Source organism: Dryobates pubescens, chromosome 10, assembly GCF_014839835.1.
Source record: "Dryobates pubescens isolate bDryPub1 chromosome 10, bDryPub1.pri, whole genome shotgun sequence".
In the NCBI taxonomy this organism is placed as follows: Eukaryota; Metazoa; Chordata; class Aves; order Piciformes; family Picidae; genus Dryobates; species Dryobates pubescens.
The window spans coordinates 22107260-22159479 of NC_071621.1; the positions used below are offsets into that span (position 1 = coordinate 22107260).

The window sequence follows — 52220 nt, forward strand, 5'->3', positions numbered from 1 at the left end:
TAAAGTTACATTCCCAGGACTAAATCTACCATGAATGGTGTGATTTCCAAGTTCCTCATGAAGAAATGCCAAAGACACCTGCTGAAAACTCTCTTGTCTTGTTCTGAATATGCAACAAAGCCTCAGCCTTTCTGGCTACATCTATGTTAGTAAAAAAAACGTGGTGAGGGTCCAGGATGGTGTACCAGTCTGTGCTTGCCTGTGCTGTTAATAGTTCCTGCTACAAGTGCAGTCCGTGCAAGACAGCTCTCTCCCAGACAACACCTAGGTACCATTCATGGAACAGCATGGGATTGCTCTTCCCAGTGAGCAGTTTGGAGGAGGCCACCCTGCTTTGGACTGGTTTTGGAGAAGAAAAAGGGGGTTATTATGTATACTTTATTATTGGAGTCCTGGTGGAGAGCAAGTTCTCCATGGGTCAGCAATGTGCCCTTGTGGCCAAGAGGACCAATGGTATCCTGGGGTGCGTCAAGAAAAGTGTGTCCAGCAGGTCTGCTTTGCCCTGTTGGGACCACACCTAGAATACTGTGTCTAGTTTTGGGCTCCTCAGTTCAAGAGAGACAGGGATCTACTAGAGAGAGTCCTACAGAGAGCAATGAGGATGAGTAGGTGACTTGAGCATGTCCCCTATGAAGAGAGACTGAGAGACCTGGAATTATTTAGTCTTGAGAAGACTGAAAGTGGATCTAATCAATGTCTATAAATATCTGAGGGGTGGGTGTCAAGTGGATGGGGCCAATCTTTTTTTGGTGGTGCACAGTAATAAGACAAGGAACAACAGATACAAACTTGAACACAGATTTCACCTCAACATGAGGAGAAACTTCTTTACAGTGAGGGTGACAAAGCACTGGAACAGGCTGCCCAGAGAGCTTGTGGAGTCTCCTTCTCTGGAGACTTTCAAAACCCACCTGGATGCATTCCTGTGTGGACTACCCTAAGAGATCCTGCTTTGGCAGGGCAGTTGGACTCGATGATCTTTGGAAGTCCCTTCCAACCTCTAATATTCTGTGATTCTGCAATGCAAGCTGTGCTGTACAGCTTGCCCTCAAGGACAGAGAACAGGACACAACCCATCCCAAGTCTAGCCTCTGAGATTGGGATGATCTAAATGACTGAGATGTTACTAAAACAGAACTGTAGAATCATAGAATGGTTTGTGCTGGAAGGGACCTTTAAAGGTCATCTCCTCATCTGAGCTAATGAGCCTCCATAAGTCTGGAAGAAGCACCACTGCTTTGAATGTAGAGGCCTTTACTCAACTGAAGTTGCATGTTAGGCTGACAAGTCCTTTTTTAGATTTGTCCTAAATGGCCAAAGTTTCCAGCAAGGATATTGAGAAGGACAAACTGGGATTCTGCTTGGAGCAGAGCAAAGAAAACACAGATCTTAATGTACACTAGCTGAAAAGCAGATTCTTTTCTTTTCCCCCTCAGAATTAGAGGTGGTACCACACAACTGTGTGAGTTGGAGCCATAGGACTCTGATTTTAGTAGTGCAGAAGACACTAAGACACATTTTGGAGTAAAACTATACAAAGCTATGGATTTAAGTGAAAAATGGAACACAAAGGCAAATGGAATTCTCAAAAGGAGGCCATCTGGCTTGTTTGATTAAGGTCACTTTCTAGACAAGAGAAACACAGCATATATAACATCGCTCAATGGCAGTAAAGTAAATGATACTGTGCTATCTTGGAAACTGTCTGGGCTGAAGAAGGGGTTAGTACACAAACTAAGGAACCAGGAAGGTGAAAGGAAGTAAGGCTAATGAGAAAGGAGAAGACATTGTGTCAAAAGAGGACTACCAACACAGAGAAAAGTTATTAAAGTTGTTAATCAGGGTCCATCTTGGGCTCAGTTTTATGTTGGTATTTCTTTTAATGGATTTGACTGAGATCCTTCAGTTGACTTCTGTGTGATTTGACTTCATCCTATGAAGGACTTAGTAGCTGCAACACTGCTTGTTATTTTTATTGCTATAGCACCAACAGACTTAGCCACAGTTGTGTGGCATTGTGGTGGAGTGGGTGTGGAAATCAATCCCTAAATAAAGGGAATATAAGGAAAAGTCTTGTGCAGTGCAGACCAGCAGATGCTGTTTGGTACAATGAGAGATAGTGAAGGGCTGCAAAGAGAGAACCATGAGGGCAATGCATGGAATAGTAAGGATATTTTTGCAGCATTTTGGTTGGGTAAGAGCAGGGTATGACAGAGTTTGTCAAGGCATAAGAAAAAGGTGTTACAACAATCAAGGAACAAGGCAGGAAACTAAAAATGTATAAAAGACTTGTCAATAGAGTCAGTCCCTCCCATCAGGAGAAAAAATTTCCTCAGTCACCATTTGGTACAGGAACTCAGTAAACACCTTCCACCTTCACACACACACACTGTAAATACTGTTGCATACCTGTAAACCACAAAGCAACCTTTCCTTCTGCTTCTCTTGTCTGGTAGTTGTACCTGTGGAGAGGGAGTGGGGAAATCAAAGCATTTGGATGTACCCTGTGAGCAGACAGTGAGGGGATTACACTGTTTTTTCTGTCCAAATCAGATGAAATTTGTCAGGGTACCATTGTAGATGAGAAGACAAACTGGACCTGGAAGGACTTTCTGTGATTGGAATAATTTAGTTCATCCTAAAACAGAGTTTTGGTCAACCTAAATTTTTTCCTGTGTGTAATTCTGGGGTGAAATTGAGTTAGGTTTTGAGATATACAAACAAAATCTTTACAATCTCCCTTTCACTTGTAATTAATTCATTAATGTTTGGGTTTGTTTGGGTTTTTTTTGAGATACAGAAGATCCATAGGTCTATGTGAGGGTGACTTGAACCAGTATTTTGAATCTTGTGGGTGACTCTCACTGAAGAAATGCTTCATTTCTGAGGATGAACTTTTGGATGCTTCTTGCCTGGCTCTACTGTTATTTACAAGGGGAAAAAAACCTGCCAGCTTTTGGCTACACTTGAATCCTAACTTTAAATAAATCATAGGAATTATAATTGCTCTTCTTTTCCTCAGAAAAATATATTATAGGATTTAGTTCTTCCCCAACCCTGGAGTAAGATGGTTTCCACTAACAAGGAGCACGACAAAGGCTTGGTCAAGTGGAATGGATCCCACCGTAATCAGAGCTGGAAATTCAGGTTGAAAACCACTCTGTGGGTTCTTTACATTGAGTTAGCTGAGTCAGAGGTGTCTCTTACTTACACATAAATGAAGACTCTGATATATTCTCAGGAAAGGTCACATGGACCTTCTCAGATACCTTTGTCTTCAGCACCCATAAGAAGAGAGTGACAAGTGCCACAACAGGTTGTGATTAAGGTCCTTCTAGGGTGAGGATCCTTCTTCCATGGGACATGGCTTGCCAGGAACCAGCTGTACTTGGTGCAAGGGGAAAAAAATCTGGTCCTGTCCTATCAATGAGTGCGCTACATACAGGCTCAGCTACACAACAATGGGGTCCAGGAGGTGATCTGCTAAAGTTTCTTGCTGTGCCCATGAGATGTGATGAATCTGCCAAGTGTAACATAGCTTATAGGATGTCAACAGTAAGACTGTGGTCAACTATGATACAGCTCTACAGCTCTATGGTGTCAAATACTTTATTTCTGAGGATTTATTTTTTATGGGTTTTAAATATTCTTCAGATTTCACTAAAAAACTCAGCAAAATTCCCTGAACATGAAAACTAAACCACCTGTTTAGCAACACATGAAAAGTCCATTTGGATCCAACCTATTCCTCAACATTTAAATAAATGTACAAAGCCAAAACGACAACGTATGTTGCAGACACTGTGGTTTTCCCTAGAAAATTTCCCAGTATCCTCTGGCATACCTGGATGCAGCCTTTCCATGATTTGCTTGTGAGTGATACCATGTCACAGGTTGGAAAAGGATAAATGGCTTTGCCAGAAACAACGATTTTTTCAAGAGCAAAAAGTACAAAAGTCTTTTTTATCTCTGGCTCTTTCAGAGAGCAAAAAACACAGGAACTAAGCTAATAATTTCCAATAATATCATGGCCTGCTTCCCCCCAAATAAACACAATATTCTGGAGGAAGTTTGCTACACCCATTAAATCCGAATGGGAAAAAAAGATAAAGAAGAGAGACAAGATGAATGAGAAACTAACCCAAGCATATTAGCAGGTGACAGAACAACTTTGTTAAGAATGAGACTAACCCAAAGCGGGGACAGGATATTAGCTGGCTATTTTAAGAAAAGATTACAGAGAAAAGGGTGGGATTGAGGGTGGTGGCTTCAGATAAAAATCAGCTGTAAATGAATACAAAACCCCTTGTGTTACACCACCACCTCCCGCGGCTTTGGCCAAGAGCATTCCAAGGCGTCTCTTTAGAGTTACAATAATATTATGAAAAATACATGGAGCCCACTTCTCCTTGCCATTTCACTGTTGTTAAGTGTGGGGCCACTCCATTCTTGGCAGTCCCATCTCGCCTTGTTTCCAGTACTGCAGGAATAAAATTTGTCTGAAGGGATTTTGAAATCTACCACCGTCTGATTTAAAGGTGACTTTTTGTCCCAGCTTTCGTTGCATCCGTTTTGATTGATGCATCTCCTTTGATTCCCAGGTCCCCAGACTAGTACTGAACTCATCACAGCACAAGCAGACCAAAGGAAAAAAAAAAAAGAGGAAAGAAACATGAGAATATCACTCTGGCCAAAGCAGGAAAGAAGATCCTCCCACTGAAATGGAAATACTTGTCCGTAACTATCCTTCAATAATTTTATTTGCCTGTGCTTTTTATTGTAAAGCAGAGTAACTTGGGAATGAGCAAGTTACTCCCACAACCAAGCAGGAGAAGGAAAAGGGACAGATAAACAGCTCATCAGGGTTCATTGGATTTATTCTGTACATTTCAATAAGGTGCATTTTAAAACTACCTTACCTGTCTCGAGGACACATCAGTAGACATACCGTTAGTTACAAACATAAAGGTGACTGTAATGTCCAGGCTGAGCATCATTTTTCTTAAACATAGCATACATCCCCAGACAGGACTGGGAGGTCCAAGGGTGGGCCCTCCAGCCCATGCACTCTCTGCTGCAGTGTACATTCTCTGCAACCAGCATTGTGGAGCCTTCAGTACAGAAGCTTCTGTCACAGGTGGCAAATACCAACTGAGTGGCACCTAGGAGGACTCCTGCCAGGCATGCCAAGATGACCATTTATGAAAGAACACCTGCCAGCTTCCAGGAAGATTCAAATGCTGTGGGAACTGGGAGGGACCACCTCATTCAGAGCAAAGACACACACAGCCTTACCATTAGACACGACCAGTCTATGCCACATCTGCAGCCTGTCCTTTGTCTGTGCTCATCTGGATGATCACAGCAGTTAGGTCCAGGAAAGCAGAGACCACAGGGAATAATGCCATTCTTGGGTACCAGAGATTAAAATGAACAAGGAAATGTTGTGAATTCAAAACTCAAAATGTGCCCTAGCCTTTCCAGTGGGCAATCATTAACGCATGTGGTGCAGTTATTATTGACATTAAACAATTGGTTTATTGTTTATGCCTTTGCCTGCTTATTCATTGAAGGACTGTTCTGCTGTTCCACCTTTGTTCTGGAAAAGAAAAACAATTCCTTCACCTTTTCATTAATGTGTTTCTTATCAGCCTTCCCCCCCCCCCCCAAGTAGGTGTATTTCTTTATAGTTAAATGTCAAAATAAGCAGAGTACTCCAGCTGCGGTTTCAGCAGTATTGATCACAGCTTCGTAATTCCTGTCTACATCCTACATACATTTCCATTAAGATGCTTCACAAGAAAGACAGAGTTGTTTGGTTCTTGGGTGGTTTGTTTGATCTTTATTGGTTGGTTGGTTGTTTTGGGGTTTTTTTGCATTAGTGTCATGCAGTAATCACATGCAAATTCTTTTTCTAACTGGCTTCTCAGCCAGCTGTTTCCCACTGCTTATTTAGTTTTCTTTCATAAACTGTCATTCTCCTCCCTTCTAGAATGCCACTTTATTTTGGACAGTCTCCTCAAGATCCGTGTTGATGTGCTGTCTCATCCTCAGGCACAAGTGAAAAGTTTTCCCATAGCTGGTCTTACCATGGACTTTACAAATGGAAATGAGATTTAACCAAGCCCAATACAGACACCATGCTGTACCCTTTCCAACATCCACGGCTCTTTTTGGCTGTTTGACCGAGCCTTGGGGGCAGTCATGGCCGATTTCATCAGCAGTGTAATTCCTTGTTTAGGGGCATGGTGGTTTATGGGAGGCAACGTCAAAACCCTAATCCAAATCCACCGCTGTCCACCTTTATCTGCTGCATTCATTTAATCCCTGCATCACTCGGTCAGCCATGTTCTGCAGCAGGTAATCAGAACACGGTGCACACCAGGACTGAACAGAGGGTTCAGTCCAACCCAGCCCCTCAGATCTCATTCCCATAGAGCCTGGGGACGCGGGGAGACAGGACGGGTGACGGGGGAGGGAGAGGGTGGGAAACAGTTTTCTGTCCAAACTGAACTAATGGTACGAACTGTTTGCCTGTAACCCGTCTTTGAGGAATAAGCTCCTTCTTGCTCCGCGGAGGTGACCTCCCTGTCTCTTGGACACACCGCATCCACGCGGTTGTCCGGGTATGTCCTTAAACCTGGATGTTTCCGAGCTGTCACCCCACATCCCGTCTGGTGATACGCATTCTGCCCCACGGGGAGCTGCCGCTCTTACCGGGCCCGACCTCCTCTTGAGTTCCGAAGGCTGTCCCGGAAGGACTGCGGCGGCCTCGCCCACCACCCGCCTCTCATTCATTGAACAGCGGAAGCGTGTTGTAAAGCGAGCGTGGGGCTGCTGTTGCCCGCCGTGCTGCCTCGCTTCCCGCCTGAGCCCGCCGGTGCCGAGCTGCCCATCGGCGCGGGTGAGTGAGTGCGGGGCGCGAAGCTGCCCTACGGCGGGCGGAACGGGCTGGGGCCGCGGGTGGTGGCAGCGGCCCCGGCCACGCCGGGGCGTCCATTTTGCGTGATACTAGCAGGGTGGCGCGGAGGGCTCGCCTCCCGCCAAAACAGCCGCCCCCCCGTTTTCTCTCCGTGGCTTCCTTACGGTGGCGGTCCCCGGCAAGTCTCTGCCTGAGCTCCGCTGGGAACCGTTCCTCGCCTCCCCCTTGGCTCTCCCCGACCCCCTGCTAGCGGAACGGTGTCCCAGCCCCTTTGCTAAGAATGGGATCCTCCGCAGCGCCCGGCGGGAAGGGCCTTTGCTTGGTGCGGGGATGGGCTCTGCCGTGATCGGCTCCCGGAGCGTGTGGCCCCTGCGTCAGCCTCCAGCCACGCTTTCTCTCTTTCACAGCAAGCCGCAATCCGGGAAAGAGTTGGGAAACTTATGTAAGTGTATGCGTGCTGCCCAGCTCAAGCCGTTTTCGTGCTGACGTTTGCTCTGCAGCAGCGCCACGGAGAGTATGCTTCGCTAAGACGCGAAGGCCCACTTGTCAAGGAGAAGCCCTGGACCGTTTCTCTGATGCTCTTCCCATGTCCAGGATAGCTCCTGAATCACCACTGTGCTGGGCTTTGCATCCTCTTTCAAACTGTCAAAGAGGCAGAGAATTTACGGAGAATGTGGGTGTCGTTTGCAGTGCCCGAGTCAGCCCCATGCCCTGCGAGTTGTGGCTGGTTGCAGTTCCTGAACCTGTGCTTGTGAGGGGGACAGGGGCTTGTTTCAGTTTTGTTTGTCAACGTTTTGCAGGCAGCCGACCTGACCAACAGATTTCTTCTTTTATACATGCTCATGTGAATGTGTGCGGCAGACATGGTAGGGGATTAAACCCATTAAAAAAACCTCAAGAGGGATTATATAAATGTGGCGAAGGCTTGGCAGGAAGATTGGGACTATGTACAGAAATGTTAGTTAGTTGTGTTGTTGGCTGCTGGAAGCCTTAATTTTGGATCAGGGTATTGTACTGTATGGACTCAGGACAAAAAGGTATTTCCAGGACTAAAAATTTCACGGGCTGCAGAAGACCCGAGGGGATCACGGGGCCGCAGCTTTATGAGTTAGCCGTCTTTTAGCTGAGTTGCCCGATGAGTTCACCTGCACGTTGAATGCGTGATCATTTGCAAATGTTAACTTTACACCTGAACAACAATCTAGTGGTGATGTCCAAGATCAGGACAAGCGTGGGTGCCCTGCCTCCCTCTCTCTGCTTCTGTGGCCTTCAATAAGCCATGGGGACAAGCGGGGAAGACAGTCACACATGCAGGTGCTGTGCAGGACTCCCTGCAGCAAGACAGCTGACTCAGTGACGCTTGTCAGCCTCTGTCTCCATGTCAGAGGCAAAGACAATGAACATGTGAAGAGAAGAGGCAGAAACTTCACCTTTCTGATCAGGTACTTTGTGGACTTCTGTTGCCTTCAGCAGGCAGCCAAAATGCTTTTAAGACAGAATTTCCATATAATGCAAAAAAAGTGTAATTGTCCAGACTGCATAGCTGCAGATGTTGACAGAGAAGGAGCAAGCCCATTGATCTCGGCAACCCTCAAGAGTGGTTTTCCTTTAAAGTACTTTGAGTGTGTTGTATTTTAAGTGATCTGGAGGAGGAAGACTGACTGTGCCCCACAGCACAGTCTGCCTTAGATGCTCAAACTGGCTTCAAAATAAACCCGTTTCCTGAGCAGGAAAACGGCCGGGTGTTTAGTCCCCAGTTTATGCTGCCTTGCTGGGATGTGTGGTTATAAGCCTCGCTGCTTGTAGGCTTGCGCTTATTGGTGAGGAGATGTGTTCAGAAGGCACTTGTTGCTTTGAGTGGTAACCCTGAGGCCAGTGAGGCTTCTTACTCAAGCAGCTCATTTGTGAGTGTGGGCGAGTCGTGGGTAATTGCACTGATGAAATATGCTCTTGACTCCCTGGGGAGATGGAAGGCTTTGCTATACAGAAGGAGTTAACTTAGATAAAAGACTTGTAACTCTTTAACTAGTAATTGGAGTAACCAGTTCCAGATTTTGTTAACACCTTTGCTACTCCCTCTTATTTTTTAAAGTCTTGTTTCCTGTGTAATCCTCTGCTAGATTTCAGGTAGGGCTCATCCCCATACAGTGTTGTACCTGGGCTCTATCTCTGCTTAAGGCTGTGTGACAGCGTGAGTGGTGTGTACCGGTCCAGCTGTTGTTGAGTGCAATTCATGGTCTGGGCTGTGCGAGAGGGAGGACGAGAAGCTGTAGCGGTAGTTGTTTAATCTCAGATGGGAAAGAAGAGAGTGAGAATTATTGCTTGGGTTAAGGAGGACAGGTATCTTGTTGCAATTACCCTTGATCATAGAATGGTCCAGGCTGGAAGGGATATCCAAAGGTGTCCCTGACGGGTTAATGAGACTGCAGTGGTTCCTCAGAAATGTCATTTCTAGTTGTAACCCATCTTTCAGAGAGTAGAAAACAAAGTGGTTACTTTCATTGTCTTCTCTTATTTTTGACATCTATAATTTCAAAAGATAACTGCATGCATGGAGTGAGGAATAGGAGGAAGAGAGGGTTATTTATTTTTCCTGCACGTGTGTCTGGTGCATGCTGGCTTGATCCTGGCAGAGTTTATTGGCTGAGATACTGTGGTGCCGAGGGACAGATGGGGATGTGGCAGACAGAGCCCCTTTGCCTCTCCTGAACAATAAGCTAAGTCATCTCTCTGACTTAGCCAGGTATGTCTAGAAAATAGAGGCCTCAAGCAACAGAACCAGGAGGCTGGGCAGTGTGGAGAACTAGTTCAGCTCATGGGCAGAGTTGGTAGGGGTCAACTGCTGACCCAGAGTTATTAACCTGGGGTAGATCTTCTCTGCAGTCCATGCCACCGCATTTGCCAGTATCCTGGGGTGTTTGCCATTTCCTGCTATATCCTCATCAGTTTTTACCCTAAGGCCAAAAGCCTTGCAACGCTGTCATTTGCTGAACGGTGTTTAAGGTAGCATTCATCGGGTGGAATGGAGTCATCTATGTCGAAGGCAGGCGGCTCTGACTCCCAGTAACGGTCAGCCAGGGGAGGGGTGAACGTTCTTGGGGTGTGATTCATCTCAGCCCAGTTTGCTGAAGCAGATGAGTTGAGACTTGAAAGCTGCTTTCCACTGACTATAAAAGGAGGCACTGGGAGATTAGCTCATGTAAAAGTCTGCACTATAAATGTCTTTCTCAATGAACTTGTGAGGTTTTCAGATTCCTCAGTGGCTTTAGGAAGAGTTGTAGCTGTTTGCGCTATGGGTGGGTATGTTCTGTCGTTTGAGCACTCCACAGTGCTGTTGCTGCAGTATCAACTGACACCTACAGAAGGGGAAATCATAGCTGTTGGTAAAACAAAATAGAGGCTAACCCTACCCTGTGATGATGCCCCAACTACAGAATTCTTGAAAACTGCCTGTGGTTTCTGGGCAGTTTAGGGTGTCAAGGATCAGGAGCCCCTGCACCTTCCCACTGCAGTTTGTGGAAGCCTTAGGACCCTGCTTACCCTGGCAGCACTGGTCTGACCGACCTTGCCTTGGTGGTGAATCAGCAGCTGCTGCTCTTGCCAGGGTCCATAACTCTGCTGGAGACCACCAGAGTGGTGAGTCATAAATCTCATGGGTGGTATCTGATACAGAAGTGCCTTATTTCGGAGTTGCCAAAAGAAAATAGTGTGAGATTTTTTTCTTTCAAGTATGTTTGTGAGTGTCTGTGGTTTTTGTTTTGGTTTGTCTGTTTGTTTTTTCTGAATTGAAAAACAGTTCAGAAAACTTTTTTGTTTTTGCAGGGATTCAGGTTTTTTGTGTGCCCAGGAGTTGCAGGAACTGTCCTACTAACTTCTAATTGGAAGGGACCTTTGGGGATCACGTAAAGCAGATTCACCTCTTAGTCTTACTGTGCCAGAAATTACTGTGATTTGATTAATGAACATTTTCTTTAAGCTGAGACAGAGCTCTTCAACTCTTCTTAAACTTGCTGGAAAACCAAAGTTGAGTTTGTAGAACTAGGTTATATTTTTAAAGTGACCCTTTTATAAAGCACTTCCAGATAGCAAAGTAAATAATGTAGTGTATCTTCAGAAAATACCCCAGAGGAGGTTAGTCTGCTCAGGTAACCAGAGTGTAGTCTTTCATCCCTGGATTGCTGATGAAACTTCACTCAGGGTTGCATACTGCCTAAGAGCTGTTTGATGACCCAAGCAAAGGCTGCTGCTGTATGCTGTGCTAGTTATTTTTTTCTTTCAAAAATGTTCACAACCCAGAGTGACCTATAACATGCATTGTGAAGATTTTTATTCTTTGTCTGTCTTTGCAGGGACAATCTGTGCATCAGACTGCTTTGTGTGCTTATATCTTCCAAAAGCTGAGAGCAGGCCATTAGGAAAAATACAGCAAAATAGAATCATAGAATCCTTAAGGTTAGAAGGAACCTTAAGGATCATCTAGTTCCAGCCGCCCTGCCGTGGGCAGGGACACCTCACACTAGATCAGGTTGCTCAGAGCCACATCCAGCCTGGCCTTAAAAACCTCCAGGAATGGGACTTCTAGCATGCCCCTGGGCAACCTGTGCCAGTGTCTCACCACACTCATGGGGAAGAACTTCTTCCTAACATCCAATATGAATATACCTATTTCTATTTTTTTTCCATTCCCCCTAGTCCTATCATTACCTGACACCCTAAAAAGTCCCTCACCAGCTTTCTTATAGGCCCCCTTCCAATACTGGAAGGCCACAATAAGGTCTTCTCCAGGTGGGGTCTCACCAGAGCGGAGTAGAGAGGGAGAATCACTTCCCTCGACCTGATGGCTATGCTTGTCTTGATGCAGTCCAGGATATGATTGGATCTCTGAGCTGCAAGTGCACACTGGTGGCTCATGTTGAGCTTCTCATCCACCAGCACCCCCAAGTCCTTTTCTTCAGGACTGCTCTCAAGCCAGTCACTGCTCAGCCTATATCGATGCTTGGGATTGCCCTGATGCAGGTGCAGGACCTTGCACTTGGTCTTGTTGAACCTCATGAAGTTGTCATGGGCCCACCTCTTCAGCCTGTCAAGGTCCCTCTGGATGGCATCCCTTCCCTCCAGTGTGTCTGCTGCACCACACAGCTTGGTGTCATCAGCAAACTTGCTGAGGGTGCATTCAATGCCACTGTCCATGTCACCGACAAGGATATGGAACAAGAATGGTTCCAGTACTGCTCCCTGAGGGACTCCACTTGTCACTGGCCTCCACTGGGACATGGACCCATTAACAGCCACCCTTTGGGTGTGACCATCAAGCCAGTTTTTTATCCATCTAATGGTCCATCCATCATCAACCTATCCATATTTTTGGTTTACCTACAGCAACAACAGAAGGGTTTTGTTTTGCAAGTTGTTTGCAAAAAGAATGATGTGGCTGTTCAGAGATACTGGCAATGAATGTATAATGTAATTGTCACTGCAGAAAAAACTGTCATGTAACTGAGAAACTTATCTTGTCCACCACTGTTTCAGCAACCCACTAAAAAAAGAGACACATTGAATATTGTATGGAAAGTGATCAAAGCAGGTTTTTGAAAGTCTTGTCTTAAAATCACTACCTCAACTTTGGTGATACAGGTTTGAAGTTCAGAGGTGCCCCACCACTGAATATCCACCCACGCTGACCACAGGAGCATTAGGCAGGACCTTTTTAGGCTGTGCAGTTTGCTGAAAGAAAGGAGCAAAGTGTTCTGGCACCCTGACCAAGAAGAAAGTGCAACACCCAGAATTCATCAGCTGAATGATGGATTAGGGTGGAGATGCCACATCTTGAAGTAGAAGAACAACAGGTGTTTGTTGAGATTTTGGAAATAAGAACTTACATGAAATTAGAGAGGGAACTTGGCCTCTAGCATCTTTTCAGTTCAGGAAAGGCACCAACACAAGCAATAGAATGAAGAGCATAGCAGTTAAGCAGCTAGAGAAGAGCAGAAACAAAACATTTGTGCTTCGCTTTGAAGGCACTGAGGTCAGTGCTCAGGCAGTCCTGGAATCCAAAGCTTTGTTCAGAAAGCCTTCTAATTTTTGAGGGACACAAGTGTTAGGAGGAGTAACTGTTCTTGTGAGGGAAGTGGACTTCTGAGTTATTAAAGCCCTGAAAACTGTTCAGAGACTGCCTACAGAAAAACAGGTCAGACATTGTCAAGGTGGTTTTGCTTCTGCTGGCTCTAGATTCACAACTATTTTCTGTCTTGAGGAGCAGTCCAAGTTCCTGGTGGAGTTTTCAGTAGGTCTTTCAGTATCACTAAGGTTGGAAGAGACCTCAAAGATCATCGAGTCCAACCTGCTAGAGTCTTGACCAGTAGTTAGGGAAGGCAGGTGTTTCTGGAGGGTCATTTCTCCCATCTCTCTTCTGAAGGGATTAATTTGTATTTGGAGGTGCTTGTCTCTACCCTTTTGTTATGGAGAGGGGTGTGATGATACACGAAGCCCAAACATCTGGTTTGAGGTTGGTTAAAGCTATCTGAGAGGAATTCTGCCCCTCATAACCTAGTTGGCATGTGGAAAAACACAGGGATATCCTTCAAGGAAGCACCTATGAGCGTTGAAGCCACACTTAAGCTTTGGCTGCTCCAGTTAAACTATCAGAGATATTAGAGTTCTTTTGAACCTGCTTTTTCCTTCGAGGGAAATACCTGGAGATCAGAACAGTGTGGTGCAGAGCACCATCAAAACCACAACAGCAGCTCTTTGCTATTCATGCTGCTTTTCAGACCCTTGGGGGAGAATTATCATTTGTTCCATACATTAATTTGCTTTAAAATAACTTTTTTTCTTCTTTTTTGTTTACCCCCCCACCAAGTCCCCATGCAGTAGAACTAAGGAGAATACTTAGAACCAGTAGCTTGTTTTCTTCCTGCTGTCACTCAAAGACCCTAGCAGCAGCAGAGCTTATTATACTTCAAAGTTTCTTGCTCTAGATAAGTGACATGGGGAGAGATGGCACTGTATGTGCTCAAGAGAGGTAAGTTGAAATGTATAATGCAACATCTCTCAGAGACTGTCATATTTAGGTCTCTGCATACACCCCCCAGCCCTGTAAATATAATGAAGAGTGATTTCCTTTGATGCCAAATGATGATGTGGAAAAATACAGTAAAGTTTTTATCATGTGTTGTCAGACTGGATGTTTGCTGAAGTGCATTCTTACCCCAAACACAGTAGTCTTCCTGATAGAGTCAAAACAAATTTTAAGGATAGCTGTATAGAATAGAATAGAATAAACCAGGTTGGAGGAGACCTTCAAGATCATTGTGTCCAACCTATCATCCAACACCACCCAATCAACTAAACCATGGCACCAAGCACGCCACCCATTCTCCCCCTAAACACCTCCAATGATGGTGTCTCCACCACCACCCTGGGCAGCCCATTCCAATGTGCAATCACTCTCTCTGTGTAGAATTTCCTCCTAACTTCCAGTCTGAACCTCCCCTGGTGCAGCTTGAGACTGTATCCTCTTGTTCTGGTGCTGATTGCCTGGGAGAAGAGACCAACCCCCTCCTGGCTACAACCTCCCTTCAGGTAGTTGTAGAGAGCAGTGAGGTCTGCCCTGAGCTTCCTCTTCTCCAGGCTAAGCAACCCCAGCTCCCTCAGCCTCTCCTCATAGGGCTTGTGCTCAAGGCCTCTCACCAGCCTTGTTGCCCTTCTCTGGATCCCTTAACAGAAGTGTGTCCTGGGTGGCTTCACTTACTGCTGTCAGTGGGGTGCAGGTGCTGATTTTGGATCAGAACAGGCTTCTGTGTGAGGAACAAGGGGGTGCAGGTGACAATTTCAATAGAATGAGAAATCTGAGTAAGATTTTACCTTACAAATTAGACAATTAGTAGGCTGATGGTGTTGAATGACAAGGGTTTTTGCTCATGAGAGTTGATCTCTTCTTGCGCTTCCAAGCAAGCCAGAACAAGCTCCTGTCATGGAGATGTGTGAGTTGAAAGCAGACTTTTTTTTTTTGCTGTACATACAGCAAACATAACTGTAAGTCTGGCTCAAAGGTCATATATGCCTCTTCTTATGCAAAGGGGGCTGTGTCCACACTGTATTTTGTAGTGGCCTCACAGAAGAGGTTCGGCGAAGCCTGCCAACCTGTTGCATTTCTTACCTACTGGTACTTCTGTATTGACTCTGCTCTTGCTGCTCCCCCAGCAAGGATGTATGGTAGTGGTAGTTGCAAGCTTTCTGTGCAAATCCTTCTTTGGGCTTGTGTGGAGGCCCTGTCCTGAAGGGATGCACGTTCCCTCTGTGTGGCACCATCAGCAGTGGGACCTGAAATGCGCAGTTTGTGGTCTTGCTCCTAGGTCATCCTGTGGGTGTCATCTTGGCTTTTATTTTTTGAGGGGAAAAAAACAACACAACAAAACAAACAATAAAACCAACCTTCAGCAGGCTTTGATTCTATCCCAGACAGGGGTGGGCAGTCTTTTGTCATACTATGAGAAAGCGTCTGAGATAAATATGACACCGGCTGTGTTTGGACAGCCCTTTAGTACAGCCCTTCCCCATCAACAGTTGTGCAGTCCTGAACACTTGGGTTAGATGGAGATAAAACTGCTTTTAGACAGCAGCCTCTTATGGCTGCACTGACTTAACACTGAGCACTACCAGCTACCTGTGTTTCTGACATTGCAGGCTTCACAGTGCCCTGCACACTGCAGCAAGTTGTGGGGGCCCAGGAGGCTCTGTTGGTCCCATCTCAAACCTGAGACCTCAGCCCAGGCATTGACAGTGCCTCTTTCTTCCTGCAGTGCAGCCATTGAGGAGCAGGGCAGAGTTGAATGGTGAGCTCATGTCTGAAAAAAGAGCATTTATTCAAAGCAAACACACGCCACACCTACCTTACTATGAAATGGAGTTCCACATCAGTGTTGCACCTCCTTTCTGATAAGGTTTATTTAGGCAGAATATATCAGCCCTTGGCTCTGATAGCTCTGTGTGAAAACGTGACCGTTGGTTACCCTGCAATCAGTCCGGTCAAATATTACCTTTGTATTGTTTACCATCCTCTGTACTTACTTCAGACTTAAATGCCTGCAATGAATGCAGTTTTCAGAGGCATTTTGTTGTAAATCCATCAGCGCTTAGGAGCTGCAAAGTCTTTTCAGTGACGGCTTGTGGGATTATTTGCAAAACGCTTCTGAGACTGAAGTTTTTTTCCCACAGTCAGACCAATAATCCCATTTAATATGCCTTTTAAAATTATTAATTGGGTGCTCCTGCCCTTCAGGATAAGGGTATTTTACTAGCTCTGGTGGTGTTCATGACTGGCAAACTGCAGAGCTAGGCAGGATTAGGTCAGACGCTGAAATGAAAGCAGACTTGTGCAGCCCGAAGTTTTACCAGCAAGCAGGCAAGTGCATGGGTGGGGCTACCGTGGAAACTGCTTGTAGTGTTTGCTAAAGACCCAACTTGGCATCACTGCGATTCCTAAATACAAGTCTGGTTTTAGCTGCCCTTTCTGCTCATGATGGCCAGGAATATTGCAGAGGGCAGTTTCCTGGCAAGAGAGAGGAAGGTGGGAAGATGATGCAATGAAGGCCTAGAAGCAGCATGAAGTAGTAACTCTGGCTGTGCTGGGAGTGCCAGAATGGGCAGTCATAGCTGGGATGATTTGGCCTTGGGCATGCCCGCTGCCCAGCCATGGTGAGAGATAAGTGAAGGAGCAGATGCTTCCTTGCAGGTGGGGATGTGAGTGTGGTGTCCATCATCTCTGAATGTGCTAGCTGCAGTCCCAGGGGGGAGTTACCCCCTGCCTCAAATGTAGGGTGTCAGGTGGCTTTTACCCCTTCCCCTCTCTTTCTTCTTCACACAGTTCCATGCTCTGCTGCACCTCTTGGCACTATCCTCAGCTCCCATTTTGCTGTGGGTGTCTGTCTAGACTACACTGATGACGACACATCCTGTGGTCCTGGCAGCCAGGCTCCATGTCTGCCCTGCCCAGCCCAATTCCCATCCCAAAACAGCAGTCTCTGGTGAGGCATGCATCATGGACTGGAGGGGAGGGAGCAGTCATTAATGGTCAGGGAGCTGGGACATCACTGTACCCCAGCTACACTAGAAGTGTGGCCACACCATTGGTGCTTAGCATCTCTCTCTGCCTTGGTTTGGGCTGCCCGGACTGCTTCAGTTAGGGCTTCCTGCTGTTCCCAGGCAGCTAGGGCATTGGTTAGCCTCTCAGAGTCATGCCCTGTTGACTCCTTTGAGTGCTGAGTGACTCCAGTCAATGGGGTATGTGGTGAAGGGATAATAGTAATTTGATCAGATAGTAGCATTCAGTCTTTGCTTTTAATACCGCTTGAGTTGGGACATCATCTCTTGGGGAAGGTCTTCCTGAAGAACTCTCTCCCATGGGAATTGCTATCTATTAGACCCACCCCTGAAACTGCAGAGACACAGTTTCCTCTCAGGTGCAAGAGTATGTGGCTGCACACATCAGTGAGGGGGGTGTGAAGTGCTTGTTTGTGCCTGCAGTAATGAGCACGTGGGGCTTGGAAGGAGCTGATCCCTTCCCAGCCCTTGAATTATGGCTGGAATGTGGGAATACTGGGTCAAAAGGCAAACAGCTCCTTTCACTCTTAAGCTCCTCTGTGGCATGGTGTAAATCATATTTGCAGAAAGCTTAGTTTTAGGCCTGTAGTTGTGCAAGTGCCTTCAGAAGGTTGTAATACATTTCTGAATGCAACTGGCTTGCTTATTTAGAAATTAACCTTGGATTCTCCAGAAAAGGGAAGCTTTTCCTAATTATTCCACTATACCAAGTCACAGCCACATCAGGGTACAGGACTGGCAGGACTGACTTGGAGCTCCATGTGGGGCAAACCCCTGAGAATGGCCTTCAAATCAGCAGAACTCCTGGATTAATGGAAGGCAGTCTTGCCTCCAGCTGCTTACCACAGGCTACCTGCTAAGCTCCAATTGCTCCCTGCTGCTCAGGGACATAGCAAAACCCACTGATTATACCCACTTTGATCTGCCCCTTGTCCAGACGTGGAAATCCCCACTAGGCTGTGCCCTTCCTCCTGGTGAAATGGTAGTATTTGGGCAAGTCTTCCCCTTCCTTCTGTCTGGCTCTTGGGATATCTCCCACGGCTGTGCAAGATGATGTTTGTTGTTTTACGTGAAGATTCAGGCTCTTCATTGTTTACTTGTTTGTTTCCCCACTACTGTTTTAATAACAAACCAACTTCTGTCTCCATCTGACTTCCTTCCTTATCTCCTAAGGAACGTTTCCCACCTCTTTCCAAGGACTGTTGTCCAAGGCCTATAGCTGGAGCATACTAAATGGCATGTCTGGGAGTTTTGGCTAAGCAAAGCTTTGTCTTCATTTAATCTGGGTTTGAGAAGACAGAGGCTCACTTACCTAATACTGTTTCTCAGAGCACACACTTTGTTCTGCTCGATACCAAGGCTGAGTCCCTGGAAGATTACAGGCGATATGTCACTTCAAGTAGATCCCCAGCAGTCTGTCTCAGGCTTTCATTTGGGAAGTCTAATTATTGGTGGAGATCCCCTTGGGTTTTATGACAAATTGAGGGAGTTCAATCAAGCAATTTTCTCGCAAAGTTTAATTTGAAGGCATGCTGAGGATCTATTTGAGGAGACTGTACTAGAGCTGGTGGGAGACTTTTCATTAGATGCTTTTTTTATCAGAAAACAGTGATTCATGTAATGAAGCAGGTGTGACACCCTTTCTTGCCTAGGCAGGAAGACATCTCCTTAACTTTTTTCATCCCCAAGGAGCTGTGAATGGCAAATGTGGTGCTCTCCTCCTCCTCCAAATAGCTGGGTGTTGTATGGAGCTGCTGGGGGACTTCTCACTGGCTGAGATACGGCCTACCTGAGTGAGAGTACTTCTTGGGTGGGAAGGTGTTCCATCCCTTTCCTCTGCCTCAGCTCCTGGCTGTGGTGGCTTGCCATTTGTTTGGTTGTAGGTGCAGCATTGGGTTTATTTCAGTGATGATGTTTGCAGCATGATTTCCCAGGTAGTTATTCTGGTGCAGCCACAGGATTGATATGCAGTTGCCTGGGCAGAGGAACATCTGTTTTCATGGTTTAACCCTGCCAAAAACAAACATGAGGCTGCACCTGAGTCTTCCCTGTTTTGAGGCAGGATGCATTATATCCAGTTTGTGTCTGTCAGGTATTTCTCTAACCCATTCCTGCACACTTGAATAGTAGAAACTCCTTATCTTGTATCGTGTCCCAGCCTTCCATTTCGCTCACAGTTGAAAAGCTATTGTAACGTCAAATTCCTTACTGCAAATTAAGCCTAATATGTTTCTGCCCTTGCCAAGGAGGATAATTAATGCTTATCCAACCTTTTACCTGTTGAGATGAAGCTTTGTGGAGAAGAATAGGCATCACTGAACTTCCATTTTGGAGGGTTTCGAAGCTTGAAATCTTGGGAGGATGACATTTATCCCTTGGACCTTTCAGAGTAGAAACCTCTGCCCTGTATTTTGGTCAAAAATCACTACTCATTTCAAAATGGGTTTCATGTATCATCACAAATAACCCATGTACCATCACAAATAACCCAGACTGATTTTTTTCTGCAGGTACTGAGACAAAACATTGAAGTTTGCCTGCTTTGATATTCTGGGGAAGTTGAGACTTCTTATCTGGGCTTGGAGAAAAGGATGATCCTTGTCCTCTCAAAAGCTGTCCTGGGACAGGAGAGGAGTTTCTGACCTTGGCACAGCCAGTAACTGTGACAGTTTGGAAAGCCCTGCCATTCCCACAAGGCCTGTGAGTCTTGGGAGCCTGGAGCCTTCTTCATGTCCAGTGGGACTCAGTGTTCCCCTTTCAGTAACTGATTGCTGGTAAGTGAGTGGCATAGGGATTAGAGAGAGCACCTCACTGCTTGTTTTTCAGTGGAAGAAATTCTCCAGGCCTATGAGATACCTGGAGAAGAGCAGAAGATGCTGCCTTGGAAATGTTCATGATACCCAGGAGCTTGAAGAACAGAAACGTGCACCATTCCCAGCCACTGGTGACAGAGGGCTGGTCCCCAGCACTACCTCCCTTGTGCTGTTAAAGCAGCTCTGCTAAACAGATGAGAGTAATGTGGTCCCATTCTTATGGGCAGTGTGTCTTTAAGATGGTGATTGAGATTGTCCTCTGTATACACTGCACAGCCATGTGCATGTGCACCCTTGTCTGTGTTGCATGCACAGTTTAACTGGATAGCTTTCTTCTTTGGAGTAGCAAATGCCTTGCTAGTGGCTGACTTGGTTTTTAATGACAGAATTGGCAATTACATTTCTGCTGTGCATATTGGGATCCAGGCATACATGTGAAAAAAAAAAAGATTTAAACAAAAATAAAAGTTGTGACAGTCAAGAGGAGAACCATTCAACAGCACGTGGGCAAGGCATTCCCTGCCTGGTTAGCGTACTGCAGCAGGACAGCATCCCTTTACACACAGTGAAACCGTTGTAAAGAATTACAGTTCTCTTGGTGGCTTCTGGCTTGAACTCCTTGTCGTTTCTAATGCTATGGTGAGCTATCTCCCAGCTTCACAGCTTCTGAGTCAGTGCTCAGCACTTGTCCCGAGCGTGTCCACTCTAACCTGCCTGCCTTCTCCAGTACAGTTTTGGAGACAATGCCAGGTCTGATGGCATGTCCTCTGCTTCTGTTTCTGAAAACCTTGAGATAGTTCTTTGACACCTGTGCCAAATGGACAAAATTCAGTATCTGCTGTAGCCATCTTGTCTCTATCACTTGTTTCAGAGGAATTCCTGCTTTATACTGTTGTAGACCACACTGGGGGCTTGTTTTTCCTCATTGTGTTACTGAGTGATGCTTCAAAAACCATTCAGCGATTCAGGTGTGGTCCCTTACAACATAGCCTCTTTGCATCTAGGAATCCCAAAAGTATCAGTAATGCTGATGGCAGTAGTAGGAATTGAGGCTTTCCATCTCTTCTTTCTCTGTGTAGGACTTTCCTGTGAATGACGCTGCCTTGAGGATGAAAGTAGCAAAATCAGCCTTTTGGAAAGGGCTCCCAAATGAGTTTGTTACCAGTTTATTGATCAAAAAGCTGGTGTCATCCCTACATGCTTGTTCAGAGAGCATGTTTGAACTAAAAATAGAGGGCCAAACCCATTCCACATTGTTTGCCAACTGTGCCAACATGGCATAAGCACAAGCTTAGTGTTCTGCAGACTACTAGCTCTCCAGGGGATGCATTTGTTGAAGACCAAAAGTATTCTGGGGAAAAATAAGACTGTTCACAGACCATCACTTTGCTGTTAGAGAAGGGTACTGATGGCAGTAGAGGTTTCCATGTTTCAAAATGGATTTAAGTGTATGTGGGGCAATGTTGAGTAGGGATTTCTGCTTGTGTTTCCTCCGACAAGGTACCTGAGTACTTTGCGGGGTGTGCATCAGGGTCAGGCTTGGGTTTTCTTCTTTTCTTCAGGGAAAACTCCCTGTTCTGCACCATCAGCTTTAATTTTATGCTCTTTTCCAAATCAGAGAAGAAAATTCTCAAGGGCAGCAAAACCTTGGAACAGATAAGGAGTGGTTTTTCAGAAGCTGAAACAAATTGTAACTGTTTAGGAAGTGATAGTACTGCTTATGTAAAATGGTGCCGTGTCAGCTTGTTTTTACACACGGTGTTTTATGTTCAGCTGGACAGATGTCTGTTATGGTTTACTTTTACTGTTAACCAGATGCAAGATTGCTTATTTTCTTATGAGATTGTTTTGAAGAGTGTCCCCTTTTAAAACCTTGTTAATGGGAAGGAAATCTACCAACCTGATATAATAGGTATGTTAACCATTAGATAAGAGGAGGAAGGAGGAAGAATATTTTCTGTTATTTGAAAACACAATACAGTCAAGGCACAAAAATTTGGACAGGGCACAAAAGTAATAAACATAAAATGCACTGTAAATAAAAGACAAGGACCTGTAACAGTGGGTGGAATTTGGCCCCTATTGAAGTTGGTGGGAGTTTTGCCATCAACTTCAGTGGGACAGGATTTCACCCGAGGATGTGGCCCCTGCCCCCAGGGTCCGCCCTGCTAGGTTATCTAGGTACGTCATCGCTTCCCGACCCACCCCTCTCAAAGTTCTTGGCTCCTGCTGAAACATGAAGGTGCCCAGAGCCTTGGGGTGAAGCCATTTCCTACCCAGGGTTTGAGTGGCTGACGCTTGCAGCTTGGTGCTTCTCCTTGGAGAAATGAGAGCTAAAGCAGGGATGAGAGATCGGTATGCGCAGAACAAAGCTAATCCATGTTCATTCAGATGGAGTTTCCTCGACTTGAAGGTGGTTATTTGTCATGCAGTAAGATTTCTGAAGCAATGTGTATTGTTTTATGTGATTAGGACTGCATTGTGCCACAGGAATACTGACTGTGCATTCAAAAAAAGGGTCATCGTTTCAAGTGCGGCTGGGAGTGGGAGCAAGAGGAACCAGCCCAGAACACATTTCCTCACTTCAAAGGCAAGAATGGCTGTTTCAGAAAACAAGATCACAGGTGAATCCAACTTCTGAGGAGGAAAAAGTCATGATCTCAGTCTAAATCACCCTTTGATACAATCACAAAGATAACATGTTTTATCAGAGGAAAGGTTTTGGGTAGAAGTGTAACGGTCTCTGTACTGCATCCTGCTAAACCAAGATTGTTCTCCTGAAAAAAAATCCTCCTTGTCTTTATTGAAGGTCTTTTTGCCAAGCTATAATGAATATAGAATCATGGAATCGTTTTTCCTTTAAGATCATTGAGTCCAACCATTGTCTACCTACTTCATCTGGTGTTAAGCCATGTCCCTTAGCACCACATATATGTCTTTAAACGCCTTCAGGGATGGGGATTCAACCACCTGTTGGGGGAGCCTATTCCAGTGCTTAATAACACTTTGAGTGAAGAAGTTTCTCCTAATAACCAATCTAAACCTCCTCTGGTGCAACTTGAGGCCATTTCCTCTCATCCTGTCACTTGTTACTAGGGAGAAGAGACTGACTCACCTCAAAACAACCTCCTTTCAGAGGTGTAGAGAGTGAGAAGGTCTCTCCTCAGCTTCCTTTTCTCCAGGCTGAACAACCCCAGTTCCCTCAGCCACTCCTCATAAGGCTTGTTCACCAGAACCTTATCAGCATCGTTGCCCTTCTCTGGACATGTTCCAGGAAGTATCTAATAGAAAGTGAAAGGTTGATTTGATACTTGCTCTTTAAAAGGCAACAAAGACATGTAAGAAGATGGTGATCGGCCTTCTGTGTGATGAAGGGCAGCACTTTGTACAAGGGAAGCATAACACAGCTGCAGCATGAGTACCATGCCCTGCACACAGCTCCCTGTCCAATATCTGGGGGTAACAGGAGATACTTCATTCACAAAAGAGATGTTCAGACTTTCTGGGCAGGACAAAGCCAATATCTTGATCTTGAGATCAGCCAGATGAGTGATGTCTGTATTAAGCCAACTGCAGGATGTTAGCCTTAATTTCCAGGTCTATCATAATTAATCAGCCTCTCTTCTGAACACATTATCCATAAAAATCAGTTCTGCTTTATTCTTGATAGCTGTAGTACAGCTGAGAACATATGTAAGTAGGCCTGAGGGAGATTCAGGAGGAAATAATTTTGAAATATGTTTCTCCTGGGATACTCTTGAATGATGTATAAACTTGAAATAATCCAGTAGATTATTATCTTCTTTTCAATTAATAAATCCTAGCCCCACACACACACCCCCAAAAACTTTGCCAAGTCTATGCCCTGATGCTCTTGCCCTGCAAAGAGGGCCTCTTTCTGTCCTGGGGACCTTGCCTCTCCCCATCCCTGTCCTTGTTGAAGAAGTGACTTCTTGTGATGTGTGTGGCAAGGAAGGGGATTTGGTATCAGATCTGCCTTCATTTTCAGTGCAGAAATAAAACTATCATTGATTTGGGACTATTGGGTCATGTTTGTTTTGCAGGATACCAGATTTAGATAAATGTAAGCTAAATGGCTAGGTAGGAAATTAATTGTTGTTAGAACACTACTGAATTATTAGTAGTACTTTTTTGAAGCAGAGACCACGAGCAAAATTCTGAAAGGGACTTAGCATCCACAGCTCCTTAGGTATGGAAGAAGAGTGGCTTTCACCTGTGAGGATACATGGTTCACAGCCACCTGAAGGCACTTCCTAGACAAAGATAATGTCAGGTTCACCATAGAGCATGTCCTTGGAGCTTTGTGGAGTGCAGAGGGACAGTAGGTCACGTACACACTGTGGGGAAGTCTACAATTTGTGCCAGTTAGCTCTTTGGGTTAGCCCCATTCCTGTTGTGTAGGCATCATAGAAACTCATGTGTTGATGATGCAGAAGCCTTTAACTTCTGCACGTTACGTGGTTCAACCCCAAAAGACACTCTCCTTACCCACCTTGGTTTTCCATGTAAGAAATTTTCAACATCTTGTAAGATGAAACCCAGTATGCTCAGCAAAATTGATGTCAACTCAAAGGTGGAAATCCCAAGGAACACAAAATAATGCTTAAGTCGCAGGGATTTGGAGAGGTCTGGACCTGTAGCCTCCTCCAGGGTGAAATGTCTCAGGAAGGTATCCTCTAAGCTTCTCTGGTCTTCCCTTATGGTTGGTCCAGTGCAGCCTCAGAGGTCCATCTGGGCCTGCCCAGGGGCTCTGTCCAAAGGGCAGGCAAGCCCTGTCCAGCTGCACCACATCTTTTCTCTGAGCTGGGCCATCTCTCTACTTTCTTTTCATTTACCATATGTTATTAATATTCTCCGGTGGGACTTTTCCTGCATTTTTCTGTGCTGCTTCTAACTCCTCTATTCAGGCCATTTACTTTGCTGTAAATATTGACTTAGCAAGAAGTAAACTGTTTTTCACCAGTCCTTTGGCATTTCCTGATATTTTTATACCACAGAACAAACCTCTGTTTGTCCTGAAATCCAGAGTTTGGTTCTGAGTCAATCTGGTCTTGACTTTGACACCAGCTTTTGGAAAGAAATTCTGTGGGTATCTTGCTCATAGCTGACTGCAGTTTATGGCAGGAATTTGTGTTTAGTGTTGGAGACCTTTTTTTCTCTCCTCTGTGGCATCTTTTTCTTTGATGTACAGCACTGAAATCTTCCCCATTTCATGAGCTCCAGACCAAATGTAAAATAGAATGGTAGAATCATAGAATCAGCCAGTTTGGAAGAGACCTCCAAGATCATCCAGTCCAACCCATCACCCAGCCCTATCCAATCAGCTAGACCATGGCACTCAGTGCCTCATCCAGTCTTTTCTTGAAGATCTCCAGGGATGGCAACTCCATCACCTCCCTGGGCAGCCCATTCCAATGGCCAGTCACTCTCTTTGTGAAGAACTTCTTCCTAATATCCAGCCTGAACCTCCCCTGGCACAACGTGAGACTCTGTCCCTTCATTCTGTTGCTGGTTGCCTGGGAGAACAGACCCACCCCCCCTACCTGGCTACAACCTCCCTTCAGGTAGTTGTACAGAGCAATAAGGTCTCCCCTGAGCCTTCTCTTCTCCAGGCTAAACAACCCCAGCTCCCTCAGCCTCTCCTCATAGGACTTGTGTTCCAGGCCCCTCACCAGTTTCTTCACCCTTCTCTGGACATGTTCCAGTACCTCAACATTTCTCTTGAATTGAGGGGCCCAGAGCTGGACACAGTATTCAAGGTGTGCCCTGACCAGTGCTGAGTACAGGGGAAGAATAACCTCCCTTGTCCTGCTCCCTAATAGTATCACTGCTGGGCAGGATGGATGAGCAATCACCACCACTGTGGTCTTCATATGATGCAGCTATCAATGGGATTTCTGCACCAGAGTGGTGGGAGTTAAGGAAAGCCTAAGACTTGTGTTTTCCTAGAAAGCAACAACATCGTGCAGGATGCCTCAGTGCAGTGCTCTTCTTGTCACCTTACCCCAGTTCCGAGTTCAGAGCTGCCCTGTCACTGCTTTGGGTAGGTGGGCAGATACACAGTTGAAAACAATTCTGGCTGACATAGATATGGTTAAGGTTCAAGTGGGAAGGAGACTGCTTGAGGGAACTGGCACATGAATGCACTTAGGTAAAGAGGTCTGCCTTCCTTCTGAAGGAGGAAGACAGCTTTTCCTCTCTGTGTATGTTGGGAATTCCCGTGCTTTAGCAAATGAGATTTTTTGTAAGATTGGCCTGAGATTTGCCTTTCTCCATTAGTCTAAATCCACATCTCTCGGGAGCGTGTTTGAGAGCTGTGGGTGGAGATAATTCCTGCCTCAGCTGGATTTCTGTCTTCAGCCTTGATCCTTCCATTGTAATTACTTTCTCATAGCAGGGGAGTCAGTTGAAGGCCAAGAGAAAGGGGCTTTAAGCCAGGGCTTATGGCTGGTGTCTTAGAAAAGCAAAGAGGATTTTTGATTTTGTAGTTAATGCCGTGGTGACTGTCATAGGTTGAGCTGGAAGCAGCTCTGCACAGGAAGTATTTTACCCCAAAGGAGTAAGTAAGAACACTCACACAGAATTGGAGGTTAAACAGAAATACTGTTTACAAAAATAAATCAAATACAAAGGGTACAGAGGCAAATATATATATGTAGAATCACATCCTGGGCTTCATCAAGAGAAGCATAGCCATCAGGTAGAGGGAGGTGATCCTCCCCCTCTACTCTGCTCTAGTGGAGTACTGTGTCCAGCTCTGGTGTACTATTCATTGGGAAGTCAATGCCTTAGTCCAGCATTGCATCTAAATAAAAGAACCTTTCTTCTTTTCCATAATTAATGATAAAACTGCTGCTGAAGCCAGGCTTAATGGTGCAGTGTGGGTATCAGTCTGGGCCTTCTTGGAGCTACAGGATGTAGTCTGAAATGGAGGGTGATGTTCATCCTTGTAGGTTGTGTCTACATAAGTGATCAAGTAAAGCGGCCCATAGATTTGCAGAGCAAAGTAATTGCTGCTGAGAGCCTAATGTCTGCATGTTGCATCTTGGAGGGGAGATTATCCTTGAGTAGCTGCTCCTGCAGGCTGGTCTCCCATCAGGTGTTGGGATGTGTTACATATGCCCCTGCAGCACCCTCAGCTTTATGTTCATCCCAGTTGTATGATGTTAGTGCACTCCACGAGCTCTCTGCAGTGTGAATCAAAGTGAGATAAGTGAAGTAACTGGGACATTCTTAGTGTACTCTTAATGTTCAGAACAGAAATGCTCATGGGCATTTAGTAGTTAAATACAGGTCTCACAGTAGTGATTTTGGTGCCTGGAGCACCTGTAAAAGCGTGGTAGGTTGTTGTCAGAGCCAGCTCTGTTACTCTGGCTAAGGTTGCCTGTTGTCTTTGGTTGGAATGTGGCTCTGTATGGGTGTTCAAAGCTTCTTGGTATTTCTCACAAGCAGGATCTTCTTTACTGAAGGCCCATTCAAGATGAATGTGCTTTGTTACAGCTTCCTGAGGACTGCTTTATGTGTTTGTCGATGTGTCTGAATTAGGAGTAATCCAGCAGGCCCTACAGAAACATCCTAGCTGTGGAAGCATCATATTATCTAGCTGCCAAATTCTGAATGAGGATGATGATGCTGAGATGAGGGTTTGATGATAGAGGGTGGGCTAAGGAAAATGGTTACAGTTAGTGAGATTGACACTTTAGAACAGGTGGGTCGGGAACAGGTAGTCAGAAAGACCCAAGGCATGAAAGCACTACTGAACTAGCAAAGTGAAACCTCTGTTGAAGTAGGAGGTGGTGCTTGTTGACTGGAGAAGAGTGAAGAAATAAACTGTGTTTACATCTGAGAGACTGGCACATTCACCTGACAGTTTTATTTGATAGGAAGGCGAGGAAAGGTGGGAGGCTTTTGGCTTTTTTACCTTTTAAGGTTAAAGGGAAGAGTGATCGCTTTCCTTTATCTACCACGTCAAAAGTAAAGCATTTGATGTGCCACACAGGAAGCTGATTAAGAAGATGAAGATTAGTAGGAAACTGAAATGGTGCAAAAGGGACTTTTTAATGAGAAGTCAGGGACTAGGAAAGGAAATGAGGCACTGGTAGAGGTGACACCACTGAAGTTGTTAGTGGTTGCTCTTGGAACATTGTAGTTGCTCCTGTTATCAAAGGACATAAATCTTCGAGGGACAGACTCCCTAATGGTACTGTTTCCATGAATGTCCTTGCAAATCAGAATGGCTTGAACCTTTGCCTCAGCAAAACCAAGTGAAATAAAATTCAGTTCTGCATGTCCTTTTTCCTAAATGATATCTGTTTCAGCCTGAGCAGTTGTGGGCACCAGCAGCCTCTGCCTGTTGCTGGAGGTGGAGCTTAGAGAGGGGCAATGTCCCAGCCTGCCTGCAAATGACATCACTGACTGCAGCAAGTGGTGTTTCATGCTCTAGGGACAGTAGCATGTGTAGTGCCTTATTCTGGGATGTAATGTTCACTTCCTGTTCACCCTGAGACTGAAATATAAATGTATAAATATCTCTCTCTCTCTCTTTTTCTTTTTTTTTAACTCCCAGCCCAGGAAGACTCTGAAAGAAGGCTCTCCCAGGCAACCATCACCAGAACAAGGGGACACAGTCTGAAGCTGTGCCAGGGGAGGTTTAGACTTGAGGTGAGGAAAAAGTTCTTCACTGAGCAAGTCATTCATCATTGGAATGTGCTGCCCAGGGAGGTGGTGGAGTCACCGTCCCTGGAGGTGTTCAAAGGGAGATTGGACATGGCACTTGGTGCCGTGGTCTAGTTGTGAGGTCTGTTGGGACAGGTTGGACTTGATGATCCTTGGGGTCTCTTCCAACCTTAGTTATACTTTGATACTGTGAAATGTGAAAGACAGGCTTTGTGGTTTTGGTTTGCCTACTTGTTTCTGGACTGGGTGGTTGTGGAATGGAGTGGGCACTGAATTACAGTGCAGTGTCTGTACAGGGATCATGCAGAGTTTGCAGTGTGGCTGGAGTGGGAAGCAGAAAATGCTTTGGTTGTATCTGTTTTAATTCCCTGTTCTAAGCCTAAGTAAGATGCTGAAGGAGACATTTTGCCATGTAAAAAGACGAAATGTGGAAAGATTAATTTGTTGAATTCCAAGCCTAAGTAAGATGCTGAAGGAGACATTTTGCTATGTGGAAAGATGAAATGTGGAAAGATTAATTTGTTGAATTCCAAGCCTAAGTAAGATGCTGAAGGAGACATTTTGCTATGTGGAAAGATGAAATGTGGAAAGATTAATTTGTTGAATTCCAAGCCTAAGTAAGATGCTGAAGGAGACATTTTGCCATGTGGAAAGATGAAATGTGGAAAGATTACTTTGTTGAAATCTGACAGGGCTGTAGCAGTGTACCTGTGCAGTGATGCTGTTTTGGGGGGTATCCTGGTCCAAGAACTGATGGCAGCATCTTTCTTGCAGGCCCAAATATAAAGATGGAGTGTCAGAAAATTATCAGTTTTGGAAACCAGCTTCTTCGCCGGAAGAATGTGGACTGCACTCGAGATGACAGTCGGCTCTCGCGATGCCTCAACACATTTGACTTAGTGGCTCTGGGTGTGGGCAGCACTTTGGGAGCAGGAGTCTATGTACTGGCTGGAGCTGTGGCACGGGAAAATGCAGGACCTGCCATCGTAATCTCCTTCTTGATTGCCGCTTTGGCTTCAGTGCTGGCCGGCCTCTGCTACGGAGAATTCGGTGCCCGAGTTCCTAAGACAGGATCAGCTTATCTCTACAGCTATGTGACTGTGGGCGAGCTGTGGGCCTTCATCACAGGGTGGAATTTAATCCTCTCCTATGTCATTGGTAAGTTTGGTGGGTGCACTGTGAGACCCTAGCTTTAGTCTAGGCTGGCAGCCTAGTTTGCAGGATCAGCCTTGGGTGGGCACCTGCATTACTGTTTCAGCATAGGTGCTGCACTCTTGCACTCACCAAGGATTTCAGGATTTGCCTGCAGGGTGCATTGTTGGTGGCTCCTGTCAGCCAGCAAGGTAAGTTCTGTGATGTGGGTTGAGGGTTTGTCCTGCTGCTGGATTATTGCTGCTGTGACTTCTTCAAAATCTCCACCTTATCCCTTTGGCATCCCCTGGCTGCTGTATACTTGCCAGGGAGCAAAATCTTGTCCCCTCTGATGAGAAAGAAACTGCATACAGAAGGATGCTTTTACACAGCACCATCCATACTCCCAACTGATGAAGGATTAACTCCCAGTCCCATTGAGATCTGTTTAAAGTACCTAGAGATCAGAATTTTGTCTCATGAATAGATGCAGGATTAAGGTTAGGATGATCTGCAGGTTCAGTTTCTGAAACGTGCAAATCAAATCCCTCCTAAGCACTTGACTCCCTCTACGAGTGTGGTCTTGGGTCAGGCTCAGAGCATGCAGAGTACAGCTCAGCTGACACATTGAAACTAACCACATGTTGCCAATTAAGAATTTGAGTCTTTTCAAGCACATTGTGGGCACCCTGCTTGTCACCGTGCCTGTAATTAAGGCTGGTAGTTGAGAGTTACTGGTTAAAATGACAAATGGTGTTATGCTAAATTAGTGAAGGGACTTTTTAATAAAAAATGTATTTTACAGGATGTGCATTACCTTGGAGATTAGTTCCCATGGTGCTGGGGAAGGGAAAATCATATCATTGATATAGAATAGAATAGAATAGAATAGAATAGAATAGAATAGAATAGAATAGATCAGGTTGGAAGAAACCTTCAAGATCATTGCGTCCAACCTATCAACCAATCCAACCCACCTAATCAACTAAACCATGCAACCAAGCACCCCATCAGATCTCCTGAACACCTCCAGTGATGGTGACTCCACCACCTCCCTGGGCAGTCCATTCCAATGGCCAATCACTCTCTCTGTAGAATTTCCTCCTAACATCCAGCCTAAACCTCCCCTGGTGCAGCCTGAGACTGTGTCCTCTTGTTCTGGTGCTGGTTGCCTGGGAGAAGAGACCAACCTCCGCCTGTCTACAACCTCCCTGAAGGTAGTTGTAGAGAGCAAGAGGGTCACCCCTGAGTCTCCTTCTCTCCAGGCTAAGCAACCCCAGCTCCCTCAGCCTCTCCTCATAGGGCTTGTGTTCCAAACCCCTCATCAGCTTTGTTGCCCTTCTCTGTACATGTTCCAGCAAGTCAACATCCTTCCTAAACTGACGTATATATACACAGAGAGAGAGAGTGTGTGTGTGTGTGTGTGTATATATATATATATATATAGTGACATAGCAGCTGGTTGTCTGAAGTTCTGTTGGCTCTGCTCTCTGTGACACCTGAAACCTTCTTCCTCCTACTCCTCCCCTCCCCCCCCTTTTTTGTAATAAATGAGAGGTTGAAAAGCCAGACCCAGTTAAAGTCATCTCCTTAGGAAATCTGAGACCTGTGTTCTTTTGTGAATCAGGTACACTGCAAGGAGGGGATAAAAATAGTTTGGGGTGTTTTTTTTAAAGTAAGCATATAATTTCCTCCAGACTCCTATAATGGACTCTGCTTGGGCTACATGTGTTAACATTGAGCAGGCTTCTTGGTGATTTATTTTCTCTTCCAGAAAGGTAATGACACATTGTTTTCTCCATGGTCTTCACAGTTAGTTATGCATCCTTTCCCACTATGACACTGGACCACCAAAGTGGCTGACATAGCTGGGAATGCTGGCAAATAGCTTGGGGGAATATCAGTGAGGGTTTTTGGAGATGGGTGATGAGCAAAAATGGGCACACAACTGATAAGTTATAGTTGTGGTCTAGCCAGAAGGAAGAAGGTGTCCAGGACCAGGATCTGGTGTGAACTTTATTCTGGGAGGCTGCAGGTTTTGGGAGCAGTGCTGCACTGTGGGAAGCATTTCAGGCACTGGAAGATGATGGGAGCTCCTAATACAATGAGTTATGGCATCCTTGGTGTGTAGCTGTTGCTGGAGATTGCTGTAGCATGTAGTGACCTCAAACCTGTGCCTGTTACTGCAGTGAACCCTGCACCTGAGCTCAGCAGCTATCCTGGGAGCTGTGTGCTGCAGGCAGGAGCCAACTTGATCTGGTGAGGTTGTGCTGACCCAGAACTAGTAAATCTTTCTGGGTGCAGTCTGAATGTCTTTGCACTGTATGCTCGAGCAACAGTAAAGATACTAACCAGCTATCTGCAATATTGGAAGTATGTCAGACTCTCCTCCAAGGCTGTTGGTTGCAGAAAGTTTGGATGAAATGGCTGATAATTACATGGAATTGGTATCCAAGCATTTGGCATCTAACATAACACATGCAGGAGCTGGTTGTTCCTGTGCTAGAACATGAAATATTAGAACCAGGGCAAAACCACTAAAGAAATAATCTCTTCCCTCAAATTGTGACAAAGTTAAGCTGAGAAATCGTAGTACAGTATGCAGTAACTTACTGGATTTTTTTCAAGCTTAAACTGATGGCTCTGATGTCCTACTTCTTTGAAAGCATTCTCTGTGTCCACACTGCTGCTGCAGAGCATTTAGCTGCAGGTGAACATGGACATTGTTTGACAATGCAGGTGCTGTAGCTGGGACCTGAACATCCATCCACAGGTGAGTGTGTCAGGACAAGTTGTTTTAGGTAGAAGGGGCCCATGACAGCATCCTCTGAGGAACTGCTCTGCAAACCAAACCCAAACCAACCTCCTTTTTTAACTAGGTAATTATGTACAGCAGTAATTATATCATGCAATTAGATGCTGTTATATTTAGCGTTCTGTATAAGACATCAGGAGTATAATGACAGCCACTCTAGCACAGGAGAGGGAGAAGTTGGCTTTTAGCCAGACCTACTTATTTTACACAGTGCTGTTGCTGTCTGGTGGTAGCCCTTCATTGTTACTATTTCAGTTCTCTGAAACTACTCTTCTGGCCCAGACAATGCCCTAGACCTGTCCTGAGACCCCAGGTTCAGTCCTCGCCCTGGCAAACTGTGCAATGTTTGGTGCTCTTGGTAACCACAGTGAAACAGTGGCCCCAGAGAGGGAAGTCTAAGCCCTTGTTGCAGGCAGAAGTCATGCTGCTTGCACCGGTATCCTGACTGTTTGTGGTTAATAGGCTGACTTATGCTCTGATAACCTGTGAATTATAGAATCAGTCAGGGTTGGAAGGGACCACAAGGATCATCTAGTTCCAACCCCCCTGCTATGGGCAGGGACACCTCACACTAGATCAGCCTGGCCAGAGCCTCATCCAGCCTGGGCTTAAACACCTCCAGGGATGGGGCCCTAACCCTGGACAATCCATTCCAGGGTTTCATCACTCTCACAGTGAAGAGCTTCCTCCTCACATCCAGTCTGAATCTCCCCACCTCCAGCTTCATTCCATTCCCCCTAGTCCTATCACTACCTGATATCCTGAGAAGTCCCTCCCCAGCCTTCTTGTAGGCCCCCTTCAGATATTGGAAGGCCACAATAAGGTCACCTCAGAGCCTCCATTTCTCCAGCCTGAACAGCCCCAACTATTTCAGTCTGTCCTCATAGGAGAGGTGCTCCAGCCCTCTGATCATCCTTATGGCCCTTCTCTGGACACACTCCAGCATGTCCATATCCCTCTTGTAATAGGGGCTCCAGAACTGGAGGCAATACTCCAGGTGGGGTCTCACCAGAGCTGAGTAGAGGGGGAGAATCACCTCCCTTGACCTGCTGGCCACACTTCTCTTGATGCAGCCTGGGATCTGACTGGATTTCTGGGCTGCAAGTGCACACTGAGAGCTCATGTTGAGCTTCTCATCCACCAGCAGCCCCAAGTCTCTTTCCTCAGGGCTGCTTTCCAGCCAGTCACTGCCCAGCCTGGATTTGTGCCTGGGATTGCCTCGACCTAGATGCAGGACCCTGCACTTGGTCTTGTTGAACCTGGTGAGGTTGGCTTGTGCCCACCTCTCCAGCCTTTCAAGGTCCCTCTGGATGGCATCCCTTCCCTCCAGTGTGTCTGCTGCACCACACAGCTTGGTGTCATCAGCAAACTCACTGAGGGTGCACTCAATGCCACTGTCCCTGTCACTGACAAAGATGTTGAACAAGACTGGTCCCAGGACTGATCCCTGAGGGACTCTGCTTGTCACTGGCCTCCACTGGGACATGGACCCATTGACAGCCACCCTTTGGGTGCAGCCATCAAGCCAGTTCTTTATCCATCCAGTGGTCCACCCATCAAAGCCATGTTTCACCAGTTTGGAGAGCAGGATCTGGTGCAGGACAGTGTCAAAGGCTTTGCTCAGGTGCAGGTAAATGACATCAGTTGCTCACCCCTCATCTATTAATGTTGTCACCTGAATGATTTCTGAGTCTCTATCCCACTCGGATGCTTTAGCCTCAGAGGTCAGAGCAGACCTGTGTGTTGCTGCAGTGCAGAGCTGACAGAGCTGGCTGAGTGTTGTGGTCCAGGCTTTGGTACTTCAGCCTCACATGTAAGGTCCCTCTGCCTGGGCTGTAGTCACCCAGCTGGGGTTGCCAGGGATTTCTTCTGGTATGAGAAGAGACTCAGACTTCTCTAGTAGCAGAAGTTACCAGGTTTGGGGGAAGTTCAGGCTGCTGGGGGCATAAGGAAAAGATCTGTCTAGGTTGGGTCTTAAGGCAAAGTCAAAATCTACTAAGGAGCCAAACCACTCTAAGGATTTTTCAATTTTGTCAGCTGAGTAGGAGTCTGAGACCCACCACCTGTATGTGTCACCATCAAAGCAGATACCAGGCATGACTGCAGGCTGCAGGCTGGATCTGGAGAGGAAAGGCTGCTCCCAGCACCCAGGGAGTGCCTGCAAGGTTGCTTTGAAGGCCTTCATGGTAAAAACCCATGCAAGATGCCTTCTGTCCAAAAGACGTGCCCACCATGAAGGGTGATCTGTGTCCTTTCTGTCTCCTGGCAGGAACCTCGAGTGTAGCCAGAGCCTGGAGTGCAACTTTTGATGAAATCATAGGCCAGCACATTGCAACATTTTGTCAAAGATACATGTCGATGGATGCTCCTGGAGTGCTAGCAAAATACCCAGACATCTTTGCTGTGCTGATAATCATCATCCTGACAGGTAAAGCCTTGGAAGGGTTTGTGAGTCTTGGACTTCCTTCTTGTGTAATCTCACCGTTTGCTTTTGGATTAGGCACAAAGTCCTTATTTATTTTGGACAACATATATAAAGTCTCTTTGCTACACGAGTTGGATTGACCTATATAGCTGCAGTGGAGTTATCATGGGGCATAGTCTGTTTACAAGGTTTTCAATTAGAGGGGAGCACTCTTGAGCTACTTTTAAAGCCTTCAATCGAGTGTTATATAAGGAAGAAAAGAAAAGATGACTTGTTATCCTCAATCAGGTATGTAAGTTTAATCCTTCACTCTACAAATCCTGTTATACAAGCATTTCATTCTGTTGCTCTATCCACCTTATTCCTATTTGATAATCTACCAGTTCTCAGTGGCTTGAGCCAGGAAAGTGAGGAAAACACAAAAAGGGATTTTGGAACAACCTCATGTACTACCATTTTGTTGTGTGCTTGGTTGGGGTCTATTTCCCCCAAAATACATGGGCTGCAGTTTGCAGTAGTGAATGCAAGACTCCAGTTAAAAAAATCTACATTTCTCATGTACCTTTCTGTGGTTTCCAGAATGCAGAAGGTGCAGTGTTGCCCAAGCAAGGCTATCCTGATACTTCCCACTGTGATCAGGATGGCTGTCTTGCATCATCAGCTGTGGTCATGGGCACAGGCTACATAAGCAAGGTTGACAGCTAGATTTGTATTTGGGTCTGGGACTATATCAAGGACTGGTGAAGTCAAGAGCAGCCCTCTGTTTTCATGACTACATCTGAATGAGAGAGATTTTCTTCTTTGTTCATTTCTGTACAGTAAGAGTTGGTGTAGTTTCAATTTAGAATCTGGCCTCTCATCTCAGATGCAATGAAAAAACATTAGAACTTCTCACTTCAACACTGCAGAGCTGTAAAACTCTACAGATGGCCTCATTCCCCCTGCATGGAGCAAATTCCCTGGCTTTTAACAAAAAGTGTAAACCATCTTTTCCACAAAAGGTTGCTGAATTAACAGCTTTAGTCACAAACATTGACACCAACTTGAGCTTCAGGCTTCTACAAGTTACCTTACAAGTTTTCCTGGGCAGGTATGCAGTGTTATCAAACACTTCCCTGATGTGGCTGTCTCAGCTTACTTCCTGTTTTAAAAGAAGGCAAGGTGAGAGCACATGGTGCTCCCCTCTTCTTGAAGTATCTTGGAGTGGCACTAAGGACATCCTGTTGAGCTTCTGTTCTCACTCAGGCCCCTGTGAAGCTTTTTACTTTCTCCCTCAGCTGCCTTCTTAGATTTGGGTTAAAGATTGGAGGCACCTGAAGAGCAAATGCAGGTCACTGGAACTTCTTGTTCTGAGAAGCCAAGCTATGCCTCATTCTGATGCTGGTTGCCAAAGCCTGTAAATGTGCTCTTCTTCAGATGCTTTTAAGACCACAGGCTGAAATCATTCTCTTGCTGAGGTCATTGGCACAGCTCCCACTGAGGCAAATGGGAGTAGTGTTCCTGAGATGCCACCTTCTTCTCTGTCTTCAGCGCTGGAGGTAGCTGTCTTCCTGGACTCCATCCTTGTGTATATGTCCTCCTGTTTTTAAGGAAAGTTGAATGTTGTTTGTAAATTCTGCATGTGGCTAAGACCTCTAAGACAACATTCCTTCCTAAGAAAACACGTGGGCTGCTTTCTCCAGGTCTCTGGATGGAGTTTGATGATCTGTCTAGGTGGCACAGCATAGTGCCATGAGGTGACCAGAGTTGGTGTTGAAAGCCGTGGGAGCAGCTTAGCTGTTTCAGCAAGCACTTTGTCGTGGCATGTGCCAGATGGGCATGCTGGGTGGCAGGGTGTGTCCAGTCCTGCAGTGCTAATGTCTGGGCTGGAGTCCTCATCCTCCCTTTGAGTTAATCCTGACCTGCTACTTGGCTTTGTGGAGAAATGAGGTGTGGTAAATTGGACAAAGCATAGCATGGACAGCGCTGAGCTACATCGGCAAGTCTTCAGCGCCTGCTGCTGGTGGTGAAATAGCTGACTACCTGTCTGCCATGCTTTCCCCAGGGCTTTTAATTTTTGGTGTGAAGGAATCTGCCTTAGTGAACAAAGTGTTCACCTGTATTAATGTCCTTGTCCTCGGCTTCGTCATGGTCTCTGGCTTCGTGAAAGGATCTGTTAAAAACTGGCAGCTGACTGAACGGGACCTTTACAACACCAGCCACATCATTAACGGAGTCAAGTAGGTTGGAACTTTTCTTCTCAGCTCTGAAATAGATGCATTTTTAATGGCAAGTTCAGAGTGGGGTTTGTGGAGTGCTTTAGAAAAACAGTGAATGAGATGGCTCCCTTCTTTGCCAAATGCCTTGGAGGCAAAGCTGGTTTCAGTGGGCTTTTGCTGAAAGCAGGCTTTGCTGATGGGCTAAAACTGATAGGAGATAGGCTGGTACAGTGTGGACCTTTCTGCAGAACTAGCCATTTCCAACATCATGACCAATGTGGCATCCAGATTTGAGAGAAAAGAGTTTTTTAGACAGTCTTCTACTCACGGCTACACCAGGCTGGCTCTGGTGCCTCTATGAAGTCATGACCATTATAGATCCCTAGCTTCTTTGGACGCTTGGGCAATATCCTTTGGGCACCATTGTACCTTTTAGAGATATTGTCCCAAATGCCCCAGTGCAGTGAAGGCAAGTTGCAGACTATTCAAATGTATTGCAGCAAACATCACAAATGCATTTCTATTGACATTTTGCTACCTGGCCAAAATCCTGTCTACCTATGCAAGATCAAAGTTAAGAAGCTTACAAGGGTTGCCAGTGATGGAAGGCTATTCATTTTTGCACAAGACTGTCCAGGACAGAATGAAGGCCTTTAAATACCTCCATGCACATCAGCACAGTCCTGGCTTACTCTCTAAACCCTGTATTCTGGCCTACAGTTTGACAAAAATCATAGAAATCCATATTAAGTGTTGTGAGTGGGTCAAGCTGGGCTTGGGTACAAGCTGCTTGTTGAGCCTCTGCAAAATTAAGCCTGCTACAAAAAGAATTGCTTCTATAGGAAGAAAGATCCTTCCCTTTCCTTACTGCTATTCCCATGCAAGGAGCAATTAGTGCAGTAGCTTCAAAATGTAACTGGAGCTCTTTGACCTGTAGAACTTACTATTTTTATAAAATCTCTCTGGGGTTTACTTTAACATTAGTTCCAGAGTAATACACATTTGGGTTGTGCTATTTCTGCACATAACAGGGCAGTTTTCATCTAAGTTTCAACAGAGCTTCTATGAGAGAGTTCAGATGCTTACACCTGGTAAGACTTGCAGATTTGGGGTTTACTTTAGGTGCCTTAATTCAGCTTTACAGAGGCTTTTCCCTGAAAAAGTGACTTGAGTCACTTGAACTGAAGGGTATGTTCTGCATGACTCAACACAGGCACATGACCAGGGGTCCTGATCCAGAGTGCACTGGAATCAGTATGTGTCTCTCTGCTGACTTTAATGAACTTTCAGTAAGCTTCAGCAAAGCATTTGATGCATCAGGGATGCAGGCTCCTCTCCTCCCTCAGTGTTGCAAGCACAGTTTGGTTATGAGCTTGGCACAGGGAATTTCAAAGATGAGAATGGAGGAGTGGGCAGATTTTAGACAGTCTTGATACCCTCCATTGCTCTTTGATTTCTGCTCACCTACTCTTTCTCTGAGCCCATCTTAGGTGAGAAGTGGATAGTTTACATGTTTCTCAGTCTTCAGCTTTCAAGATGACATGTGCTTTTCCAGAAGCTTATGTTGAAATGAATATGTCTTACCTACACACATGCAGTAATATTATGAGAGGAATTTTAATATTCATGCTATTTTATCATGGTCTTAGCCAAGACATTTTTATCCACCCTTAAAAACATGTGGTGGGAACAAACATGAACCAATTTTATTCCATGCATTCCCCAGGCTGTTGCAGGCCAGTCCAAAGCTTGGCAGAGGGCAGAGCTTAGCATTTCACTTGGCATCGGTATGCCAGTGTGTGTGAAAAGGAGAGTGTGTCTCTTCATACTCCAGCTTTGGGTTTCATTATGAGCTATATGAATAGTTTTGTTACTTTCCCACCTCAGCAGGATGACTTCTAACTTGGTGCCATCCTTTCAGTCAAACACAGGAATACAAGGGTGTTGGAGGGTTTATGCCCTATGGATGGAAAGGAGTCCTCTCAGGGGCAGCCACGTGTTTTTATGCTTTTGTGGGATTTGACTGTATTGCTACAACAGGTAAGAGAGAAGATTTTTTCATTCTGGTTATGAACCCACTTGTTGTTGGATTTGCTTTCAATAATGTTGCACAGCACAGATAATGAGTAATTCAGTTCAGGGCACTGCATTCATCATCCCTCTGAAGCTCAGCCCAAAATACACCTCTGGCACAGCTGCTTCCAGTAATCAAAGTGCCGAGTATGTCCAGGTCTTTAGGTCCCTGAGTGTTGACTTCTGGCTGCTGTGGTAGGCATCTGGACTGTATAACCCACAAAAGCAAGCTTTCTCCATTCTTCTTTGCCTGCAGCACCCAATCTCATGGATGGTCACTGGTGTTGCTAACCAGGGTAGACTTCACAGGAAACGTGTCCAGCTTTACCAGTTAAGCAAACAGGGAAATCCCCGGTTCAGATGCCTTGTATGCTGCTGAAGTTTGAACCTCTAACTCCAGATGATGTTTTAATCAGGTTATTCTGGAGTAGGATTCTTCAGTGCTTTCAGCTGAAGAAGCTTTGTTGGGTTGGAGTAGTTGGAAAAGCCAAAGAAAGAGGGAGCCTCTGGGGAGTCGTCTGCAGCCTAAAGCTGTGGCTCAGAATCAGGGGGTGTTTTTATCTCCAAAGATTCCGAGATCTCCTTCTGAGAGAGGAACCACCAGCACTGGCATATTTCTCCTGGTTAAGAAGAATCTCAGTTCCCTGGAGAAAGGAAGGATTAGGCTTAACTGCATGTTTGGCAACTGAATTGTGTCAAAGCTGGAGCAGAGGAATGAGCAGATCATCACAATGAGATAAAGCATTCCTGCCCCTTGTTCCAAGGGGTTTGAGAAGTGCTGGCTCCATTCCTCCAGGCAGACCTAGGGTCTCTCTTTGGAGGAGAAACACATTCATCTGCCCTTAACTTAGAGGTGTATGGGTCTCTGCTTATCAGTTCATCCTCCTAAAGTGCCAAAGCTGAGGAGCTCTTGCTTTCAGTGGAGAACAGCTTTGTAAGACAGGGGAAGGCTTGAAGCTGTTTCTTAATTAATCTGTGTGTGAATTTTGAGTTTGGTTTTGTTGGTTGGTTGGGGCTATTGACACATTCATCCCAGCTTTGTTGTCAAAATTTTTGCATTAAAAACTAGAGGGAGTCCTTTATATTAAGAAGGATTTTCAAAGATCTGCATGATTTCCAGGTGCTGTGCAAGGCCTGCCATTCCCTGGAACTGGGTACCTATGGTGCTGTGTTCACTGGTGAAGATGGTAACTGAAATGGTCACCCAAAGAGCTGCCCTAAAACTGCAAAATAATTTCTTGTCCCGTTATTTGTGATCATTAAAGTCTTTGTGGGGCTGCACCATCAGTGGGATAGCAGGAGTAATTGGAGATTAAAAGAAACCTTTTGGGGAAAAGAACTATTTTTAATCCAGATTGTTTCTGTGTATGAGTGCCCAAGAGCTCCACAAACGGTTGTCAGAGGGAGTGATGGGAGTGGAAGTGGGAGCAAACAGGCTGGGGTATTCTAAACAGATGGGGCAGGCCATTAGCAATGTCATGGTCAAGCAGCACCTCACTGTTCCCAAGGCCTTTGAAAACCCCAGCCAGCCCACCCTAGGTGGGGATAAAGTTCCTGCTTGTTGTTTATCTGAAACTTCTATTCTAGGTGAGGAGGTGAAAAACCCTCAGAAGGCCATTCCTATTGGCATCGTGGCATCTCTGCTCATCTGCTTCGTGGCTTATTTTGGTGTGTCAGCTGCCCTGACACTCATGATGCCTTACTACCAGCTGGACACCAACAGCCCTTTACCCAATGCCTTTAAATACGTGAGCTGGGATGGAGCCAATTACGCCGTAGCTGTCGGTTCCTTGTGTGCACTTTCTACGAGGTGAGTCACTGCTTTTCCTTCTTGCATCTCTCGAGGCAAGCACGTGTCTCCAGCTCCTTTCAAAAGCAGTGCATGTCAGGGCTTTTCCTATAGAAAGGAGACCTCATCACTCTGCAGCTACCTGAAGGGAGGTTAGAGCGAGGAAGGGTCCAGCCTCTTCTTGGTGACAAGTGACAGGATTAAAGGAAATGGATACAGGCTGCACCTGGAGACGTTTAGGTTGGGTATTAAAAAAGTACTTCACTGAAAGGGTTACCAACTTTGGAATGGTCTGCCCAGGGCAGTGGTGGAGTAACCATCCCTGGAGGAGTTCAAGTGGTGTGTGGACCTGGCACTTAGGGATATCATCTAGTGTTGACCCTTCAGTACTGGATCAAAGGTTGGACTGGATGATATTTGAGGTCGCTTCCAACCAGATATATTCTGTGTGCTTCTATGTGAGTCTCTGTTCCTCTGAGACAAGTGAGCCAAGACCAGGGATGAAATTCAGAGCTACTGATTTCAAAATTACTACTTGTTTCTGTTGGATCTCAGAGAAGTACATGACCAGCATCACTTCAGTAAGTCCTGTCTAAGCAGCAGACTCAGCAGGTCCATCTTGGGAATATGAATCTGGATTGAGTGATTAAATTATGGAGAAAGCTCTACAGTGCAAGTGTGGTTTGCCCACAAGACACCCTGCTAAGTGAAGAGCAGACTTGATTACTGTCAGGTAGTGCAGGATACATGTTATGGAGCATATGGGACTTAACCATATCCAAGGCTATCTGTGGCCTGCAGGACAGCCACCTGGATGGGAGGCATGACAGGCCAGTGGCAGAATATGTTATCTTCTCCTGGAAGTCTATTGTTTCAGGTTATCTTAGACATACTCAATTAAGTGAGTCTCAGAGATGCTCATAGAAGTTACAACCTATTTGCTATCAGAAAGTCAGGGTGTTTTATGCCGCATGGCTTAGTAGGGTATCCAGAATCTTAGAGCTGCACCCCAGCTCTCAGCTATCAGTAACCGGGGGGTTCAGAGGGACCCTTTGGAGAGGAAGCTGGAGTGAAAGAAATGCCACCTGTTCTTGTTTGTACTGCCATGATCTTACTTTGGTTTGTGTGCCTGTGCTCAGCAGGAGGTGATATAAGTAGATTATTTTCCTCTTTTGTGTCCGTAGTCTTCTTGGCTCCATGTTCCCCATGCCTCGAATAATTTATGCTATGGCAGAAGATGGACTTCTCTTTAAATTTTTGGCTAAAGTCAATGAGAAGAGAAAAACTCCAATAATTGCAACAGTGACATCAGGGGCTGTTGCAGGTAAGATCCAGAGACTTGTACAAACGTGTGGAAAAAGGAGCTCATGCTGGGGGCAGATAAGCCCACCTGTCCCTAGCTTACTTATTAATCGGATATATTGCACAGCATGACATCCCAGAGCATGCCCTGGCTTTCCAAGGGGTGATTAAGCTGTGTGGCCATCCCTCTTTCTCAGAGCTCCTTGCTGCCATCCTTTCTCATGCCTTTATCTGCACCCAGGGTGTTCTGCCGGCCATAAATATTATTAGCCCCTCACAGGGTGGCAGCCAGCAGCGTCTCAGCATTCTTGTGGCTATTGGCCTGGCTTGGCTGAAGATGCTGCACCACCTGTGGGTGGCAGCTTGGCAGAAGGCACCAGAGAGGCAGGAGACAGGCAGATGGCCCCCGTGTCACTGGCATTTGTGAACCAGTTAGTCACAGCTGGCAGGCATCCTGTTCTCCCCATCCCTCTCCTAGCCCCCAGGAAAATGGAATGAAACCTCCCAGACAGCAAGGACCAGATATACACTCTTTTTGAAGCCATCCTCTTCCTTGCAATGCCTAGCAAAGAGGAGAGCCTTCCTGCTTCCTCTTCCCCTTCTGCTGGAAATGAAAGATGAGCTGTCAGCATGTGCCACCTTTGGTGGCGAGGTGCTGCTGGACTGCCACCGTGGGCTCAGAGCTCCTGTTAAAGGGCTCAGCTACTGCTGCTGGAACCTGCAGAACCTCCTCACAGCTGCTTCTCTCACATCTTCCTCTTCAGGCTTCCTTAGGTCCAGACCAGGGTAAAAAAGAGGCCAGATAAAATAAAAAGAAAAACAAACATGCTTTGCCTTCCCTCCAGGTCTTCTCAGAGTGGTCTGTAGTGCCTAGGAACTGCAGAGACAGCACTTGCCATCTGAGCTTGAAGGTTGGATTGGTTGTTGGGCTCCTGGTGGTCTTAATGGGGACTCCAGCAATGAGGCTGTAGCTTAAACACCTTGTCATTGGTGGTAGCTGAGTGCACATACCCATATGAGACAAACAAGCTGGTGTTTACTGCAGTAAAAATGGTTCCTCTGGTTCCAGCTAGTGAGGCTGTGCTTGCACAGCCAGTGAGGTTTGGAGCATTAACATTCCAAGTCCTGCCTCTGATGGTCTCAGGGTAGCTCAAGCTCCCCAACCAAGTCCTGAGCAGCAGTCATACATGTGCTGCATTATTGCTAATACTCCTGAGATTGACATGTTCTGCCCTTTTACTGACTTTTCTTCCCTCTCTCACCTTCTTCTCCTCCTACAGCTGTTATGGCCTTTCTCTTCGACTTGAAAGATCTTGTGGATCTCATGTCCATTGGAACTCTCCTGGCTTACTCCTTAGTGGCAGCCTGCGTGTTGGTACTGAGGTATGGATGTAGAAAGAGCCTCTCTTGGTACCACACAGACAGAAATCCACACAGTGATCAGATGCCCTTACAGTTTCCACGGACCCAAGAAAACTGTGACCATCTCCAGCTATAAGCATGTGAAGAGCTTGTTTCTTTATGCTCACGGGAGATCATGCTAGTTGGATCTGCACAGGTGTCCTCTAAACTTGATTAGCCCTTGGTCCTGCAGTCAATCCTGAATGCCCTTGGAGATATGCCAACGGGTAGGGATGAGAGATGCGTGGTCCTGGGTGCCTGTGTTGTCATCACTCTTGTTCCCACTGGGGATACAGTTTCAGGTCATCTAACTTTTGAAAGAGGATTCAAGACAAAGTCTAGCTGGCATGTGTTTGCAGGATCTGTGCCTTGGTCCCTGTCTTGTAAAAGTGCTGAGCTCCCATAGCTGCCCTAACCTAAGCTGAAAATTGAGCATCTTCAGTGCCTGGCACCTCACAGACAACTGCACTCAACCTGAAAAATACCTTTATGTGTTCAGTGAATTACTCAGAGTCAGGTGGAGACTTTTTACAAGCCCACAGCAAATGCACTGAAGCAAGAAGTGCCTTGCAGCAGGGGAAGTGCCAATGCTGTGATACTGTTGCTTTGTGCTTGTGCTGTCCACCCTGCCCCTTGAAAATCCTTGATGATTTTCTTGGCCCTTCTTACTTTTCCTTTGATTTCCCAGTCCCCTCTTCTCCATACAGATGTAAATGGCTGTTTAGTTTGTTTTTACAAGCAGCTGTACCCATTACTTGGTGTTTTCCCCATCACAGATTTGCAGAGTTGACAGACTGTTTTGTGGCAGCCTGGGCAGTGATTGAGCTGCCCCATTGACTGCCCAATGAAGTAGCAGCTGAATTGTTTCCAAAACTGTAAGGTCCTGCTGCTGTGCTTGGAGCCAATAGTTTCACTTCATTTCTCCATTTGCTGTGTTTCATAAATGCCCATGTTGCAAACACATCCCCACAGGAGCAATTTTAAGGTGCCTTTCAAAATGCCTTTCCCTCAGTTAGGCTTGTGGCCTGGGCAAAACCTCCTGTAAAAGGGAGCTGAGGCTGAAAGTGTTTTTATTTTACAGACACACATAGTTGTGCATCAGGGCTCTGGTAAGTGAAGTGCCATCCATAAGGGCAACAACAACAAAATACTACTCTTTGTTCACCCCTTCCTTCACTGTGTTGCAGCAGACAATCTGGCAGGTCAGGGTCAGGGACGGAGGAGGATGGGGCAGCAGAAGTGTCACTGTGGAGTACGATGGGCAGCTGCCAGGGTGTGATATCTGCTGAGCTGTTAGCTCGGCCACCTCCCTGCCAAAACACAAGAGCAGAACTGCCACACGTAACCCAGTGGACTGCTTGTGACGGTCTGTCTGTCTCCCTGACTGCTGTCACTTGATTATGCTTGGTGACACAGATGACAGGGCTTATGAAAGTGCACGGTTCAGTCTAGGACACTGATGTTACAGCCAAGCTGTAGGTGATAATAGCTGACCATAGCTCATGTTACGACAATGTTATTTCTCAGATTTCCCCCCAAAACAGAAGGGAATAGGTGTTCTGTGTGCCTGTCCTAGTGCCACAGTGATCTGGAGTGCAGCAGTGGCTGGCTGTGTGGCTTTTAAATGAGCAGTACTCTGAACCAAACCACTGTGGTCTTTATTTTGTTTTGCTTTTGCTAGGTATCAGCCAGAGCAGCCTAATTTGGCATACCAGATGGCTCGGACGACGGAGGAGACAGATAACAATGAGTCTGTGAGCACCAGTGAGTCGCAGGCTGGATTTCTGCCAGAGGAAGAGAGGTGTTCCCTCAAAGCCATACTGTGTCCCCCAAATTCAGACCCTTCCAAATTCTCTGGCTCAGTGGTGAATCTCTCAACCTTCATAATTGGTAAGTACTGGGCAGTGCGGCTCAGAGACAGTGAGCCGGCTGGTAGGTCCTTGTACTCACTGTGGTGGGAAAGCTCACCTCCTGTCTCTAATTTTGATGAGCTCTTGTTATGGCTAAAATAACTGAAGAACTACAGATTAAATCTATAGCTTGAAATGGAATCCACAGGTGGGGGATTGTGTAGAGGGAAGGGCATGTCTCTGACAGGACGTTTTCATGTGTTGCTGTTTTCTTTGCTGAACTTTCAGATCCTGTTTTGCCTGCTTGTGGTTTTGCTGGGTTTTTGTTGGTTTTCTTTTACCCTTCTTGTTCTTAAAATAATGGGTAAGCTTTTGGTGTCTCTTCACAGGTTTCCTAATCGTGGGTAGTTGTATCCTCACTGCCCTTGAGCCAAGCGTTCTAATAAAGGCTGTATGGATTATTGCTACCATCCTTGTTCTTGTTGTCAGCTTCATTATATGGAAACAGCCTGAAAGCAAAACCAAGCTCTCCTTTAAGGTGAGTGACCTGCAAGGTCCTGCAAGCTAGAAAGGAGCTGTTTGTGAGGTAGTTGGGTGAGGAGGTTCACGCTGGTCTTTATCAGAAGGTGGGGCTTGGCCATGCAGACATGTAGAGAATACAGGGATGATGTGAATTTTTCCATGAAAGGCTGCCAGTGGAGCTGATGTTTTGAGCTCTCCAGCTAGTGTGGCTGTAACCTCTTGCAGTCTGCGCTCATTGCATAAAGGGCCGTCCTACCAGAGCTGAGCTCAGCCTCTGAGTGTGGTTTCCTCTTGAGGTTTAACCTCAAGTGTCAGTGTAGCTTCTCTGCTGCAAGGTGCAGAACGGCCAAAGCAATGTTGTGGTAAGCCTGCTGCCCAGCACTGCCCCATGGGTAGGAACGGATATGGCACAGAAAGAGGGGCTGAAGCTGAGAGGTTGGAGGAGGGAATCAGGAGATTCCCAGGTCACATGGTCAGATCACAGGGGATGGCAGAGGACTTGAAAAGAAATGTAAATGCTGCTGAAGTCCAGAAGCTGAGAGGGCAGAACCTGGTGCAGAGGTGTGGCCAGAAGGGAAGAGCAGGACAATGCTTTTGAAAGATGGTGGTTGTAGGATATAGAAGAGAGAGAGACCAGAGGAAAAGGGAATTTTGAAGGGCCAAGTCAGATCATGGATACAGAAGGAGAGAGAGAACCCAAGACGAAAGCTTGTGTGTGAGGATGAAAGGGGTATTCACTAAAAGGCTCTGAGAAAGTGCATGTTCCTGGGATGACCATTCTCTCCTGAACAGCTTCAGGTATGAAGAACTCTCATTTGCCTGCTCTGCCCAAGCACACTGTCCTTCTACATTAAACAAACACTGAGATGGGGGTTTTCCCCCCACCGTATAATCCTGAGAGTCATGTGTTATCATAAAGATTGCAGACTGTTTCCCCAATGTATTATATTAGTTTTGGATTCTAGTTCCATCCTCTAATCTGCTCTCATTTTGATTTCAATTACAGTTTTTCAGTAAATGCTCTGATTTTGATAATTTAATCCAACCAGAGATGCCCACAGTAGCGTTTGCAACTCATCTTGGGGTTATGGTCCCAAAAGTGGAAACAAAAATGGCACCAGGAGCAGAAAACTTAGGAACTGTTGTCTAGGCTGTATTTTCTGAACTTGGTTCTGAGATCTTTCCCTTACACTCAAGAGTATTTTACCTCCTTTTTTTTCCCCCTCAGCCATTAGCCTGTCTGAGGAAAAAAAATTAGACCTGTCACTGCTAAACCTGTAATGGCTGTTTCTTATCTCCCTGCTGCCCTTTAGATGTTTACAAGCTGACTGCCTAGTGATTTTTCTCCAAAGTTTCTGGAAATTCTAGGCTGACTGGTTTGTTCCCCAGGTTTTTTTCTGGTTTTCTTTTTAAGAGGTAATTTGTCTGCCTTCCCCAGTCTTTAGACACCTTACTGGTCTACCAAGAGCTCTCAGAGGTGTGTATTGATGGTTCAGAGATCACTTCTGCAATCTCTAGGTATGGAACTCGCCCACCTAGGGAAATTTCATTTGTGTCCCTAGTGAGTTGACAAAGCCCAGTTTAGAAAAATACTCTCCTTCTGTTTTCTACCCATTCTGTAATGGTGTGAACAGCTGCTCACCACAAATGGTTTTTTTTTGTGGTGAAGTTTAAATCAAGAATGGCCTACAGTATTTCAGCCTGGTTCTTTTTGCAAATCTCCTTTAGCCTTAGGAGTCAAGGTCGTTTTCCTCTTGATTCCAGCATATTCACAAAGCTTGCTATTGTAACAATTTGTCCTTTCTGATTTTGTCTTTACATACCTGTGCTATTTCTCTATATTCTGCTTCTTGCATTTTGGCTTCACTGTCTCCTTCTTTGTATCTCAGATCACTGAGGCATTCTTGGTATAGCTACACTCACCTCTTACATTAGTTCCTGGTTTTCTTCTGCTGTGGGATAATTTACTCCATAGTTCTCAATTACCTTGGTACCTGCTGGATGAAGTTCCTCTGGCATTCTCCTTACCTGGTTTCAGTGGGTGCCTATCATGATGCAGTCCTTGGTTTTCCTTTTCTCTCCTTCACCCCACAGGTATTTACTATTAGTGCTAAAATTTGTCTCTTGCCTCCTTCCAGACCACAAAAAAAGGATATCCACTCTCAAAAGAGTTGGACAACATTGTTTGCTTCCTTCTCCCACAGTGGATTGATGTCCTCCGTTTTGGCCTGACCTTGCCTTTTCTCATATCTGACAGCTGACGAGTTGCTAACAGCCATCACTTCCTGTTAACAAGGGCTGTGATATTCTTGCCTGTCCATTAATCATCCCCAGGGATGTAATGTACCCCTCTTTCTTTTTTCAGGTACCTCTTTTGCCCCTTCTTCCTGTTGTGAGTATTTTTGTGAACGTTTACCTCATGATGCAGCTAGACCTAGGCACATGGATACGGTTTGCAGTCTGGATGCTCATAGGTGAGTTTCAGAGAGTAAAAACATGTTCAAAGTTACTAGATTTTGTTAACCATAAAGGTATTGTAGCACTCCAGGAAGGAATTCTGCACTTTGATCATCTTTGGGCAAACTTGGTGACTTAACTGAAGCCATTAGGCAGTGCATCTCAAGCTTTGTTTGAAATTCAAGAAAGAACCACAAAGGCTTTGTGAGGACAAAGCAACAGCCCATGGACCGTATTGCAGGTCTTGTTGCCAGAAAGAAACTATGCAGTGTGTCTTATTGGCTGGCCATCCAGGTGGCAGGACTTATGCTTCTGGAGCTGAAGGACCTGAGCTGCATCGCAAGGTGCTGCCAGTAGCCATGTGGAGAAGGCTGAATTGCCTGAAATGTCCAGGGAATTTGTTACAGTGAAAACAAGTAAGATTGGCATTAGTTGCAGATATCTTTTAATGAGCCTGTGGGCACACAAATGGAGAGAGAAAGCTCCCTGCAGAATGGGCTGCAATGAACTCACTGAAAAGCATGAGAAGGTCGTTCTCTAACCAGGGCCTGGAAGGGTTGGCTCTTAGACATTGGTCCCTGTGTTAGCTGTCAGGATGGCTGCACTTCCCCCTGGTGAGACCGGTGTCAGGGGATGTTCGTTATGGTTTCCATTTCCTTACAGTGCCCTCATCCCTTGGCTTCCACAGGCTTTGTCATCTACTTCACCTATGGAATCTGGCACAGTGTGGAAGCCACCTACGCGGCCTCGGCAGAGGCGGAGAGAAACACGGACGCTGGGTCGGACAGCTGTAAATGACAGCGTGCTCGGCTTACGGGCAGCTGAGGAGCAGCGGCGGGGAAGGAAGCTTTTTGGTGGGATCCTGAGCTGGGCTCCATCTGGTCAATCACTAATGCAGGGACAGGAAGTGTAATGCGGTACTCCTCGGCCCGCTGCTGCAGCTTGCAGTTTGCCTGGTTAAAAGGGATCACAAGGAAAAAAGCCAAACCTCCTGGCATACTCCTGGCAACACTGTCAGCTGCTCTGGGGCTCTGTGCTTTCCTTCTCCTTCTCCTGTTGTGTTTTTTCGTTTGTTTCCAGTGTGTAGAAAGAAAACTGCTTCTGTGTGCCAGTTAACCTTAAATGCTGCTATGAAACCAGGCCTCAGAGAGGTCTGTCTTTCAGTAGCCCCAGGAATTACCTCCCCACAGATACTCTGCCTGGTTATACGCGGAGCAGAATTTGTAGTGCTACTGTCAGGCTTAGCCCAGGTCGGTCCTTCTCCCGAGGTGAGCTGCGCCCCACGTGCATGCACACAAAGAAACGCTCTCGCTGAACACCAGCTTTCACCTGGTTGCAGAATCACCTGCAAAACTTCTGCTCTTTTTTTAAGTGTCAGCTCTCATAGTTTCTGTTGTGTTTAACCTTTTTAACTGCACACTCATGCGCTTTGGAGTGCGCAGCTGCTGTGAAACGTTGGGAGAGCATGCGGTGAGTGCGGGTTGGGCGAGCGGTCATTTGCCAGCGCGCAGCTATCGCCAGCAGGTGCTTCTGCTGACTGCATGCTCAGCAGAGGGGCTGCTGGGCCTAGCCATAGGACTGTTTGGTGCAAGGACTTGAATGGCTTGAAAAGAACAGGTGTCTCCAAAGAGCCATCCTACTTCTTGCCTTGGAAATCACCAGCAGTGTGGCTGCAGTGGTAGGGTGGCTAACAGAAGTGAGCTGAGCTCTGACATCAAATGAGGCCCTATTTTCCTCCCCCCATGTCTGCTTTGTGTGCCAGATACATGGCATTAGCAAAGGATTTGGCCTTGAGAATTTGATTTGGCATGGTCAGGTGGAGCACATTTCTGCCCCAAGAAAGGGACACACAGGAGGATCCTTAGGGTCTTGAACTGCAGGCAGCAGTGCCTGGCATCTGACCCCTGCCCAGGGGAGTGCTGTGAGGGTGTTCAGCAGCTCCCTGGTCACACAGGAGTGGGCAGCCCAGAAAACACTGCTAAGCTCTAGGCTCCACATTGCTGAGAACAGAAACTTCCCCTTTTGGGCTGGAGTTCATCTCCAGAGCCTGGCTGTTGTCAAAGGTGGAAAATTTAGACCTGAGACCAGGGTCTGTGGTTGGCAATGCCTTGGTTTTGCTGTAAGTGAATCTTTTGAAAAATTCCCTCTAATAGCTTTCCTCAGCCAAATTCAGTCCCCTAAGGAAGGCTCCTTAAAGCATCATGAAGGTGGGCTGTGCCCATGTAATGCCACTGATTTAAATTCATGCTCCAGCTTGTATTGCAAAACAATCATAGAATCACAGTGGTTTGGGTTGGAAGGTACCTTTGAAAAGTCCAGTCTCCCTGCCATGGGCAGGGACAGACATCTTTCACTCAAAGCCCCATCCAGCCTGGCCTTCAACACTTCCAGGGATGAAGCATCCCAAAAAAAATATTGCAGAAATACCTTTTTCCAACCTGAGTGGACACTGTCCTAGGTGTCCTCCACACTACTGCCTCTGAACACTGGACAATCTTTAATCTGTTTGTCAGCATGGTTCTTGCTAGCAAACAGATGGGCTCTTGGCCCCCTCATTCAGATGGAAAATTGAAGAGGAGATCCCTGCATGACTTGATCAGGGCCTCACCAGACACCTGGTGCAGCAGAATGGGGAACCAGAGCATCACCTCCCAGATTACATGGTTGGACCATGGACCATCTCTCGCACGTTTCTAAGAGAGACTGACAGCTTTTCTGCCCACTGAAGAGTATCAGTCTTGGCCTCCTGGTACACTGAGAGGCCCTTCTTGCCAGGGTTAGAATTGGAGGGAGTAAAGGCAATGTGTGCATTGCCTCCTGGGTGCATTTCAGGGTGCAGTTCCCCCCGACAAAATTAAGTCAGGCTCTGCTCCATTCGCTAGGTCTTGACCATCTGCCAAGCCTTTCCTCCTCATGCGTACGCAAATCAAGAGCCACTAGGCTTGAGGCCTGTTGTATTCAAGCACAGGCAAGCTCTACACACTCCATGGTCTGCTCTAAAGCACTGGAGGTGTGGTGGTAGGAGAAGATGGAAACTCAAAGGGGAGCAGTTTCCCGTTCTACCAAAAAAGTAAGGATGTTTTTCCCTATCTTGGGTACCAGCTTCTGAGCGATTAAGACATTCAGCAATGACCATTTGGAGATGAATTCTGACTGGAAGTGTGTTTCCAAAGAAAATGATTTAAACATATGCAGATTTCTTGCTGTATGTAAATTCCTTTTTTTTAATTTTAATCTATATATATAAATGTTAACTTATTTTTGTTGTCTGCCTAGGGGTCTGGTCTGGGATTTATATTCCATAACTTCAATTCAGCTTTTGTGGCATATCATAGCAGCATGCAGAAGAATGGGAAGGTCTTGCTGGGAGGGGTGTGGGGGGTGGTGGTGTAATTTTTTGTTCAGTTTTCTTTTCACCAAGAAGGTTTGTAGGAAAACCTTTCAGCTTCACCAGATTTGGTTTCTGAATGTGCCATTACTTGTAACAGCCCCAGAGCTGTTACCTGCTGCAGTTGTGCTAGTGGAGGTGAGGAGCCTTAGCTCACCTCTCACTCCTCTGTCATGGCTTCTTCAGCCCATCTGTTCCACAGTGCTGGGTGATGCTCTCTGTTGTGCTGTTGGTTGCTACTCCCCAGACAGAAGGAGGGAGCCTGCAGCCCTGCACAGTGACAGGGAAGTGTATCTGTCTCCCTTGCTCTCTGGCTCCCTGTTTCCCCTATGTCCA

At 46.0% G+C, this 52220-nt stretch overlaps 1 protein-coding gene across 2 annotated transcripts; it reads left to right on the top strand.

Annotated features, from left to right (window-relative positions):
* The first annotated feature begins 6838 nt into the window (after positions 1-6838).
* SLC7A1 (solute carrier family 7 member 1) lies at positions 6839-50437 on the top strand. Of its 2 annotated transcripts, XM_054164502.1 has the most exons (13): positions 6888-6904; positions 19534-19797; positions 29308-29691; positions 34749-34907; positions 36949-37123; positions 39024-39142; positions 40763-40985; positions 42149-42288; positions 43547-43649; positions 45349-45557; positions 45907-46055; positions 48405-48513; positions 49185-50437. In XM_054164502.1, exons 3-13 carry the CDS (start codon positions 29322-29324, stop codon positions 49292-49294), a joined length of 1866 nt encoding a protein of 621 aa, XP_054020477.1. In that variant the 5' UTR covers positions 6888-6904; positions 19534-19797; positions 29308-29321; the 3' UTR covers positions 49295-50437. The 2 variants fall into 2 exon arrangements, with proteins under 2 accessions (XP_054020476.1, XP_054020477.1); XM_054164501.1 differs by lacking the exon at positions 19534-19797 and having other exon boundaries at positions 6839-6904.
* The last annotated feature ends 1783 nt before the right edge of the window (positions 50438-52220 follow it).

Coding starts and splice junctions, on each gene's coding strand:
- SLC7A1 (XM_054164501.1), top strand. CDS start 29,322: ATGGAGTGTCAGAAAATTATCAGTTTTGGAAACCAGCTTCTTCGCCGG. Junction 37,124..39,023: donor CACATCATTAACGGAGTCAA/GTAGGTTGGAAC, acceptor CCATCCTTTCAG/TCAAACACAGGAATACAAGG. Junction 40,986..42,148: donor TTGTGTGCACTTTCTACGAG/GTGAGTCACTGC, acceptor TTGTGTCCGTAG/TCTTCTTGGCTCCATGTTCC.